We start from the raw sequence: 60948 nt of genomic DNA on the forward strand, positions 1-60948 counted from the left end.
TTCCATGGTAAAAGAAGGAATTTTAGATTAAAGTCCTGTGAAAAAGCAGCATCGTTGGTGTGCCTCTCCCCAGCAGAGGGTGCAGGAGCTTTATTTCCAGAGCCGACGGCTCCTTGCATGTTTAATTTGAAATATTTGTTAATGCAGCGTTGGTAAGCTGACCCTGAGCTCTTTCACCTGCATTGTGTCCTGCGGATTACAGAGACTCTGCTCACCTCATCCACATCCACAGGTTTGTCCTGTGAGACGGGAAGGAGCTCCCACATGGTTCGGGTGTGTTCCAGCTGCAGGGATAACTGCATTATTTCTCCCCATCCTGCACAATTGCAGGCTGTCCTGTGCGGAGCAGAGCTATTTAGCTAATGGACACAGGGTTCTTGGAAGATGTATGGCCCTTTGTAAAGCCCTGCTATGATGGCTCTGCATTACTCATAAAAGGCAAAGGTGCAATTCGTCTTCCACCGCAGCCTGGAAGCCTTTGGGACCAGCTGAAGAGCTGATTTACTTCATCCTTTCCTAATGAAGAGAGGGTTGGGAGGCTGAAGCTGGCCTTTGAAAGAGATGCTCTGTGATGGATATTGATAGGGAGGGTGTTCGATAGAGAATGGGGTGGCTGAGGGAGGAATAAAGGCAGATTGTCTGCAAAGCAAATTTCTGCAGCTATAAAGTGGGTGAGGTGGTGTTACACAAAACGCAAAAAAAGCTGCTTTCATGGGCTGCAGTTTAGTAAATGTGGGATAAACACCACTGGTTCTGCAGAAATATGAGCTCTTCAGGAATCCTATTTCCCCAGAGCATCCCAAACTGTTTGGCAGAGCAACCTATGCACTCACATGGAGGCTGTGGCACACACAGGGACAGGGTGACGGCTCCTGCTGCTGTCCAGTGGCAGAGGATAAGCTCAGAGAAGGCACCAAAAAAACCAATATCACCAACACAAAGTTCAGCAGCATTTGAGAATATTATCTGCCACATTATGGGGTTGTGTAGGAGTAAATCTTAAATAGGCTTTTCACCACATTGCCTGCAAAATGGGAATTTTGATCAAAGTGATTGAACCTCAAAGCTGCACCTCAATCGTCCCAGTTGAATGAGGACCTGGAAAAACAAAAGAGCAAGCAAGGAACTTTTCAATTCCTTTAATTTACAAGATTTCTAGTTCCCAGGAACCACCAGTACCAATGGATGGGATGGAAGCTCAGTCCTGTGCTGTGCAGAGACAGTTCCTTTAAACTGTCAGTGGATGGATATGCCAGGTGCTGATCTTTATTCAGCATTCACCCTCTTGCTGTACAAAGAAGAAATGAGAGTCACTGAAAGGAAGAATCCAGCTGAAGAATGAAAGAGAAGCCAACCTTGGCTTGTAATGATAAATCCTGCTCCTTAATAGAGCACTGCTGCAGAGCCTCTTGTTCTTGCCCTGCTTCCAAGCAGAAAAGGTTTGATTCCCAAAGCCTGTTTTCTCCTTCAGTCTTCACGGATATTGATCTGTATGAAAATGGATTTTAGAAGAAGGAGGGAGAAAACAGCCCCATGACCTCCACATTTTTTCAGCAGTCAGAGTCACTTGAAAAATATCTTGATTATAGCTTGGCAATTTTCTCAGGCTGGGCAGCTGATGTAGGCAGGAGAGTGACACAGGCAGCAGAATTTGCCTCTGTTCTCTGAACAAAGATTTATTCCAGTGGAGGTTTTGTCCATTTCAGCCCTTTTGAAGCAGAGTGCAGGTAAGTGGTTTTGTGAACACTGTTCTCTCTGGCTGCTGGTCAATGGTGCAGCTCCACCAGAGCTGTTTGCATTTATGAGAGAGATGGTGAGGGCCTCACCACCCCCAGCCAGATGCACCCCTCTCATCCACACCCTGTGGGATTCCCAGCACCCTTCCCAGGAGCCACACATCTGGCTCCAGTGTCACATGGGACTTGTGGATGTTCCCAAGCACTGCTCACATCCCACTAATAAACCAGACATCCTTCTTAGGCTGTGGGGCATGCAGGAACTCACAGGACAAGGGCAGGGACTGGAACTTAAGTGGCCATGACTGATCTTAAACAGAGTTTTAGATTCCTACAGTGAAGGCATCTGATAAAGCCAGACCCTACTGCAGGCAGCACACAGAGCTCTGCTCACATAGTTTTGGAAAAAGTCTTAAAACTTTTCTGTTTATGGATGCTGTATTAATATGAGGTCAGAGAAATTTCCAGGAATCTCATAGATGTGGTGGCAGATGGGATTGGTGCCTGATTTCTGGAAATCCTTGTTCTTGTAGGTCCTTGCACTGTAGTTTTCATTTTTTGTGCAAAGTATGATTTATGCTAAGAAAAAAAAAAGAATAAAAAAAGAGCAACTTCTGCAGAGGAAAAGAGAGGTTCTGTTCTCTTGCCTTTGGCTAAAGTATCTGCAGTAATGTTGGCAAAATACAAGAAAAAACCAAGTTTTGTTTGTCATGGACATGTGGACAGAGAGCCAGAGGGCTTTTGAAGAAAGCTCCAAACTGACCCTGACCTCTCCCTCCTGGGCAGAGATTTCCCCTTGCCTGGGGGTTGTTATGAGGATCTGCTCTCTTCTCAAGGATTTTAAAAAGCATTTCATGAGTCCCCTGTTTGGAAACCAAAAGCCAACATAACAGCACCACAGTCTGCTCTTCAACATCTCCAGTGTTCTTCTCCCTCTCTGGAGCAGTGAAGGCAGGCATAGAAAATAAATAAATATCCTAAATATTAGCCCTAAAACCTCTAGCCACCAGTTCCATGCACAGTCAAGGCAGCTTTCCTTGGGGTCTGCACAGGGACAGCCACTGAAAGAAATGCTCTGCTGGAGACACTCATTAATCCCCCATGGAGAGAAGACACAGAGAAGCTCTGAAATCTTCTTCAGATATCGAGAGCCCCTGGTTTTTGCCTTCTGTAGAGCTGCAGATGCAGAGTCCTGGCCAATTCCTGTCATGCCACTATTTGCTGAGTGAATTAAAAGCCTGTGCTTATCATGGGCACACAAAACAAGTGTTATCTCTGTAATTAGACTGTTAAAACCACAGCACAAGCTACAATTTCTCATGATAATAAAATAGTTCATTAGCATAAGTCCATCAAGAGCAGATTTTAAAAAATAATTGGTTTAGATTTTGAGCTAACATCTGCTTTGATTATTAGCTCTCGGACACTTTGGTTTTAATTGGACAATTTAAAGAAAATGTTATCCAGTGCCTCTGGTCTTCCTTCAACAAAAAATTTCTTTTTAAAGAAGAGTTCAGTGAAAGTTTGCCTCTCTGTGAAGAAATGTGTGTGGGTCTGTAATAACAGCAGTTACTGCTATTCTTAACTGTAATGGTGGCCAGGGCACAACATTTTTAAAAAGTGAAACTGAGTAGTATTTTCAAAAGGATTAATTCCCATCCTCTAGATCTGAGCACAATGCCCTGGAGGAACCAAGCATCTTGCAAATCACAGTTTCTTCAGGTGCTGGAGATGCTGTTCCACCTGGGGCTGTATATGTTAAAGTGGCTCAGAGACCTTTTTGGGGGGTCCCAGCCCAGGAGTTGTACAGCTGCCTGCCCCATGGGCTGTGCTGGCAGAAAACCCATTACAGTCTGCAGAGCCAGGGACAGAGAGACAGAGTGAGCTGCTAGAAATGGCCCATCAAGTTTTCTGTTACAGAGAATGGATCACACGCACAGAACACCAATTTAGAGAGACAGAAATACACAGCAGATGGAGGAGACCTGTTTGTGCCAGAGCAGAACTTGGCAAGGGGTGGCTGAAACTGCTGAGGTAACATCAGCTTCTGCTTCCCTGGAAAGCTCAGTGATTTTTTTTCTTTTTTTTAACCTGAAATCTTGTTGAGAAATACATAATAATGTGAACAAAACAGATTTTACAGCACATGAGGGAGAAGTATCAGGTCACAGGCTCAGACAAGACCCTTGAATCCTCCTCTTCCAGAACAATGTCAATCCTGGCCCATCCCTGGTGCTTCTCCTCCTGCTTTTCAAACTCCAGCCTTCGGCATTGCCAGACATCTCCTGTTCTGCTGCTGCTGTTCAGCAAGTTTGCATCACATTCTCAAATCATCCTCTCACTGCCTCCAGAAGCTTGGACCATCTTCTCCCCAATTCTGCTGTTGCAAACCCACGTGGGATCCCCCCATCCTCCCAAGCTTCCCACAAAGGTCTCTCACAGGAGCTCAGAGCTCTCCCAGGTCACTGCTCCCATGGAAATGATTACAGAACCTGTCCAGACAACTCTTCCCTTCCCAGCCCAGATTTCTGGAAATAGCAGCCTGCCCACATTTGGACAACTTGCCTGATATGAGGCAGACGAAGCTTCTGGAGCTCTTTCCCTGACATTCAGAGCTGCTATTTTTTAATGCAAACTGTTGCCTTGGTATTTGCATTTGAAATGGGTTTGCATTTCCTTACCTCTGGTGCCACCCCCTCGGCAGCAGGAGACTCTGTAGTTTTACAGGAGCACCTGAGGCACCAGCTTGGCCCTGAGACCTTTGCTCGTGTCCCCCTTGAAACACCTCACTGAAAGGATGCTGCTGCCCTTGGCACTGCCAAGAGTCATCCCAACGGGCAAATCCCAGTCCTCACAAACCAGTGGGAAAAGAACCAGTTCTGGCACATTCTGTATTCCCATCTCTTTTTTTTTCCTTCATGATTTCATGACTTAGAAGCTGTAATCAAACCATTTTGTTTTCTCAAAGGCATTTTAGAACAGCTAGTCATTCAGCATGGATCAGCTTCTATGGAGCATTATATCCTACAGGAAGAATAAGACGTAGTGTGGACAATAAAACAGTTAAAGTCTCCTTTTCCTTGAAGCAGAACACCCTGAATATAAAGCAGAAATGAAAGATGATACATTGAGTCTTCTTCATATCATGTGTTTCCTGAATTTTTTTTTAAATTTGAAATTCTAATCGAATTATTGACAGGTAAAGGAGGGTGGGTGCTACTACCAGGTAAAAATATATTTATGCTGAAAACTCTCATAGCTTTTGGCAGTTGAGGTTAAGATTAGTTAAAATCTAGCTAGAAAAATATGGAGTCACACAGACTTCAGTGTGGGAATATCCTGGGCTGTGAAATTTTCAAAAGGGAGAGCATATCTTTGGAATTTTGTACACCAATTGCTTGAAAGCAGAACTCTGCTTAAATGTGGAAGGATTTTACTGCACAGAGCCTACCATGCTTGCTCTAATATGATGACAGATTAGAAAGACTGAAAGTTAAAGGGGTATTTCATCACTCTCTTTTTAAGGGGTGTTCACTGCAATCACTCATTCCAGCCATCAGATCTACAAACCTGCACAGAACCTCACATTATAAAATGCTGGGATCGACACCAAGTGTTCAATGTGGGTGTTCAGTGCAGACTGGAAGAGAAGTGAGCGGACTGAGTGCCAAGCGTGAGCACATTTCTCAGGAGAATGAATCAATTCCAATACACTCAGGGAGAAGGAATTTCATGCTTTGGTAACTTTTCCTGACAGTGTAATTCATATGGGCCCTGCCTGTGTAAGTGCTGATCTGAGTGTTTTTCCTGAGGAAATCTCAGCTCATTTTCCCCATTTGGCACCATGAAGGGCTGTAGACTGGAGGAACCCCTGGGTGCCTCCTCCTTCATCCCCCTCCCCAAACAGGGAGGACATTGGTGTTAGACCCAGCTTTGAAGTCAGACTAGTCTGCTCAGGCCATTTTGCAATCCATTTTTGAATGTCTCCAGGGATGGACACTTCACAGCCTCCATAGGAAACCTGCAGGGGAAGCCTGAAGCTGAACAGCAGAAGGGTTGACACAATTTTGACTCTGCTGATGACCCAGTGGTGGGCTGCTCTTGTCAAAATAGAGTCCTTATCAAAATAGAGACAGCACTCAGTTATCTAAACTCAACAGAGCCACAGACAAGTGCTACACTTGTGCAGCTTCTCTGCCAAATCATGTAAGCACATAATCAAATTAAATCAAGTAATGGCATGACAAGTCTCAGCTCAGCAGAAGAGAGAAGAAAACTTTGTCCATGCTTTCATCCCTTTGGATGGTGAAATGTATTTGGTTAAGATTCCTCATTAAATCAGTCTAAATTGGCCACATTACCTGGCACCTGGGCCAGTCCATGCTGATGTGGATTACGGAAACAAACTGGGGAGCTCTCCTCTGTCCTTCCCTTTTCCTCACTGCACAATTGAGTTGCCCCACATGAGATTAAACACCAAGGATGTTTTTTCCAATGCAATTCAGACATGAATCTCAGGGGACATAAGTTTATTCACCCAACTTCCCTGCTTTAAAACTGGTGAAATTCAGCATGTGCTGGCTTTATGAGTAATCTCCAGATCATAGCAGTGCTGGCTGGAGAGTGCTCCTGGAAGCCTCTAATCCAACCTCCAGCTTGGAGCAGGACTAATGCCAGAACTTGATCAAGCCAGACATGGCCAGAAATTCCTGACCTTGTGGATTTTATCCCTGCCCTTCCCACTGTCCTATTTTTCCCTGTTTTTCTCACTCAGTTAGTATTTCTATTATTCTGTCTCCAAGAACAACCAGCTGCCATCATGCACCACTGTGCACAAAGATGCACAGATACAAAATGGATGTGATTTGTCTGAAAACTGTCGAACTAAGCAAGAAACAGCAGCTGGAGACACACAGAGGTGCAGATCTGCCTTAGGGTACATGAAGGGCAGAAGGGACACAAGAAGAAGGAATACTGACAAGGGAGGCCTGAGCTTGTGTCTCAGGGTGCAGACACAGACAGGCTGGTGGGTCTGATGGATGGGGAGTGAGAACAGCAGTGTCAAGAACTCAGTAACCTGATGCCTGGAACAAACTGGCTTTTCAGAATTCAAAATCACAGAATGGCTTGGGTTTGAAGGGGTCTTACAGGTCATTCCACCCTCTTGCCATGGGCAGGGACACCTTCCACTATCCCAGATTGCTCCAAGCCCCATCCAATCTGGACTCAAACACTTCCAGAGATGGGGTCTTCCAAGACTCATTTCTTGCTGGTTTTTTTTTATTTTCTAGATCCCAGCCCAAATTTTATCCAACACAAGAAAGTCCCATTTGTCTCCTAACCATTTCCCACCACAAGAGCCTGCTCAGGAGGGGCAGTTCTTGCTGATCTTCAGAGCTCTGTCATCTTGCAGCAGCTCATGATTTACTCCCCAAGAACACCTCACAATCAGAGGTTGCAGGACCTGGGCCTGTAATCTATTCTGGGAAAGGAATCCATCTTCATTAACTCTGGAAGCAGTCATGTGCATCCAAAGTCCTACATTAATAATAACTGGTCCCATACTTGATTAAAATGGGGGCACAAGTCCAACTCTCATTAAAATTAAGGGTCCAAATCCCATAAACATTCCTGGTGCCTTAATTACAATAGAACAGAGAAAAGACAGCAGTTAGTCATGTACTTTCTGACAGGCAGTTGCAGTTGCTCTGTATTACAAGGGCACAGGGAATAGAGATCTTATTGGAATGCACCAAGAAACAGCAGCCCTCAAAAGAGCCCGAAGAAAATGTCTACCATATTTTAATGATTTTTTTCCATCTAATTTTCCACTTAAACAAGGCAGCAGTATCAGTTTGCAATCAGCTGAGACTCTGGCACTAGCTCCCAGTGCTTCCTTATCACATTTGCAGCAGCTCTCCCATGCAGCGTGGCTGGAATTAGCATTCAGGAGCAGCAGCAGGGCAGGCTCTCGAGCCAAGCACCTGTAGACGATAGAAATTAAAATCAGGAGCCTGAGCTGAAAGCCAGATCTCACACACAAGCAACCCAAGTCTCCAGAGATGTAGTAAAGACTGGAGGACTTCACACTGCACTGAGCATGAATGGAGCCTGATTTCTAGGACCAAATGTGTTCTTATTAAAGACATACAGAGCAAGGATAACACACGAGGTAGGATTTGGGATCAGGGGCTCTGCTTTACCACAGATTAATCTTGATCAATCTCTTTGCTTCTCCATCCCTGAGTTGCCTGTAAAATGAAAATGGCAGTTTCCACCATCCATCCTTCAGGCTGTGAGATGCTGAGACCTTCTGGGCAGGAGAGGGTGGAGGAAAGAGGCAGCAGAGTTGCTTGAATAAATTGTTCAAATACCACGTATATTTGAGTGGGAAAAAAAATCCCACCCAAAAAAAAAAATTAAAAAGCACAGACACCCTCTTTCACCCATAAAAATGCACACTTATGGAAGAGAAAACCTGCCTGCACTGAGGGCTTGGGGACAGCCCCTGGCTGAGGTGACCCTGCTCTGTTCCTGACTGTGCACTGAGTTACCTGAACACGAAGCCTCTGTGCTGTGAGCTCTGTGTCTGCTCACACAGCCCAGCCCAGCAGAACACTTACCTGGGGCAGGCAGGCAGCTCTGCACGGCCCCAGGTCTTTGTGCCTTCCCTTTCCCTCTTTGCAGGAGTGATGCTGATCTCCCTCATCAAGGTCACTGACAGCTCCCATCAGCAGCAGCTCCCAGTGAGGCTCCTCCATCTCTGGCTCCAGCTGGAGCTGCTGCCTCTCCATCCGCCAGTGCCACACCTGGGTGCTGGCAGCACCTTGAACATATTCTTTAAAAACACACTGAAAAAAAAAAAAAAAAAAAAAAAAAAAACAAACTAAGTGAGATTTTCTTTAATTCACAGCCGTTTTCACAGTGCCATACACCATGAAAAGGTAAAGATCACCATCACCTTGTAAACCATTCCAAGGGTAAGGAGAAAGCCTGGCTGCCCTCTGGCCTGACCCAGAGCAGCTCCCTTCCTCTGAGGGGCAGGAGCTGCCTCCCCCAGTGTTTTAGCTGGGGGTGGTGGAGGACACAGCTTTTCCTCTGGATAACTGAGCTGTGATTTGCCCTCAGAAAGGAGCCCAGAGGACTCTGTCCAGACAATGCCTTTTGTTTCCTTTGCCTGCTCTCTATCTAACTGAGGTTACACACCATAACAGAGGTTTTCTGGGCAGCAGAGCCTGGCTGTGCAGATGTTCCTCTGGGGATTTGGGCTGTACATCCCAGATGCCTGTTACCATCTCAGCACAGGGAGGGAAGATGGGGCGTGCTCCTTGCATTCACGTCATGGCACTCAGGTGCTGACCACTCAAGCTGACCCAAAGGAAACCTCTCCTGAGCTGGTGGAGTCAGGCTTTCAGATAGTCACAGGTTAGAGGCCCTCACTGAGGTGAGAAGTGTTTCATAGCACAAAGACCCAGACCCTGCCTGTGAAAAGTGAGGCAGAACCCATCTGTGGGGTGAATGACAGACATATTAATGTTCTTCTCACACCTTCCCAAGCAGGACTGAAGTGTATGCCAGCCCTTAGTTTATATGAGGTAGATAAGAGTCTGGAAAAACAAGATTATATTCCCTGAGCACTTCAAAGAGAAGAGGCAACAGTTCCATGCAGCAAACCCAGCTCTGCCTCATCCTGTGCAACCAGATTTGCCTCTACCAAAAGCAGCCAAGGGACTGTCCCCATCCCTGTCCCCATCCCTGCCATCTCTCCCTTGGCCACTCCACAGGCACACAACAAGCAGCTCTCTCCTTCAGAAATACTAAATCTGTGTTCTGCTTCTCCCTGGAGTCATCTTTTCATTCCAGATGGCACGTGATTAGAGTCCTAATCGCCTATTAGCTTATCAGCAGCATCCCCAAGCACTGACCAACCCATAATAACAGAAAGCAAAAGGGAATTAAAGAACAGTGGATTGGCTTGTTTAGCTCATAAGGGTTTGCAGGAAGCAATTAACTTGAATCCTCTTGATTGGTATTTTGTAGAGAAGGATGCTCCTTTTGACGCCTTGGAGGAAAAACTATTATGGGAAGGAGAGTTAGAATGTGAAGGGAAAATATGCTGAAAATTAATCGAGCTCATTCTTTTACCTGAAGCAGAGAAAGCAACAAAAACAACAAAAAAGTAAAATGTTCTTTGTGCCCAGGCACTATTCCCACCTCCACAGGCTCGGAGTCACTCTGACATGCACAATCCAGGGTGCAGCAAAACCTCATTTGGCTCCTGCAAGATCTGTCAGTCACATCCAGAGGTTGCAAAAAAGCAGCTGAATTCCATGATTTCCACTGGAATTATGGAGATTTGTATCCTCTCTGATGATCTGGCCCTACCTATGCCAGGCAGGACACAGAAAGGGGCTGGAACAGTTGAGGTGATCACAATAATACCTTAAGAAAGTTGGAAACCAGGAAGACACCAAAATAAAATGAGAAGCTAATGACACATTTTGGGAGGCAGAGAAGAGGGAGAGCTTTCCATCCTGAAAGGTCACGAAGGAAGAAGATGAATTACAGAGCCAGATAAAAACCTGGTTTGGATGTGATTCATCCAACAGGGGAAAATCCATTCCATTAAAATAAAGTATAGAAACTTGCTCAGTGCTTGGAGTACCACTGGACACAGTGTCTGACACCTTTGTGATGAGTTCTTCCCCCAAATGTGCCACTGAAATTAAATTCAGAGTGAGCTCTCGAGTAATGGCTCTGTGCTGTATTCATCTTGGGAAGGGAAATGGAAAAAATATTCCTCTTTTTTTTCCTCATTGATTTGTCTTTTCTTCTCCACCCCACTGTTATTTTGGATTAGTTCATGTTCCAGAGGTCACCAAATGTGTGCTCAGGTCCTGTGGACTTATCCCAGTCTCTCCTACTCCACTGGTTGTTCCTGCATGGCAGTGCTGTGGGAAGGAACAGGCAAGTTCTTTCTGGGGGCTACACTGCAAGGGTAAACACTTCCTCTTAGCAATTACTTCCTCCTCATTACAACTTGGAAATCTATTTCTTGCCCAATTGTCCATCTTCAGCCAGGCTGCATTTGGAATCACTCCTTGCTGCTTTCTTCTAAATATAAAATCACTCCTGCTATAGCTTGAAATCCATTTGATTTTCCCATATTACAGGAACTAATCTAAAATTTGACACCATCTGAGGATTCTTCCTATCTGTCCCCTTGTTGGGTCTTGTTAAAATAAATAAATAGTAATAATAAAAAAGGAATGTAAGTCCAGTTTAAGCTGCTTTTGAAAGACACAATTGATTGGTGCAATCAGGTCCTTTGAAGCACCGAAGGAAGCTCTTTATTAAACAGAGCTGGCTGGTTCCTCAGTGTGCCAGACAAGCTCTCCAGGTGGGATGAATGAATTCATGTGATATTTTATTCATACCTGGCTGTGCTGAGGCAGAACTGATAACACAGCCAGCCCAGAGGGTGGGAGGTGGCACAGCTCAGGGTTTTGCTCAGCCCCTCCTGGGCAGGCTCTGCTCTCAGCCTGCCCAGGCAGCTTCACATTTCAGTTGTCACCAGAACAGTCTATAAACAGGATCCTTGGCTAACCCTTATTTGGCAGATCCTGGATCCTTTCCCAGCCTCTGTATCTGACAGAACATCCCTAGGTCAGGATTGGTAATACCCTGTCCCTGAAGGATGTTCTTGGGTCAGATTTGACAGGATAGAAAATTCAGGGTCGAAGTTATAAGATCTTCCATATTTTTGACAGCCTGGGAAGCAGGTCTCCTCACTCTAATCTATTTTTCAGATGTGATTATATTTATAATGCTCTATTATTTGTATTTTAAATAGGGCATCAAGGTTGCAAAGTGACTTCCATTCCACCGCCCAATTTCCCATGAGCCTTTCAAAGAACAATCTGACAAATCTTGCCACTATGGTATGGGTTATTTATCCCAAAAACAGCCTTTTGGCATTTGAAAGGAGGAGCAGTCTGTGTCCTGTGAAAAGTGGAAGGCAGCTGAGAGACTGAGAAATTTGTCTCAGTTTTTCCTTGCTGGAAACAGCGTGAATGCTCAGACACAGGTTTAGAGTCTCCCTGACTCCTCCTCTGTTGAAATCAAGAGGAATTGTTAGCACTGAATGGGGGAAAGGATTGCCTGATTTTGAAAATCACATACACTTTTAAAAAAATTATTTATTATTATTATTATTTTAAATAAAGGAAGTGGGAGATCCCAGTGAGAAACTGTCTGGGTTGCTGAACAAAAAGGACCCACGAGAAGGGTGGGTGTGTTCTGTGGGGAGTGCTTGCTTGTTTGCTTAGTTATTAAACCTCAGTGAAGCTCCATGTTTCCCACATTAGCAAAAGCTGGATTTTCCATGTTGCAGCAGGTATTTAGTTGCGATGAAGTGAACCAAAACTTCACCAAAGCTGCCCTTTTTCTGACAGTAACTTTGTGGTGAAATTCCACCCTGAGCCAACCCCCAGCTCAGAGTGTGTTTGTATTGACATCTCCTGTTAGCAAAAGAAAGGAGGAAGAAAGGAGTAATCTGAACTGGAGCACTCTGTATGAGTCTATTAATGTTTGATTTCTGATGCCCAGAAAGAGGATGTTAATAATGCATTATTGCTGAAGGTTCTGCACAGCCTGGGCAGGAGGACAGCAGGGTGACAACTAAAGCAGTGAGGCACAAGTGTGAGCTCCAGAACCAGAGACATCTCCCAGGACATTTCCATTGTGCCATTTGCCCTTCAAACCACAATAATAACAGAGGCTGTGAAGATCTGTGGTACAATTTAGTGGAGGTGCCATTACTTCTTCTGTTATGTGCATTTCCCTTATAGGATGTGACATCTCTGGGGGTACCAAGCAATACATTGCCAACCTCATGACTACATTTAAATGTTTAAAGCAAACATCACCTGAAAAGATGGCAGAACCCCCCCAATCCTCTCCAAAAAAGCCTCAGAAGCTGGTTGTGTTTGTGATGTTTGTTAAACAAATATTAGTGAGCAGGATGTCACAATCTAGCTCAGTTTGTAAATAATTTCTCTTGATGTCCCCATTCTACACCAGGAGGATGGAAAGTTGAATTTAGAGTCCCTACTCCTTTTTCAGGATAAAGCCCATGAAGTTTCTTTAAAATATTCAGTTTATTTAAGTGTGCTTAATAACTGCCTCTGAAACCTGAAGTAAGAGACAAAGAATCATTTTCTCTCTCTGGGTAAAGCTAACCAAGATATAAGATGTATCTGCATTATAGACTCTTAAATGAGAATCACCCAAGGAAAAGAATATGACCTTAAATTTAGAAATTTGTCTAATGAAAGCTGGTTTCTAAGAAGGGCATTATTACACTCTGTGAGAAGCTGAGATATCAGTGCATTCTTCTCTTCTCCAGCAAGACTGACAGTGCCTCTGGTCAATGCCATTAGACTCAGGCTCCTGGAAGTCTTTGAAATGTTTTTCTTCCAGAATGAAAGGGAATAAGTCAGATCAAAGTTAAATAATGCAGGCTAAAAAGCTTCTCTTTTCCTCTTCCACTTCCTAATTAAGATGAGTGTGTAATCCCCATGAAGACAGAGGTTCAGCAAAACCAGAGAATGGAAGTGCTGCAAATACACAGTCAGAACCTTTCTTCACTAATTGAACCTTTTCAAGTAGCTCCACAAGTCATGAAGAGAAAAATTACCCTCCAGGACTGGGTGAGTAGGAAGAGTGGTTTGCTAAAGACAAAAGCAGGAGGAAGAGAAAGGGGAAAATATGTGTTCTGAATCACATTTTTGAGTGAATTTCCAATTCCCTTTATCAGCCTGTACATGCTGTCCAGCTCCATGCAGCCTGAGATTGGTGACATTCTCCCTAATTATCATCCTGAAGACCAAACCCAGCCATGCCTAGAGCGTGGCTTTAGAGCAGCCTTTGAAGGAAATAACAGACTCATTTTGGGAGAGTTTGGGGGTTCTGAACATGAATATGATAATTTCTTCCAGGGCAAACTCAGTGCTGTTAACACTGAGCAGCTGAACAGGCAGAAGGCCTTAGCTGCTGCCTTTTTTTTGCTGGCAAAACAGAGACAGTGTTGGGTGCTGGGGACCTGCCTGGCTCTGCCTGAAGGGTTTTTGTGTTTACTCTCTTCTTGCTCAGCAGAACAACTTTCCCCAGCAAAGCAGAGCATCCCAGGGACCGCTCAAACCAGGGTCAGCCTGGCCTCTGCCTGGCTCAGGGAACAGACAAGCAACAAAACTATTGTTTGTGATAGTTTACTTAAGTATGGATTTAGTCATTTTGTGCCGCTGTCTCAAATCACTGACACTGTGTCACGTCACATCCCCTGCACAAAAACTTACCCTGTCTCCTCTGCTCCAGGCATCTGGCCAGCATCAAACAGTGGCCAGTGGGAGCGAGGTGAGCCAAGAGGATAAATAATTATCCCTTGGTGCAGTGAGATGCACTGGGGGAAGGGAGGAAGAGATTAAAATAATCTTTTTGGAAAATGGATCAAAAAGCTCTAAGCGGAGATTATCCACAACCCAAGGCAGGCCCAACGTGCCGTACCTTCCATAAATAAAAATACCACCCCAGTCAAATGAAAAGTCAGAAGATTGACATAAACCCCTCGGAAATGCGTGGCTTTCACCCTGCCTGGCTGTTTGGATCCAACAGCAGCAGCAGAATGACAACAGACAGATTAGAGCCAGCAGGGTGCCTCTGGAATCTGTTCCACTAATCACCTCCTCCATGGGCTTATTATTATCTCATGGGGTAAAGTCAGCTTGGTCCCCTATATCCCTATAGAGGCAACCAAGAAGCACTAGTAGGACCTTTCCCCTTTTCCCACTGGTGATAGATAAGGGCAAGCCATCTCTAAAGGATGCCAAGAGCACAGAAAGTACACGAAGACAATCAGTAGATTGGTTTGTGATTTTCAAATTTATTATAACAGTGGGTTCTGCTACTTCCTTTAGGATAAAATAAGAAATCCACAGAGAAAGAGTACAATTACCTGTCCCCAGAAGTGATGCTGGAAACCCCCAGCAGAACCAGGAAGGCAGGTTTGGACACAGAGCTGTGCAGGGTGAATTTGTGGGGAGAGGCAAAAGGTGAAAGGGGTTTTGTGTTACTGAGACTCTCATGCCCTTGTCCCACAAAGAAACCCCAATATCTTCAAAGTGAGGCTGGTGGTCAATCTTGAGTTCTCTCATCCCAGAGAGAATGGAGCAGTTCAGAGACATGGAGGTGGAAGAGAAAAAGCAAAACTGTTACATTTTGCCTCTAGTTTCAAGTTTCCCAAGAAAAAGAATAAATATTTCATTACTCCTTTTGCTTAAAATAAAATGCTGTGAGTCACAGAGAAACTGGCAGCCAGATCAAGTGGGCAATGTTGAAAGATGCAGCTGGTTGTCTTCAAGCTGAAATGCCACGGCATAAAGTGACTGATAAAGGATGCTGGAGTCAAACTGACAAGTGACCATTCAAGAACACTTAGCTGAAAGCCAAAAATGCTGCAATCTCTGTTTATAATATGATTATGTTTCAAGTTACACAAAGGGAATGGGTAAACCCCTGGGAAATCTTTGCATGCACATGCTAGGCAAGAACAAGAGAGGAGCTGCTTTTTGTCTGGCCTCTGGTCCATCAGAAACAAAGCTAAAAGTTAATTTTGTGTTGTTGGATAATTTCTCCTCCTTCTCATCTCACTGCTTCATGCTGTTTTCACTTGGAGGCATCACCTTCGAGGCAGAGACTGAGCCCCAAGCCTGGGCAGCTCATCTGCATCCCTGTTCCTCCAGGAGCACACACGGCCCTTCTCCCGCGGCGGTGCTGAGTCATTATTTTGGCACAAAGGACGGTCTGCTCTGCAAAAGGAAAACGGGTCTCAGAGGGGCACTTTTCCATGCTTTGGCACACACAGCACTGGCACAGACATGCGTGTAAACAGAAAGGCAGCGCAGGTCCCAGCACGGGCAAAGAGGGAGCGGAACAAAAGCTCAGAAGCCAGAAAGGATTTGGAGTGATGGGGAATGAAAGGAAGGACAATGCGAGGTGGGGAGAGGGAAGGAGGAGGGCAGATGTCGGGAAAAGTGGAAATAAAAAAAGAGGAGGGAAGGAGGAGGGCAGATGTCGGGAAAGGTGGAAATAAAAGAAAGAGGAGGGAAGGGGGAGGGCAGCCAGGCGAGAGAGAGAGAGACTGGAAAGTGGTGAGGACAAGCAGGCAAAGGGCTGTGCTGGGAGGCAGCAGCAGGACACGGAGCTCAGCAGGCACAGCCCAACAAGTCCAGCTGGACAGGTCCAAGCTCCCTGGAGGCTCAGCCCAGCTGGTCCGCAGGTAAAACCCGGGTTTAGTGATGTGCTGGGTGTAGGGAGGTGCTGTTTCAGGGCTGAGTTCAGATCCCACCTCTTTCCAAAGCAGGGATGGAGCAGGACACCCTCCCTCTCCAGGCACACAGGGGGATGGAAGGAATGGGATGGTTGAGTCTCCTCTGCCCTCAGAAGTGTCAGGAGGCTCAGAGGACACCTTTCTGCACCAAGTTTCCACATTCCCTAGGACAGCAGAGCCCTGTCTTTCAGCTTCTGAGGCATGGCTAAGTAACAGAGGTGTTCTCCCTCACCTGCATGTTCTCCAGTCCCTGCAACAGGCTCAGCCCATGTCACATTATGCAGTAGCAGAAAACTGTTATTTTGTACTGAATTCAAATGAGATTCCTGGATTATGCATGGAGAGATAACTTAAAGGTGAGAGCCTGGATGAAGAGCAGGGGCAGGCTGTGTGCTGCTCTCAGGGCGAGGTGTTGCACTCAAGGTCAGTAAATCAATCACCATCCAGCAGACAGAAAAGAAATTGGACAATGCAGAATCTCTCTGACACACAGATCCTGGCTCCAGTGACAGAAATAAAGGGTTTCACTCCCTGTGGCACCATTGCTGCTGCTGCTTTCAGCACCTGGGCAATTCTTCTTCCCAGAATGAGGACAGCTTTCATAATCCATTATTGCACTTACTTGAACTTCTTGCCCATCCATCACACATGCCAGCACTCATGGCAATGTGGACCTCACACTTCACATCCCTCAGATGTGTCCTTCCCCTCGCAGGGCTGACTTGCCCTCAGGTTTCTGTCCACAGAATGTCAGCTCCATAAATTATTATTTCCAAGTGAGAGCTTGGGGCTGCTGAGAGAACTCAGCAGCTCTCTCTTCCACCCTCTTCCTTCAGCACTGTGTAAATCTAACTTTCACCTGACAACTGGAAAAATAATAACCCACCACTGCCTTTTGGTTTCTATCAAGATTAGAGTTGAAATATTTTATCAACATGAATTCTATCTAACATCTGTATTTGTTTTAAATCCCAGCCTGCCTGCCCTCTCCTAAGAACAGCTGCTGTCAACCCTGCTAATTGTATGTGCAAATGGATTCAAAAATCCCCCCAAATATATAAAAATCAGCAGGTACAGTGTTTGTGAGGATCTGTGGAGCCATCCAGGTAAAGTACATGGGGGATTTATCACCCAAATGCATGTTGTTATATTATTTATGTATACATATATATACATATATATATACATATATATATATAAAGTGTATATTTTTAATATATATGTATATATATATATATCTATATATATATAATGCATGTGCAACTCCTTTGTGTAATGCATGTGCAACTCCTTCGTGCCCTGTGGGAACACAGTTCATAAAACTGTACCACTGCAGTGAGGCTCCAAGGTGTCACACAGCTAAATGTGATTAACCATCTTTCCCGAGTCAATTCAATCACTTCAATGCATCTCCGCCACTCTTCAGTGTGAGCCTTGAAGAAAAACAAGTTGTTGTAAGGAATAGCTGTCCAGGGGGAAGAGAGGAAACATCTTCATTTGCTGCCAGAACAGATTTGCTGCCCAGCACGCGGCCAAGGCTCAGCTGGGCACCTGCAGAGGGACACAGCCATCTCTCCAGCTGCTGGGACCAAGGGGCTGCTCTGCTCATGGGGAGTTAAGAAGGCAATGCCAGCCTGTGCTGAGCAGCAGCAGCAAAGCCAAGGGGGTCCTGTTCAGGCTCTTGCAGGGTTTGGTTGAGTTTTACCCTCTCCACATCTCTCATTATATTGGTTTCCTTCTATCCAAAGGAAGAGTGAAATTTGTTTTCCAGGTGCCATGGAAGAGTGTTGCTCCAGCACAGCCCATGCTGGTTTGTGGCTTCAGGGTGAGATCCCAAAAAATGAAAACCTCAAGTGCACTTCCAGCTCAAACAGCACCTTGCTTTCCTTCCCTATTTTGTTTGCCCTTGATCAAAGTCAAGCCTTTGTTAAGAGCTGGCATGAGTGTCTGAGAGCCACCACAACTTTTATTTTCCATGGTGAATAATGATAACTAATTAATATTTGACCAGGGGACAACTTGCATCACAATCTGAAGGTTTTTTAAGCTGTCAGTCAAAAAGCATATTTGTAATGGGCTTAACATTTTTTTCCTCTGCAATTCCAGAAGGGAAACCCTGGATAACTGTGCACTGTTACATCTAAAAATGTGACACAAGAGTGATACGAAAACAAGGATGCCACAGTCCTCTGGATGTGTGAGAAATCCTAAGTGTTGCTGTGCAGGAGAAGGGTTCCCCTCTCACTGGGAGCTGGTGCCTGTTCACTGACACCTGCAGATGCCCAGGGGAACAGGGGGGAACACCAGGGATCCACACATTGTGATGAAGAGCAGATTTGGGGTTGCTTCCCCACTCCCCATTCACTCCCTCCTCTCCGTGCCTCACCCAAGTGACCCTTTCAGCCTGCAGGGTCTTGCTAGTTCCTGTTAGAAAGGTTTGGAAATAGATAACCCTTTGCACTCCCTCCTCCCCTCGTCCTCTCCTGCACATCTTGAAAGACACCACGGCACAAACTGCCAGCAAAAGTAGCTGCAGAGCAGGCGAGCCACATCTAATGACACCACTCAGCCCCTAAATGGCTGTCACTCCCATTACGGAATTAGTCCTGACAAGGAGTCATTCTCCCTGCAGTAAACACGCAGGGAGTGCAGCAGGCTGCTCCCAACTTTATTCCTCTGCTGGTGCTGCTGAAGCTGATGTTTGGCACCTCCATGAAATTTTCCATACGTGTTAACAACCCCCCAGTACTCACTTCCTGCTGAGCCACAAGGACAGAGGTCCAGACTGTTCTTTCCTGCCACAGAAAGGATGCCCTTCATCCATTTCTTTGAAGTACACACCAAAAGGATAATTATTTATCATCTTGGTTCACCTATCTTTTTTTCATGCATTCCTGGAAACTTCAGTGCTTTCTTCTGCCTCCCCTCTGAGGCTCCAGGTTGTCCTGACCCACCAGAACAGAGGCACCTGCATCTCTGTGAATCAGCTTCCTCTTGTTTCATTTGTAGCAAACAGCAAATAATTGGAAAGACAGGTTCTAAGGGGGGAAAAAAGCTTGCAGAAAAGAAAAGTGAGAAGCCTCTAAGTGCTATCAATGAGGAACTTGGAATACGGAAGATCCACAGTGTTAGGCTTTTTACTGTCCTCACTTCATGACCTTAAAGATGTTGTTCCCATGAAATTTCCATTTTCCAGTCTTTTCCTCTTTTTTTTTTTGTTTTGTTTTGTATTGTTTTGGTTTTTTTGTTTGGGTCTTTCAACAGAGAAGTGAAGAGAAAGAGAATAGAGGTAGGTTTATCAGGAAGCTTAGCTCGATCTTCTGCCTGACTCCTAACATGTTGAGAGGGGAGGAAAGGGTGGAGCAGCTCATTGCTATGCTGTTGTTGCATGCCAAGGAATGGCTGATGAATACATAAAATGGTCTATCCCTGCAGGGCAGGGTTATCTCCCTGCTGCTCGACCCTCAGCGAATTCCTCTGCTGAAGACAACCAACTGCTCCACTGAGCACGAGGAGGAATTAGGAATCCTCTTCTGCTCAGCCTGAGCAAACAGCCCAAATCCGAGGGTGGTCCTGTCTCTGAAACGCCCCCGGCTTTGCAAACAAATACACCAGACAGAAATCACATTGCTCTGCTGCATGACAACCCCAACCAACAAGGTGTGAGGTTAATAACCCTAAAAATCTCCTCTCCGTGTGCATTTCTCTGTGCTAATAAAGCTTTGTTAACCCTATTAATCGCAATTTGCATAGACTCAGTGAATTCCTTCTTGTTAAAGACTTTCTTGTTTCCTGCTTCCTCTTTTATGAGGTGGAGAGTTACCCTGAGACTCTGTTCTGCAGCAGATCCTGTGCAGAGGTGATCCTCTTGTCAGGAAGGTCCTGCATTTCTCAAGACTTTAAATCCACTCCAAACCAAGTGTGGATGTGGGTTTATCCAGACAGAGGCTGTCAAGTAGCTCTGTTAATTGTTTCCATTATTTCTGAAGTGCTAGGTTTTGTACTTGCATCATGCTCCAGCATTCAGGTGGGTTGGTCACAGGGCTTTGAAGTGAGAAACCACCCACGGCTGGGTCCTTGTGCACATCCCACCATCCCTGCCCTGTCTGAGCACTTCTGGCCCCCAGCACATTGTATTTACAAGTACCTAGGTAAAAGATCTTTTTCCTGTGCTATGTGGAGAGAGCTGATGGTCTCTGATGGAAGCTGAAAAATGCTCTTTTTGGAGTCTTTTCCTGGTCATTTGCATGTTTAAATGTCACGATGAAGGGAGCAGATGAGCCAGCTTCCATCCATCATTTGCCAGGAATGTGTAACCAGCACCAAATAGGAATCATTTATCTGATGTACAAGAACCAAGTTTAACACAGCTCTGGAAGACCTCATGGCATTGGTTTCTTCTGGTCTGGGATGGTCCAAAGCTGTTATTGACAGACTGGGCTTTGCAAAGCTGTTCCACACAAACAAAACAAGGGATTGTATTGGCTTCTTGAGCTCTTGAGAAACCTCGGGAAGACTCAGACATGGCTTTGAAATTTGGTTCCACTTTGTTTGTCCCCAGTCCCATTTGGTACCTTTTGAAGTTTCCTCTCATTGTTCCTCATTGATCAGTGACTGACAATAAAAAGCAATATGTAAAAATAGAAAATTATACATGGGTACATGGGGGAGGGGGGGTATATTAACTTATCTATGTATTTATCTGTATATATTTGTATATAAAATATATTTTGTATATAAATATATGGGTATTTTAAGTGAGGCTTTAAAGAGTTCCAACTGCCTGCCTAAAAATCAAAAGATGTTTAGGGAAAATGCAAAATTATAATTTCTTATGACAGTAAAGTTATGTTTATTTAACCTATTTCCTGTGCTGGCTTTCAAGTCTTATCCTGAAGAAAATGTTTTGCCAATGCTTTATCATATTTTCACAACTTGGACTTTAAAGAAAATGATCATCCCTGAGCTATTTTTTTTTCAGATCTTCAGAAACTTTAAATAGCCTTTTCTGCCTTCATCACAAAACCAGTTAAGCACTATCTGACTAAATGCGTGAGCAGAAATATCATTTTGTTCAAGCTTTTAAACTCTCCTTGTCAACAAATGATTTGAGCATCTCTGCAGAGTGTACTGTCACTTCTCTGCCATCTGTCATCCATCACTTTTTCTCTCTTTTTCCCCAAGGAGAAATGTCAATTGTTGATTTATATTTCATGTTTTCCTTTACAAAAGAAAATCCTGTTAGGATACAAATAAATTTTGTAGCTCTTACTCAACTTCTCAGAGGTCATTAATTGTTCTCTTCCAGGCACTATGTAATTCCTTCCTACTCACATATTCTGGTTTTCTCCCTTTTTTCTAATTTTATTTTAGGAAGCCATACCTTCTGCTCACTTGAAATTAAGGAAAGCATAAACAAGTTTCAGCAAAAGTACTAATTGTTGGTACTGCTGGGAAGATGTGGAATCAAAGGTCTGTGGATTATTCTAAATTAGAGGAGACAAACATTATTATAATTTCACATGTCTAGGACAGCCTCAGACTCACAAGATTTGGTTTTGGAAAGAAAAATTTAAATCACCTGTGGCAAACCATTTCCCATCAGCTCTCATACACTCTGGCATAAGGGATGGCACATGGGCAGACCAGAATAGTTGACATGTTCAGAGAGAGACAGAATTAAGATTCCCTTTTGATTTTAAACCTAAGAAAGAAGGGAGGGAAGAGATGGTTTTACTGCTGTATATTTAAATTGATCCATTTACATCCATTTAAATGCATTGTCTGTCCACTCTCTTAGGAAAATGCTGATTTTCTACACATGGAAAACCATTGTTAATTTTGAACCAGAGGACCTGTTCATCAGTTTTTGGCTCAAAAAGTGTGGTGATGGTGTTTGACCTTCCCTTCTCCTTGGATGCCCCTGATGAGCTTCCTGTTGTCTGGCTCGGAGCCCTGTGGGACAAGCAGTGACAAAGGAAAAGGCACCTGGTGCCAGAGGGAAGCACCACAGGGGGTTCTACTAGAGAGGCAGATTCAGGGGAAGGGTTGGAAACCTCTCTGAAATTCTCCATGCTTTTACTGCCCTGGAATTGTGTGGGAACTGGAGGAATCTCAGATGCAGGCAATGCTTTCCCAGCAAGGCTGCCCCACTGCAGTGACCATGGAGAAGGTAAACCAGGCTGGTGGTGGCTTGTGGTGGATTTTCCCTTTCAGGAGTGTAGGGCAGGGTTTGGAAGCTGCCAGAAATTTTGGTCCCAGTTTATACTACACTCAAAGGAAGATTTACGCTTCTGAGAGAAGAAAGTCTTGGACACAGCTGGTAAAGAACCCAATTTGAAAATTGTAATAGTTGCCATGAGTTTATTTCCTCTCCATCTGCTTTTGATCACTTCTTTCCAGCTCTGGAGAGTCCTCAGCTAATGGGTAGGATTTTCACTTTAGCTTAGAAAAGCTGATGGTTTCAACATTTAATTAAAAGTAGCACTTGTAATGATTTAAGTGTCTCCCGTTGCACAGGGAGGTACCCACAGCAAACCACTGCTGTAGGGGAAATGGTGCTGCTCCAGCTTTGGGAAGAGCTCTTGGCTTGGATCAGAAGCTCTGGTTGTGGCTACAGGGTGAAATGGACACTCAGGAGTGATTATTTACGGCCTCCCTCCCCTACCTCACATTTCTACTTTTCTTGAAAATTACTGATTTATCTTCTGTTTAAATGCCATAAAAGAGAATCTCAGTTCCTGAGGAACCTCTGGTAACCTCCAATTGGATCTCTATGGTGGGATTCACTAGGAAAGGGTCACCCAAGGCCCTGTGCCCCTCACAGCCCTTCCATGAGCATTTCCTCATTAAAGCAGGATTACTGTGGTGAATTGTGCAATTGGATTTTTGAGGCGAGCATCTTCAGTAGAAACAGGCGCAATGCAAAGCTAAATAACAGATGAATAATTTCAACAGAAAAATGTAACCCATTGCCCAGAGGAGCATGGTGATGTCATTTACCTCATTTCCCCTGTGCCTGAGATGATGTGCTGCTTCCAGCAAAAGGTGAAAGTCTGCTCACCCCTCCGCATCCCTGTGCACTACAAATTAGATCCAGATGAAGCTGACTTTGATTTAAACACCCTTGCAGGAGGAACATCGGCGAGCTAATTAAACTTGCAGCAGTTCACCTTTGTGAGAGCTTAATTAGCTGAGATACTGCCTTCTCTATATTTATCTTGTGTGTTTTGCAGAGATGTGTGTTGAGAGCAGGGTTGATTTGTGGGTTGTGTAACCACGAGTGTGCATAAGCTCTTCAGTTCATCTCCCTGAAATGCTGGGTGTGGGGTCCTGAAGGATCAATGGTTAGTTTTTTTTTAATTTTTTTTTTTTTTTTTTTTTTGACTTGGAGCCTGGATATTCAAGTTCCCTGAGTGTTTTCAGACACAAGTGCCATAATTTTAAACTGAGTTGCACCAGCGCTCGAATTGCTGGTGCATGTCCATTAAGGTCAGGTCACCTTTCATACATATCCTGAGAAAAGCCATTGTGCTCCCCTGTAATATTTTAAAAAGTATGTAAAAGTCATGTAAGTTGCACAGACCACTGCAATTCTGGAAGATAATTGCTTCAAAAGTACTTATATCACTGCCTTCCCCGAAAAATTCCAATGCTCTTGGAGAATACCTGGGAGCAGTCCATAATAGTGCAATAAATATTCATCAGGGCTTTGGTGGATGGCTTTGGAGAACTTCTAATTACCTCTAATTAGGCTTACAAAGCCTCCCTTGTGCACACTTAACTAGTTCAGACTTTTCTGGTTGTCAGTTCTTTCCTCCCCTGAAGGGCAGCTCTGGGCTCTGCTCACACCTGGCATTGTCACACACAGCCAGGAGGAGAGATCCAGGGAAAGGAGGTGGGAAATTAAATCGGGAGACTTCGAGAAAGGGACTGTCCTGCCGGAGGTGTGGGGCCACTGCCAAACCTGGGAAATGCAGGAAATCCAGCTTCTTCCAAATCCACCAAACCTGGGAAATGCAGGAAATCCAGCTTCTTCCAAATCCACCAAACCTGGGAAATGCAGGAAATCCAGCTTCTTCCAAATCCACCAAACCTGGGAAATGCAGGGAAATCCAGCTTCTTCCAAATCCACCAAATCTGGGAAATGCAGGGAAATCCAGCTTCTTCCAAATCTCCCAAACCTGGGAAATGCAGGGCAATCCAGCTTCTTCCCAGCAGTGGAGAGAGCGTGGCTGGCACCTTCTGGGTGCAGAGCACAGCCTGAAAGCATGGATCCTTGTGGAAATCATTGCCCTGCTTGGGACAACATTGTGTTTTCCCAGGAATTAAATGCCCCAGGAGTGATGGTGGGCACTATTTGATTTATTGGTGATTTGGTGGCAGCAGCAGCCCAGCCCCCAGGAGATGCTGTCAGCCCAGCTTTCCAAGGGTCCTACCCTCATCCACCCTGCAAGGGCCATCTCTAGCCTTGGATGCCTTAAACACTCTGCATCTTCATGGGAGATGGGGGTATAAATCAAAATTTAACTTTTTGGTGCTGTGTTTTCCTAAACATGCCACGTGAGGGGCAAGGCGAGCCTATGTGGATAAAGGAAAAGGATGTGCATGGCTCTGAGCTCCCACTGTGCCACGTGAGGGGCAAGGCGAGCCTTAGCAGGGCTGGACAAGGTGATGTGGATAAAGGAAAAGGATGTGCATGGCTCTGAGCTCCCACTTTGGGACCAGCACTGCTGACCCCCTTACATTCCACCTACACAGAAATCCTTGCAGGGACCATTTTGCAGACATCCACTTTCCCATTTAATCGATTTTCACGGCTGACAGCTGGATTATTTGGGTAAAGATGTTTACATCTTGGATAATCACCAAGAAATTGAAGTGCTGACTAGAGTGAACCATCTCCTCAAACGTTTGGGGAATTGCTTGTAATCAGTTGTTGCTATGACTCTGGACACATTTCCCTGTATCCTAGCAATGATTGTCTCTGACTGAAGCGTTGGCTGCTACGTCTGGGATCCTGATGGAAATATTCCGACTCTCAGCTCCCTGCCTTCACTTGTGCCATCTCTGTCATGTCTGACCTCCTGCCCTGCTCCACAAAGCTGGTAACTTGTCTCAGGCAGCGTCATTCCTTGCAACACAGCAATTTACACCTTGCAGAAATGATTGGGGTATTAGAATAGTATCATTTCTGTATGGGACCTGACCGGATTTTTAATAAACCGTGTTGTGATCGGAGCTTACCGGCCACAGCTCGCTGCCTTCCAAACCACTGCCACTGAATTCCCCCTCAAAAGCCTCATTGATTTCTGCCTGCATAATTTATACATTTGTGTTTTCCTTCTGTGAATAGAGGACCAAACAATGGCAGTGCATTGAAGCAAATATCCCTCAATGAAACACTTTCATGATTTCCAAAGCACCTTTACTTGCAGGAGGAAAAAATAACAAACTCCAGCAATAAAAAAAGGTTACTGTTGTGTGGGTTGTCAAATCTAGAAAGTTTTCCACACTTCTAGAAAACAGCATGTTCCAGAGGAGAACGGGCCATGATGAGATGGGGCCAGAGGTTTGGCTCTCTCAGCTTGTTTCCCCCTGGAATTCTGCAGCAGTCACTGGCTGAATGTCAGAGGCTGAAAACTGATGCTGGGGGAAGAGCTGATGTTCAGGGCTGCCAGGTTTTGGGGTTACACCACAGGGCTTGTGATGTTTCACCAACAGCCTCAGACACTGAAGGGCAATAAGTACCTGACAACCTCTGTTTTTTTTCCCTTATAGCTGTTAAAAATCTTAGTCAGGAAGTGCAGTGTATGGTCTCTGTAGTATTGGGGTAGTAAGGATTGCAAAGAACCTCATACACACGTTTAATCCTATGATTTTAAAGAAAAACTCCTTCTCTTTGGACTATGACTCATGTTTGTGGGCGCTTTTTTATGTTAAGTGGTCAGCACTTTCTTCCTTGAACAAAGCAAGGCTCAGCTCAATGATTTGAGTGCTCATTAAGGACTGAGATGAGAAATCTCTCTCCATCAGAAAAGAGATGCCTCACAGGAGCCTCTTCTGCTGCAGGTGTTTGAATACATGGAGCAAAATGGCTCTTCAGCCCTGCAGCACAGCCTTTGTATTTGCTATTATAGTTGATTGATTTTTCACTCTGTGCTGTGTGGAGCTGTCTGCCTGATTTCCATTTACAATCTCCATTGCTCACGGAATTTATGGGTTACAGGACACATGCTGTATATCATATGATATATATCCAAAGCCATAGGATCAAACTCAACTGCTGCCACATAGGAACAGCTCTTTATCCAACAAAATTTTCATCCCACAAAATGGAAATAATCAATGATTTCAGTGTTGTCCTGTTCCAAGAACCTGGATTGATTCCCCTGCCAGTAACAGGATCATGACTAAGAATATTTGAAGATTGCAAATGTTCTATTATAAGCACTTTCTGGATAGGCAGAGGGAATAATTTTTCCATGCCTATCTTTTCTTTCTTTCTTTACACAAATTTAAGTTCTTGCTGCAACCCACAAATTAGTCAGCTCCTCTCTGACTGCAGTAAAATGCTTTCATCGGGTTTGCTAGGAAATAATGTTACCATGAGCCTTGCTACTAACAGGGGGTTTTGTTATTTCCTGCTCATTTATCCACACCTATTTTTGTATAAAATAGTCTGGAGAGTCCAGACTATTTAAAAACTAAAATTAATTTTAAAAAAATTAATTAATTACAAAAGTTAATTTAAAACTATTAAGTTTTTTATATCTTTCCTATTCCATAATGGCAAAATTTGAAAGAACAAATAACTTTTACTCCTGGTGGATGGTGTGGATATTCCAGAGGACGTCAAGGAAAGTAAGTCAAGACACGCTGTAGTTTGAGAGATGGGTTACAAAACGAAATATCCCAGTGTCCATGTCTCCAAAGTTCTGTCTCCAAAGTTCTATCTCCAGGTCATTCTCTATGGTTTGGTTGCATTTTCTGTGGTTTGGGAGATGGGTTACAAAACAAAATATCTGTGTCCATGTCTCCAAAGTTCTATCTCCAGGTCATTCTCTATGGTTTGGTTGCATTTCCTTCCTCACAGATGAAGGCAGGTGGTTGGTCTTGTTCTTTGGGTGTGCCTTGGGTGTGGGTAATCCCATGTGAGAGTTTCAAACCTGTGGAGCAGGAGATTGCTCAGGCCAAGAGTTGTGTCCCCCAAGGGAAGGAGCCATTTGATTTCTAAACCCAGAGGCCAGAGCTGGGAATGGGTTTTTATTCCTCCAAGTTCCACTCAGAGCTGAATGTGTGATCTGAAACCCATTTCCAGTTGGAAACATGCTACAGGAGATAAAAAAAAAAAGAATATTTCATCCCCTCAGACGATAAACTTTTATGTCTTCTTCCTGTGGAACAGTGAAATAAAAATGACATGACTGTTTCCATTTGCCAAGAGCATTTTCAGCCTGAGCCAACCCAAAGGCACAACTTGGTATTTTCAAGTGTCAATCAAAGATGCTTTTCCTTCAGCTGGTGCAGGGTCCAACAATGGGCCATATGGGACACCACTCTGTGCCAAAAGAAGAAGAATAGAATCAGGAATAAAATATGTCAAAGTATCTTCATGCTAATTCCAAGCTCTACAGTCATCATGATGGGAGTTGCTGTAGCCATGCCAGCCCATTCATCTTGCTTGGCAAAATTAGAAGCAGTCCAGGTAAAAATATCCCTGAACTTTTGGATGTTTAGAGTGGCAGGATGAGGCCTAAAGACATCATGATAAATTGTTTTTGTAGAAAAGTGCAAAAAATAACTGAGTTCCTGAATAGCATGAGACTGCTGAGGTTTTCTGACAATACTTTGGTGGGCATGGTCCAGATTTCCAAAGATATCCAGGCACTTGAATTCAAGTGTTTGTGTTCCTCTACTCTGACTGAGCAGTGAGTAGTGCTGTAAATAACTGCTGTGCAAATACAAGAGTTGTACATGATCTGAAGGAAAGGCCAGTGTGTTGTCAGCATGCAGGACAAGAAGCTGTAATTTTAGATGAAGACGCTATATTTTTGGGGAAATCAGTGGGAAATGGGTGCCTTTTGGGAAAAACATCCTCCTTAATCAACAACACTGTTGTGATCCAGAAAACTGTGGGAGTAACAGATGGCTGATGTTTCTTTTTGTGTGGGCCAGTCAGCAGGAAAATAATAGAATCCTGTGTCTTAATGAGCAGAGAGAAGATGGGAGCCTGAAGGTACCAGAAACGTGGGAGGAGGGTGCAGACAATCAGGCTCTGCCTTCCTGGTTATCCAAAACCTCTCTCATCTGTTGCACAAAAACAGATATAAAGGGGACAAGGATCTTGGGCCCTAATCCAGACTTAGAACACTTTTTCTGGAGCTCTTGGGTTGTCCCCTCTCCACCTGCCCAGGTGCACACTAGGGAGAGGCAGCACCCCCAGCACATATCGGTATGGTGGGTGTGGCCACAGCTTGTCTGCAGCCAGAAAAGATGATGCTCTGAATCCTATTATTTTATTTTTTAACTTTGAACATAGACTTTATAGTAGGTGTGAAAAGCATCTCAACTGGGTTGATCATAGCTAAACCACCAGACAGGATGGTAGCATCTCAGCAACTTCCAATTCCAAAAATTCTCTAAGAAACACCACCTTTTCATTCCTGTTTGTGCAGCACTTAGGATGGAATATTCCCATCCTAAGACTGTCTGTGAACTATATATGAATGAATCCAGTAAATAAAGAAATTGATGGAAAAATGAAAAGGCTGGAAAAGAACTGCCACTACAACATCTACTGCAGGAAGCTTTTGGACAGTGCTTAAGGAAGTCTAAACATGAGGTTTTTTCCATCCCAGCTCTTTCTAAATTAAGAAAGAAAACAAATGCTGTTGAACTCTGGAAATCAGAAATCAGAGTTTCAGGGTTGCTTCCAAAGATGTGGGAAAGCTGCCCTTATTTGCCACACAAGCAAGGCAGGACCCTGGTGCCAATGAGTGGGATCCAGTTACTACTCAACTATAATTGAGATTTAAGAGCTATCATTTCCTATTGGTTAACCAAGGAAATATTTATGGCCAAAGCTTTGTGCCAAGCACAATATTTATGACCAAGTTTTTACCACTGGCTGCATTTTTTTTAATGCTGATTTTTGCACAGAGGACACAGATCACATCCACACTGATGTGGGCATGAAAATGAAGGCTGAAGTCATCAAGACAGAGCCTGGAGTAGGGTCTATCTCTGGCAAAGCTCATCTCTGTCTTCACAGCAGCCTTGGTGAGGGCACTTGAAGTATTTCAGGCTCAGAGCACTCTCCTCTCCATGCCTGGCTAAAATATCCTCTGTTCAGGGAGCTGAGGCCTGGCATGGGAGTTGTTCTAGGTCATGTTTATGCAGTGGCATCAAGAGCTTCAAATCAGGGACCTCCTGAGCTCCACTGATGCAAACAGGGGTGGCTGGAGAAGCTCCCAGCTCCTGCTCTGCAGATGGATGGGCAGGTCCTGCACCTGACCCTCACAGCCCGGGCTGTTCAGCAGGTTTGTGACACTGCCCATCACCAGGCCAGGAGCTCAGGGGAGGTTGTAGCTTGCTCAGTCACCTCATCTAGCTAATTACAGCCTGTTCTCAGGAGCCCTGGCTTTGCCTGTAGCCTGCAGCACCCTCAGACAGGTTTGCACTGGCTGGGAAGTTGTGATCTGTTGCTGGAGCTGACTGGGGAGAGGAAAGGATTTGTCAGTCACTCAGCTCCAGATTTCTACAGTGAGTAAATTGGGCAGTGTTTGCCCTCTGGTGAGGAAGGACAAGAGCCTAATTTAGATCCACAAAGCTGAGCAGTGAAACCAAAGCTATCCTTGGAGAACAAACTTGTCTGGAGAAACATGCTTCAGTTCTCTAATTTAAAAATCCATCTTTGTGGCTCTTAAGAGAAGTGAAAGCTGCCTCCTTGCTCTTTATGGGCTCTTTACAATGGAGTCTGGCATTTACAAATAAGATGTAGAGGTTCATCTGATCTGTAACATGAGCCCTTTAATAGTTGTAGAGCTGGAAGTCTTAATGAGGCCATGACTTTCTGCTTTGCTTCATTTCCTCTTTCAATGCTTGGCTCACTTTGTTTGTGGCTTTGTTTAAGTACAGCCAGAACCACAAATCCTCCTGTTGCTTCATTAATAAAGAGCCTTATTCAGAAATTCCCAGGATATGCCTGAGTGAGCAACAGGAAGAAGAGAAGTCCAGAGAGGAAGAAATGTGTGGATTATTGCGTTTTGTTGGCATGATGAGTCATTGGTCAGACAAAAAGAGAATCAATGTGTTGCTGTGGGGGACAGAGGTGGGAACAAGTCTGGAGACAGAAGGAATGAGAGAATTCCCCCTGCTCTCCATCAGCACATGCTGTTCAAAGGTAAATACAACTGGATTCTCCCCAGAGCTTCGTTATGGAGTTAATCCTGCAAGCTCCCTTAGCTCCCAGCCTGGCAATGTGTGAGAATTCCAAGGCAACCCAAAAGGTTAATGCATGAGGGCTCTTGTGCTGGGGTTCTAATCCTTATGAGCACAGAGAGGAGGGGGAGATGCAGCATTAGCCACACTGCTCTGGAGCGTGCATGTCTGTGCTCCAGCCCCACTGAGCATCTCCTCATGGATGGGCTCCCCTGGCTCAGCACGGGGGGTGCCTGGATGCCTTGGAGTGGCCACCTAGAACAGAGCTAGACAAGATTAAGAGAGCAAAAGCAGGTACTTATTAAAGTGCCTTGGGCAGTCAAAAGCCTCCAAGAGGGGCTACAGCCAAGATTGACAACGTCATTAGTTTTTCTCACAATTATAAGTATGGTCCATTTCCATATCAGGGGTTAATCCTCCAATTACAGCTTCAGGTAATGAAGTCATAAACCCCCAGGTTTCTCCTCTCCCAACTTACTTCTTTTTTACACTTCTCAGGCCCTGAAACAGTAGGGTGTCCTTGAGTTTCAGGCCCAGAGAGAAATTGTTTCACCCGAATAAAATGGGAAGGCAGTAACTAACATGCTGTGAAGCTTTAGAGTTATACACTAAAGTACAGGATCTGACAAATATAAAAGCTAAAATCCTAAGGCATCACCCTGACTGGACAATGTGTGCCTGTGGTGTCCCAAGTACCCAGGGCTGGGCTGCCAGGTGTGTGCTCGCTGTGGGACAGAGAGGGACACTGCCCTGCAGGGGAATCAGGTGGGAGGTGCAGCTCTGGAGCATCTCAGATGTTTGGCACAGCTGGGTTCTCCCTGGGGGTGAGGTTTAGCAAAGCCATGGCACTGCCTTTGTCTGCAGGGCCTGGTCAGTGCCACCAAGGTGCTGCAGGAAATAATAAGAGGATATGGTAGAATTCTGTGGTTGAAACAAATCCACTCCATAGCCAACATCCAAGAAGACAAGAAGCCTTGGAAAAGCCTGGGCTCCATAATTGTATCTACTGCTTTGGAAATAATCATTCCTACATTTACAGGCAGCATCTCTCCCTCCTCTCTGTGTGCTCATTAGGATTTGAATCCTTTTACATTCCCACAGTGTTGTTTTACTGTTGTTCTCACTCTCATGCAGGTGTCTCAGCTCCCCTGCACCGCCAGAAGCCTCTCACACAGTAAAAAAATCTTTGATTTAGTTTAAAACGTCTTTCAAAGCATTCTTTCACTTCAGAAAGAAACTGAAATGAATATGAATAAATCAGAGTCACTCTTGAGAGGCCAGCAGTACCTCGCAGGTTTCCCCAGAGGCAGATGGAGCCTGCTCTGCTCAGAAACAGCCCTGCACATCCCTCTGCTCTGCTCATTTCAGTGCACTTTTCACTGAAAGGAAATCTCTCCCCTTTCACTGTTGGTTTTCTTCCTTCTGCTTTTGCTCCACCTGAAGTCTCTGTTGATGACAAAGCAGTTAGGAACAGGAGAGGGAAACCTTCTTCACAGGAACAGAGAGACAAGGAAAATAAATCCCGTTCCCCTTTGAATGCAAAGCCGATGTTTCTCAAGCATTCCATTAACCTGAGCTGTTCCCTGTGCCAAGCCCAAATGGGCAACGGGTAAGGAGATATTATCATTATAATGTCTCACCCTGGTAGATTGAAACATCCCAGTGACATTTTACAAAATAAACAGAGGTCAAGGGCTTGCCCTGGAGAGCTGGTTGTGACATCCAAGACAAGATCATGGAGAGAGAGCAAATTCAAAGGAAATGTGCAGTCCTAGGATTCCCTGGCAGTGCAGCTGCTTCTGCCTCCTCGAGCAGCTGAGTTTTTTCAGTATTGAATGAGGCAGGAGAGGGGGCTTAGGCACAGTTTATGTGCAGGCACCCTCCTCTCAGGGACCTTCAATCTGCTTCTGCCAGTGTCTTTTATAGAATAAAAATTATTTGAGAAAGGTTTAAAGTAGACTAGAGATTTACAGGAGTGCAGAATACAAGAAGGCACAGTCGATTCTTCCCAGATCCTTGCAAAATCATGGAATTCCACTAAATGGCTCAAAACTGAGCTTGTTACTGGCTTGCCCTTTTTCCAAGGACAAGTCTGAGATTTCACTGGAAACCTTAGGGAAACACTGCCTTGTTTCTGTTTTGTTCAGTCTAGAATCTTCAATAATTGGGATGTTTGAATCAGCTTTTGTGAACATCTGGATCACCCAAATTATCCACGTCTTTTTTGGAGAAAGGAAGATAATAATAATGAGGAGACTCAGAGCTGGGTCCCTGGAAATCAGGCTGGAGTTGCAGCTTTATGCACAATAAAAAAAAATAATTAAAGCCTTTAAATGGCATCTTTTGTTCCAGTCAGAGTCCCTTGCACATGTACCAGTGGAAGTCATCGCCTTCTAAATTCACACAGGAGCTGATGGAAATTTTGTTATGGCCCAATGATGCAGAAAGAAACTGGCAGTGAGATTTAACAAGGTCACTTCAAGGCACAGAAACCACTGTAAAATATGCTCATTCCACACATGGCCAGCGAGGTGAGGGATAAACGTTTCACTCATAGGAAATAGTGATTTACGATTAATTTCCAAAAGAAGGAAATCCTTTTTTAATCAAAATAATTTATAGGGTTAATCTAAAGGCAGTGTTTGCTCGCCAGCATGGAAAGCCAGGCAAGGTGAAGATGGATGGGGTTTGTCCATGGGATTTGAATCAGCTCTGCACAGGAGGGCCTGTAGTCAAGGATACCTGTATTATTTATGGCCAAGGTTTCAGAAGGGAATAGTTGATCTTGTGTCCCTTGGGTTTGGCTGCTCAATGTGTGACCTGTGCAGAGAACCAGCCTCATTGAAAAATGGCCTTTGGAAATCCTATTCCCCACTATTCTTGTGTTTGGTGCTTGTGGCTGGATGCAGGAGGACAGAAACCCAGGATTCCCTCATTGAATGCTGCTGGGTCAGAACTGAGCAGGACTGGACTTGACAAGGGGTACAAGAACCTGCAGGCTTCAGATTCCACAGAGAAAAGGTGTTTAAAGAAATGCTAGGAGTTTTTTTAGTGGTTGTTTTTGGGCATGTGTGGCTGCAGTAGGAGACAGAGTGATGCTGTTTTAGCCCTGGTGAGGAGTGATTGCCCCTCTGCTCCCCTCTTGCTGGAGTGCTCAGAACTGCACAGGACCCAGCTCTCAGGATGTATCCCACGCTTCAGCTCCGAGTTAATCTGATCTCACATCTGCTGCTTATTAAATTAATGCTGCATGTTTCCCTGGAATGAGCACTATAGATTTTTATAGCATATCACAGGTGCTCAGGTGCTGCAGTGAGGGTCAGGACTCCGAAAGCAAAGGAGGAAACTGTACAGGAATCCATAAAGTGGGAAAATAAGGTGTGATTTGTCACTGCAAAGGCTGACAATTGTTGAGGAAGAGATGAGATAAGAAAAACAAGACAAGTCGAGTGTGGTACTACAGTGATGTTATTTATAATCTCACTACAGACCTATTTTCTCTTGTGACTTTAATCCTCCCCATTTGCAGTGAGCAATCTATTATATTGGAAGATATTTGAGATGCTTTGGGAGTAGGGAAAGTATTATACATAAAATATGTAGCTAATATTATTAGAACAGACTCTGATTAATTTTGCAGCTGGCAACATTACCCCTGCCTGAAAATTAAATCCATTTGCTATCCGTGTGGAAGTAATTGTGTTAATATCAAAGCTAGTTTTGAAAGGAAATGGGGAGAGTTCCACTCCATGTCTCCCATGCAAGGAATCGGGGATGTGAGATGAAGGGCTGGAGTAATGATTCCTTGCTAACACAAGGAGTTATCCTTTCCTCCACCAAATTTGCAAGACTTCAGTAGAGCTTTTTGTGATGTATTTAAGGTACATTCAAACAAATAGATAAACCCAAGTGACCTTGTCTCAGTCTCACCCCTGGTTTGTAATATTGCCCGTGGGCAGACACTAATATTTGTATTTGTACTACATGTTTGTACAGCACCAAGCACAGCAGAGCCCTGTTCTCCTGGGCAGGTTCACCACCCCGGTAATTATTGACAGCAAAGATACGTGCCCGAGCCAGAAATATCTCAGTCTAATTACACTGGAGTGATTTTGAAAAGCAGTTGGACGAGATTAAAGAGACAGCTTTCGTTAATTAAGAACTGTTTGGGCTTCCGGTGCTATAAAGATCCCAGCTGGCCCCATATGCACCTCTGGCTGCAGCTGGGCTCTGCATCTCCCCCTTCATTTCTCCTGCAAAAGTTTTCCTCCCTGCAGCCTGTTTGCTGGAGCGCAGGGATTCTCTCCTCCTCCTCCTCCTCCTCCTCCTCCTAAGCAGGAGGTGGGCAGGTCTGACTACATTAAATATACAAACACGCTGTGCTCTCTCTGCTCCAGAGGCATCATCGGTGGCCCGCCAGCGGCAGCACAACCCGGGCACAGGCTGCCCCAAGGGCTGGGGGAAGGCTGAAAGCAGCAGCAGCAAAGAATCCAGCAGCCAAGAGCCCCGTAGGAAAGGGGAGAGGAGCAGCAGGAGAGCCCGGCGAGGCTGGGCACCCCGGGCTCTCACGGGAGCGCTCTGCAGCCCCGGCACATCACTGAGGGTGAGCGAGAGCAGCGTCCCAGCACAGAGCATCCTTCGAGGAGAGAGCTGGAGAGCACTCACAAGAGAGAAGGGAAAAAAAACCAAAAACCACCCAAAAACAACAAAGCACCGGCTGCTATCCCTTCCCAGAGGAAAAGAGAGTGAAAGGAGTTTAGGGGAATGAACCTGGAGGATCCAGAGACTCGGAGCAGAAAAGTTGCCCTGCCGGGAGTCTCTGCACACTGAAGCTCTGCTCCACGATGGGATTTCTGGTGCCTAAGCGAAACCTCCTCCTGCTGCTGTGTGCCAGCATTTTCCCCGGTAAGTTTGAGAAAGCTCTTGTCCCCTTGCTCTGCTCTTTAGCTCTTTCCTCCCTTATCTCTCTCAAAGACACCCTGCAGGGACCAGCCCCTGTTGTCAACAGGGAATTTCCTGACTCCTCCACCCTTCTGCCCCACCATTTCTGGTCCCCTGAGCATCAGCCTCTGCTGAGCAGCGCTTTGCCTTTATTCTCTGCTCCTTGTTGATTTGATGGAGAAAGGGTTAAAGCCACGGAAGGAAGGGGACAGGAGGGAGAATCCAGACGGGGGCTCAGCATCCTGCTTCTTGCCTGGGCTTTTCTTCCCTGGGTAAAGTGTGTTAATGTGTCTCGGGGCTACAGCTCCGGCTGGGGAGAGCACAGCCAGCGCTCAGCTAATGCTTCCCTTTGTATAATCCAGGGCAGCTAAAGACTAAGTAGAAGCCATATTCCACGAGGGACGTGGGGACAGCCCCCGGCTCCCTCTCCCCTCTGCCTGGTACAGCCGGCACAGAAGCGCAGCTCCTCCAGCAGCCCCTGGATGAAATGTGGCTTCAATTTTTAACAACCACCAGGCTCCTCTGACAGCTCCTGGAGCCTACGTGCAGGGCCAGGGCTGCTCCTTGCAGCCTCCAACTTTTAAAGTTATGCCTGAGCAAAACTGGGATCTTGTTACCCAACTTGTGCTCTCCTCCATCCTCTTCCTTCTCCCATTGTTTTTGTGAAATATTCACTAGGCAGGTCAAAGAGCTGAATTTCAGTCTGCCTTTTTTTTTTTTTTCTAATAGATGCAATGCCAATTTTTTTATGTGCAAATCTGATCCAAAATCCCTATCTCCTAGCAGGAGGCTGCTTTGTCCTTTTTAGCTTGCCTTCCTCGCATCCCTCTTCCCTGCTTGCAGACTCCAGTGCTAGAAACTTGCCACAACGTGGCCATAAAAATTAGACCAGATTCAGGTAAAAATAGCTCATGAAGTGTATTCTCTATGGTGTTACTGGTGCTCCCACTTTATTCAGACCAACCCTGCTTTGTAATAGTGGGTGAACAGAGTGAGGAATACCTGGCAATGTCAGCGGAGACAAATCACCTGAGCAGCATCACCCTCGTGTGTGTCCCCAAGCTGTGGTTTGCTGGAGTTTCCCTCTGGAGAAGGCTCCAGCTGTGCCAGCCCGTGGACCTGCAGCTGTTTCATTCCTTCCCCACAGCCTTTGGCCACCCTGCAGCTGTTTCATTCCTTCCCCACAGCCTTTGGCCACGTGGAGACCCGAGCCCACGCAGAGGAGAGGCTCCTGAAGAAACTCTTCTCTGGTTATAACAAGTGGTCCCGTCCCGTGGCCAACATCTCGGACGTGGTCCTGGTCCGCTTTGGGCTGTCCATCGCCCAGCTCATCGATGTCGTAAGTGCAGCCTCTTTGTGCAACAAAGGCCAAAATTAGCCAGCCTGGGCCCAGGGAGAGGCTCCTGGTGCGTGTGGGCTTTACTGGCTGATCCAGGGTTGGGTTGGGAAGGCTCTGCCCTCAGCAGAGAACAGAGATGATGCAGACAGAGCTGGTGGAACATGGAAGGGCTTGGGTGAGTAGCAGCTCATCAAAGTGGGTCCTCTACTCTTCATTTACTACAGGCAAAATCCCAAATTCCCTGTCAAAACCCATGGGGCTGATCTCAGCAGGGCAGTGGAGCCGCTAGCATAAATGCCAGAGAATTCTGGCAAAATAATAAATTTAGAATTTGAGACATGATCATTAACACAAATTTACACAAGCTAATAGGGACAGTGCTTTGCACACCTTAGAAAGAAAGATTGCCTGAAGAGGTTTCTGCAAATGAAAGTTTTGAGGGTTTTTAGCTAATATGGCAGATATTAACAAGAAAATTCTGAATGTTTGCTCAGGTCACACGTGCAAGCTGTATATGCCCTGTACAAAACAGTCTGCACGCAGACTGATGTGCATTGAAATAGTATTTATGGGATTATTCTGGCACAGTGTGTTGGGGTCAAGTGCTGGACAAAGGAGGTCCCTGCAGGGCTGCAGATGCCAGACACACTCACAGGCTTTAGAGCTCGTGCAGATCTTGCTCCTGCATTTTTCTCCTTCCTGTCCCTGTTTGCATGTGGCATTTCCCAGGACAGTGTCTGTGCAGCTGCACACACTTTGAGCAGGTATTGGGCTGGCTTTCATAGAATGGTTGGGGTTGGAAGGGACTTTTAAAGGCCATCATGTCCAACCCCCTTATTTTTCAGAAGAGGGGACTCCCTGTCATTTTTTACTGCAGTCATGTGGCAGAATGAAAGGGATGATAATGCCCCAGCCCTGGAAGTGTTCAAGGCCAGGCTGGATGAGGCTTTGATCAGCCTGGTCTAGTGGAAGGTGTTGGAGAGGGTTGGAACTGGGTGAGCTTTGAAGCCCGTGCCTGTACAAACCATTCTGTGATTCCTGTGATAATGGAGAGAATAATGCAACCTAAAGACATTACTGGTGTGGGACAATCCTAACAGATGACTCTGTACACAGTTTTATATTTTGAAATCAGATTTTTGAGATGAAAAGGAAACAGCTGAGATGGTTCAGGGGGTGGGGAATCAAAGACACCTGTTGCTGGAGAGTCTCATCTCCTCATGCAGAAGCCATCCACTTCCAGCTTTGCAGCGCAGCAATGGTCTCCCATTCCCCTCCTCGCTCTTACCTCAGCCTGAGGGATCCAGGGCTGTTTGCAGTTGCTAATGTTGAACTTGCATGGTTCTCATCTGAATAATTGATAAGACTAAAGATAAGACATTAGTGACTGTGGAGGCATGAGAGAGACTTTCCATTATGCAGCTGCTGAATTGTGGGAGAGCGGGGATCGATACACCTGCTCCACAGAGCTTTCCCAGTTTACTTAAGAAAAATTAATCTTCTTAAAACCATGTCAGTGGTTAGGAGTGCAGCTTGCAGGCAGAGCTGTGCTGGGATCTGTGGGCATGGCTGGAGGAGGGCTCTCCCCCCTGCTGCCCCAGTCTGTGACTGGGGACACTCCTGTCACCACTGTGGCTCTTCAGCTCCTCTCCCCCTTCCCAACAGTGACAGTTTTGGTGCAGACCCTGCTGCAATTGCTAGACACAACGCTCAGCTCCCAACGACAAGGAGTCTGAAAGGGAAATCAGAGCTGTATTCAAACCCCAGCTCCTGCTGACAAAAGCTGGGGGCAGGGGAACAGAAATCAATGGGGAACTCTACATTCCTGCATGTCCTTACCTCACCCTGGATTGCTGAGGGTTTCCTGAGACCAGGAATAAGGGGGAAGAGGTCACATACGTGCCCAGGAGCAGCCACCGAGAGACACACTTGGACTGCTGTGCCTGTGTGTCTGCAGGAGCTGATGTGCTGTGCTCACCATGAGAGAAGGGGCCAGGCAGTGCAACACCCCCATGGCTGTGGAGCCACTGCTCCCTGCGGGCTGGCTCCCTGAGGAGCATCCAGCTGAGGAGGAGCTTGGCCATTATCACATGGCAAACCCCTCTCAATAATCCCGTGGGACCGGAGCTGTGCTTCGCGCGGGTCAGGAGGATGGGGTGGTGACGGGCAGGAACTTCCACCAAGGGTGGTTCCAGGGAGGAGAATTCCAGGAAAAGGCAGCACCTGCAACACCAGGATGCCCCATGCAGGGGCTGTGGTGGAGACCCTCAGGTGCTTGAATTGCAAAGTGGTAAGAGAAGCAGGCTCTCAAAGATTGGTCCAGGTCATGGCATTCTTCATCTCCCATCAGCACCCAAAGAAACAGCTGGATATTTTTTCTCCCTTTGTTTCTCACTGGAGTGTTTTTGTATTCCTCCTTCCTCCATGTGTTTCTGGTCCCTAACCCCAGAGCAGAGAATCTCTGCTCAGTTGTTACATCTGGTGCCATAACAGCAACAAGGAGGCTCAGAGAGGAGGAGGCAGAGTTCGTCCCAAACTTCCTGGCTTTTAATGTTCACAATCAATCCTGAACTGCCACAGGAGCAAGGTTAATGATGAGCAGTTTGCTGTCAGCGGAGCCTTGCCAGCTCGGCTGGGTTTGGTGCCAGCCCAGTCAGGAGATAAAAAACCCCACACAAATAAACCCTGAGCTCTGGTGGGACACTTCAGTCAGACCAGCACTAGGCTCGGTCCCATGTAATTCATCTGAGTCGCTTAGAGAGGGCACAAAAGGCAAGCAGCAAACAGTAATTAACTCCACTGCAGTGCTGCCAGCATTATAAATGCCTGACATTATTTAAATATGTATATACAGCCCTACTTTTCCATGCTGTTTGTGCATAGAAAGTCTACCCATTGTTGGAAATACACCAGGCTGCCCAAGAATTCCATGTCAGCAGAGCAGCTGGGGTTTGTTCAGAAAACGCAATCCAAAGTGCCACAAGCTCATGTGTTTGGTAGAAGGAGAAATGCTGCTGAGCTTCTTGTTTCCAGAACTGTGTCCATGGGTCATGTTTCACAGGAGAACACCCTTGCAGATGGAGCTGAGCACTGGAATCCACCAGACGTGTGTGAGTCAGGGTTTAAATATCCATCAATCCTCTCCTTCAATGCTCAGGTCAAAGGCAGGTTGGAAGCTTTTTCCTCTACCTGGTATCATCATCCCAGGCTGAATCCACCAGCACTGAGTAAAATCCCAATAAATTCCAGTCCATCTGCTCACAGGATTGCTTAGGTGCAGGCTCAGCTGTTCCGTGGTATCAGACCAGCTGTGCCCTGTCCCATGTCAAATGACAGAAACATCTGCTTTTTATTTCCAAGACAGAACTTACATTTATTGCAGAGGTGATTTGTAATTACATAAATGAAATACAATTAAGGGAAATTAAGAGGGTTCTTTGGGCCTCTTAATCTGCTCCTGTAACCAATATCTGATCTTGCATTTCAGGATGAGAAAAATCAAATGATGACCACGAATGTGTGGGTGAAGCAGGTGGGTGCCCCCAAATATGTGTTTTTCCATGTTTCCTTTCAGTTTTTCTGCTGAACTCTCCCAGCTTTGTAACCACCTCATTTTTGGCAGGAGTGGCACGACTACAAGCTACGCTGGGACCCCCAGGAATATGAAAATGTCACCTCCATCCGAATCCCCTCGGAGCTCATCTGGAGGCCAGACATTGTCCTTTACAACAAGTGAGTGTGAGCACTGTGAGCAGAGGGCAAACCCATCCTTGCAAATTTTCTCTGTTCATGAGGTTAAAATGTTTCCTGCAACAATTCCACTTTATTTTGTTCTCTGTGGTCGGAGTTCATGTAGATTCTGTAACATATCTTAAATGATATGACTGACATTCATCACAAGGGCTTTGCTCTCCTGATGATCCTTCCTCTGGGCAGCCAGTTTTGTTGGGGGATGCCAGATATTGTTTTCTTTTCACATGTCAGATGCACAATTAAGCTGGATTTGAGCTTTCAGTCCTCTTCAATTTCATTTCACCTAGGAGCTCTCCCTTAATTCATCACCATCAACTGGAAAAGCCAATTACTGATGATGGGCTTAAATAAGGAAAATATGCTGAAAAATGTCAGGCTTGTGCATCTACAAACAGGGGTTTCAGGTCAGCTAAATACCATTCTGGAATGATTCCTAAATAGGTATTTGTTCCTCTTTTCAGATGCTTGGAGTCTGTTTCTTGTAAGGACATTTCCTAGGGAGCAGGTTGTGGTTTTCTTTCTTTCCTTTGGAGCCTGTTGATATTCTTAGAAATGCTGCCCAAGTGCCAAGGCTGTTTTCTCCCTGGAGCCCCCACCACAGCTCTCCAGTCTCCCAGGATGTCAGATATCCCAGTCCCCCAGCCCAGCACAGGCCCCAGAGAAAACACTTGCTGCAGGCATCAAAGAAAAGTATCTTTGCATGTGGCTGACACTCAGAGAAAACCCTCACAGCAGCAGCCAGGCTTGGTTTTAATAAATAGTTGCCTGGTTCTAGCTTGATATAATTTTGCTTCTGTTTAAAAACCAAAATAAATGGCTGAAGCTGGAATCTGCCCAGGAGATTGTGAGTTTGGAGACTACTGGGGCTGTTATCTTTCCCATTAGCTCATTCTGGATCCTCAGTGGTGTGGAGTGATTGCAAACCTCTCGGAAATCACTGCATCCTCACTGAGCACCTTTCAGAGATTAGCCCAATGAAAATTATTCATTCAGAGGCACTTGGACCTTCCTGCCCTCCAGGGACACACTCTGAACATGAATATTGCATCAAAAATGCCTCACTTGGCAGCCAAGAAAGGTGTTCACAGCTTCCACTGGAAAGAAAAAATAATGTCCTTGTCATTCTTGTTGTTTAATTAATGACAATGACAAGGATTATTATTTTTGGAGCTTCTGGTGGTTGTTGTGGTGGACCATGGTGCCAAAGGAAATGACGTGGCACAAATCCCCGTGCCACCCTCGTGCGTCAAACCCTCCTTTTGCTGGAGCTACTGGCACAGAAGAACCTGACATGTCACCTCTGCCTCCTCTCCCTTGGCTCAACAGGGTTGATGAGGATGGTCCATGCGAGGAGGGGCCAGGAAATAAGGAACCACAGAATGACAGAATGGTTTGGGATGAAAAAGATCTTAACCATGATCTCATCCCACCCCTGGTCATGGGCAGGGACACTTTCCACGAGACCAGGATGCTCAAAGCCCTGTGCAGCCTTACCTTGAACACTTCCAGGGATGAGGAACACTCTGGGGGACCCTGATATCCTTTAGGTCTCTGGACATTTTGGGGTTTCATGCTGAAGACACCCCCAGATGTCCAGGACACCCAGACCTTGAGCTGGGAGCTCCTGCCCCTCTCACGCTCTGCCCCTCTGCCCTGTTGTAGTTCACTGCTGCTGTCACTTGACTCCAGGGGTCTGATCTCCTGGCCACAGCAGCTGCTCCAGAATGTCCTTCTCTTCCTCTTCTGGGCACTGAGAATCTTTCAGTCCTGCCCACCTTATTGCTCTGCCTTGCAGTAACAAATCTGACTGTCCTGGCACCTGCCTTGTGCCCCAGCTCCCCAAATCCAGGCTGCTTCCCTCCCTTGATTCATACTTATCATTAATAATCATGCATTTGTCTTTTGGTTGTCATGAGTCTATCATGCATTTTTAATTGGTTACTTTATCCTTGAATTAAACATGGATGTGAGCTAGGCACCAGACATCAGTGGGTTTCCATGAATTCCATGTGTCTTCGCTGCTATATTTCCCTTTGTTCTTATGCAAAATGTTTTCTGCCCTGAGATGTACTTCTCTCTTCCACCTAAACTCCTACCAAACACATCTGGAGCTGCAGTGAATATCTTCATCAGGTTTCACTTATTTTAGGGATTGCAGGGAAAAGGCAAAGCAAAGACTCCAGAGCGAGGGGACACCAAGGTGAGGCTCCTTTGCACAGCATTTCACCAACTGCATTCCCAGCCAGGGCTTCTCCAGCTGGGCATCTCAGCTGGAAATGGTAGTGATTAGCCATGGTGATCCTAACAAGGACTCCATCCCATATTTTACACATATATATGTATAGTTCAGAGGGAGTTTAACATAGCTGCACATGATTCTGGGTCTCTAAGAGCAAGAGAATGTGCAAAGAAACCTTGGTGGAAGAGAGCGAGAGGCCACACTGACCTTTTGCTGTCTTCAGGCTGTTTAGTGTGAGCTAATTATTGCTGATAATGTTATTGAAATATGGTATTTCTGTTTGGGATGGACTCCTTTAGGAAAGATTGTACAAATACCCTTCCTGTTTTCATCTTGGGCTATACATTACAGAAATAGTAAAATTTCAATTTATTTCAGATTTATATCTTTAAGGAAACCTGACCCTTTGTTGTGAGGTTATTCTCATATCTTGGCTCATTATTGTAAAAAACATTCCATTTACCCGCTCTAGAGACCGAAATTAAATCAGTAAATTCAACTGGTTTGGCCTAGAGACTAAATGCAGTTGTCAACATTCATAAGGAATCTGAAAAGAAATTAATATCCTACAGGGAAATTAATATGCTGTTGAATTTTCAGGCATGATGAGATAAGTTCCAAGACTCTGCAAATAGTTTCTACTGGATGTGACATAACATATGTACAACAGAGGAATAAGAGTTCCTCATAGCGAAGTGACAAAGCCTCCTCTTTGCCAAAAAACCAGGCTGTTCCTTATCTGAGGTTGTGAAGGCTGTTCCTTATCTGAGGTTGTAAAGGCTCTTCAGGCACCACCAAATCATTTCTAAATGAATTACCTAATCCTCTGCATTGATTTGTTTTTCCATTCATGAATGGCTTTGAAGCACATTTTAGTTTTTCTTTGTATATTTGAAGCATAAAAAATGAATTGTATTTTTTTCTCTAATGAGCTTTTGGGGATTGCATTTTTTGTTTGTGGTGGGTTTTGGTTTTTTTGTTTGTTTGTTTGTTTGTTGGGGTTTTTTTTGCTTCTCCATCTCTGGGTTGAATCCCTTGTTCAACATAGGAGCTTCAGAGGATAAACTCCTGAAAGCACAGCTTTGCATCCAGGTGCTCCAGCTGCTAAAGGCTGCCCAGGGCAATCCAAGCCCCTGTCCAGGAGCCTAATGCTGGATAGGCATGGTATTATCACAGCATTTGTCTTCTCCAGCCTGGTGGTTGTAAAACCTGGGAAGAAGCTTCTGGGAATATTGAGAATTCCAAAGTTTCTCTTTTCTTGGTATTTTCTGGGATTAACTGTTCCAGAAAGTAATCCCTGCCTTAGACTCCACAGTTACCCCAAAAAAAAAGAAATAAAAAAGACAAGATCAGATGTGAAGGAAAATCAAATACAAATTTCTGTAATTAGGGGTTGGAAATATCTTGAGGAATTCATCCAGTGATAAAATGGACACAAAGGGATTACTGGATGGGGTAAGAAGATCATCTGTCAGGCAGCTTTTGAAAATCATGGAAAAGCAAAGACTTTTTTTGAAAAGCACTGTAGCAGCTTGTTCTCGTGAGCTATACTGTGATGTTTGCAACCCGTTAGATTTATGGAGTAACACTGGTTTTATGACTCATCCCAAAGCTCTTTGGAGGAGAAATACCAAAAGATGCCCCAGTGTAACCTTTAAAATTGGAAACATACTTGACATTTTTCTTTATGTGCATTGGCACAGATCTCATCATTGTGCACCAGCTATATCTATAATAGGCAAAAAAAAAAAAAATCACTAATTCACCCTTCAGTTCTCCAATTCTTCTGTCAGGTTCAGTGGTTGCTTTTCTGGAGAGGAACATCCTCAGATGCTTTGAGGTTTGCTACCAAGCTCTACCCAGCAGTAGAGGAGCTGAGAGAAGGAAATATTCAGGAGGGATCCCTCTCCTGGGCTGCTGCTCTGCTCACACCCAAGGGCTGCTCCTACCATTCTAAGGACAGAGCAAGAGCTCTGCCTTCAAAGTGCTGCTGAGGATCCTTGGCAAAGGGGAGAGTTGGAGCAAAGTGCTCCAATCCAGCAGAGTCAGAACCTCCTGTGCTCGTTCCATTGGTGTAGCACAGCCTTTGCTGAGAATGGTTAGCTGAGCAACAACCAAAACATCATCATTTACTGCTGGTTTCTAAACACTAAACCAAGCAAAAGCTGGGATGGGACTGAAGGAAGTCCCATCAGTGCACACACATCTCCCCTGGGCACCCAGGACGTTTTGTACCCAAGTTGCCAAGATCCTGGAGATACTTAAAACCCAACTAGGTAAGGTCCTGATCCTCCTGTAGCTGACCTGCTTTGAGGGAGTTTTGGGTAGGAGACAGTTCCAGAGGTGCTTTCCAAGCAGTGTATTTGAGTTATTTGGTAGCACAAATCAGTATATATTTTCCAGTAAATATTTTCTGGTTTCCCTTTGAAGAGAATTTTAATCTGAACATTCCAGAAGCATCTCTGTAATGTGTACCAAAAGGGTGCAGGCTCCTAATACCACAATTTTTCTTTATTACTGCTCTTTGATGAAAAATGCTTTAAGTGAGGACATTCTACTACATCCATATGTGTGTATAGATAATTTTCAGGCTTTTAAAGGTCTGTTTGGATTTAAATTGCGTCATCAGAAATGAAAATAAATGTGTGCCTCATTTACATGCACTCTGAAAACAATTTTGTGAGATGGTGTATATCCCAACTGCAGGAAAATAGAAAGTGTCAAAAGAAAATAGAAATTCTCTGTCAGCAGAGCTTTTTAGTAGAACATGGCTGGTAGATGTCAGTAAAGCAATGCCAGCCTTAAACCCTTATAAACTTAGGAGATTTAGAAGAGCAGCCTTTCTTCTCAAAATGAGAAATCAAAGGCTGCAGAACACAGCAGCTCTTTTTTTTTTTTGGAAAAAAATAAGTAATTGTCTTCTCTCTTTCTTGGTGTGCACTGCTGTGTTTGACATGGAAATATAAGAGCTCCAATTCTTTATTACTAAATATTAAAGCATATTTCTAAATTGTAAAGCTGTCAGGTCAGAGTAACCAGGAGAGCCTGACTATCTGAATTCTGCAGTTCTTGTGATGTTTACCTTGCACTCATGCCTTCTTCAAATGGATTTTCATGACAACTGTCACAACAGAGTGATCTCCACCGAGTGAGATGAGAACGTGCTACAGCTCTAAAGGAATGTCTGCAGATTTTCTCTGTCCCACTTCATCAGGTCTCCCACCTTCCTGTCTGAGGCAATGTTCTCGTGGAGCAGTCAGGGCTGTAGGAACAGGAATGGGTTTTCCCACAGCAAGGCTGTCCAAAAGAACACAGGGTTTCCCCAGTCTCCCAACTGCAGGCTGTCTTTGAAGTTGGTTGTCTCACCTTCATCCTTTGGAGAGTGGGGAAAGACTCTGGAAGGCACTCAGCAGCCAGGTGACCTTGTTTGCTCCCTGTCTCATGTGGAGAGGAGCAGAATCAAAGTCTCTCACAGGAGGGGAGAGAGAATCTCTCCAGGCTCCCTGCATGGGCAGGGTGCCAGCAGGCACAGCTTCCAATCCACTAAACGTATGCTTGAAGGTCCACATATGCTTGTGGGTGGAAATCTTGGGGAAGGAGGCAAAAAAATGTGGATGCATGAAGGGTGAGACAAGTGGGAATACTGCCTTTGCATGATGTTGCTGGCTGGGATATATTCTATGTATACAGCATGGCTGATTTACCCTGCTTACAAATTCCTCTGCATTGAACTGCAATGAGAAATCCAAACACACTCAGTAAAATCAGAAATTCTTTCATAGTCCTGGTAGGCTGGTGAGGCAGGAGCATCCAAGGGTGTTTTATGGCTCCTCAGAGTCAAAAACTGACCAAATCCAAGGAGATGTTCTGCAGCTGGTTTCACTCCTGCCATGGCACTGCAGGCAAGATCCAGCCTGGAAGGCAGTGCCAGTGCTCTTTGTAAAAATGTGAGCCAAAGAGGACCCAGGATGAGGCTGGGTTTGTTAGGCCAGCAATTAAAAAATTAAAAAAAAAAAATGTTCCTCATTAAAAAGCAGATAATTTACAGAAACAAGTGACACACAAGATCTGCAGCATCATAATGGTTCCATCTATGCTTGCAGAAGAGGAGTGTGGTGATCACACAGAAACTGCGAAACTGCCAGGGAAGGCATTTCTGTGGAATGCAACACATGAATTATTATCATTCCTGGATGCTATTTTAGCAAGAGTTTAGCGTGGTTTTTTCCAAGAGTTTTCAAAAGAAAAATGTACACCTGTGTTGTATATCCAGCCACTTAGACACTGCTCTACCTAAGAAGGGAAACACTCAGCGTGGATGCTCATAATCCCTTTTCTCTAATAAGATCCAATTTAAAATATTGCTCCATTAATGAGTGATTTAATCATGCCTCAGAGATATCATTAAATGCAGAATCGGATTCCATATTCCTATTGAGATTTAAAAAGAAAACCACCAAGAACAGCAAGCACTGGACTGCCACTTGCTGTGCATGTTTCATGTCTCAATCTGGATTTACTGTGCTCCTGGCAAAACACAGGAGGAAAAAAAAAAAAAAAAAAGGTGGTTTTCATCCAAATCACATGTTCTGGAGTGTAAATTAGATTTAAGAAAGAAGAGGTAAGACAGGAGCTGGATGGATTATACAATGGCCCAGGTTTGTTTGCTTCAGAGTAGATCACCATGCTGATTTTGTCTTAATCCCTTTGTGAGAGTCTTGTTTGTAGTTCCCACTTTTTTTTTTTTCTTTTTTTCCAAGTGTTTAAAATCTTTGGGAAAAAATCCAGTTTAGAGATCAAAAGACACTATGTGCTTTTGTGTTCTTTTGGTTTTCCCAAAATCTGCCCCAAAGAACACAAAGAACAAAAAGAGTTTAGTAAAACCTGGCTCTCCACCACACAAGAATTCTGAGTTTTTTAATTATTTTTCTATTAATTCAAGCAACCTAGAAAATTGTCTCAAGGACATCTGGGCTGTGATCCTCAGGACTGGGGACATTTCCATCTCTGCCCAGAAACTGTGTTAGCCAAGGTAGCTCAGCAAGTGCCCAGATCCTGCCATTATTTCCCAATACTACACCAGTCTCATTTTTAGGATGTTTCACAGGGCAAGTGGAAATATGTGATGTGAGTTGTGAGGCCCTGGCACAGGCTGCCCAGAGAAACTGTGGCTGTCTCGTCTCTGGAATTGTTCCTGGCCAGATTGGATGGGGATTGGTGCCACCTGGTCTAGTGGAAGGGGAAAAACCCAGAAACTTCCATGGCAGGGAGTTGAAATCAGACTGTCTTTAAGGTCCTTTCCAACCCAAACCATTCCATGATCCTATGAAACTATCAAAAAGTCCTTTTTTTTTTTTTTTCCCAGTTTGCTTATAAATGAATGGTCTCATAAATAAATTAATTCAGAAAGTTCCTGTGCCTTCTGCAGCTTGAGGAGCCCTGCTGGATCAGCCGTGTGTTGATCTTGCTGCTGGGAGGGAGGAGGAGAGGTGTGCTCCCTGTCACTGCGTGGCTGCTGTCAGGGCACATCTGGGCACTGAAGCAGCAGAGCAGGGCCCTGGGATTTTGGCAGCTGCAGGCTGGGCTGGCTCCAGCCAGAAGCACTGGGCAGGAGCAGAGAGCTTTCTATCTGTATCAGCCTGAATAATTCATCTCAAGTTTTTAGCAGAAGCTCTCTTCCCCTGCACAGCCTGTTCTTTGTCTGGCAGTGCTGCTGTTTGTAACTCAGGTTCTTCCTCCTAAAGTCTGGAAAATACAATTTATTCATACAATTCCAATACAAACTCCTGAGCTGTTATCTGTTTATCTGATAACCCCCAGTTGAGGGCTCCTGTGAGAAGACACCACAAAAGCCAGTTCTCTTCCTAACTGGGAAATCAAAAGATTCATGTTCATTATTCCTACTAATAGGATGTTCTTGCTGTTTTTCACATAAAAGACTGAGTGATTACCCACCACTCTTTCATTTTTAGCAGCTGTCACAAATAATTCTGCCCAGCCCACAGCTACACTATCTCATAGTACTTCCTCCCACTTCTAAAACAAACTCAACCCATTCCAGAGCGCATCTGGGACACCTTTGAGGAAAACTTGTGTACAATCATATCAAGGAACTGACTTATTCCAGGGAAAGGCTGACATCTGCATGAATTCCAGGGCTTGTGTAAGCCAAGAGATCAAAATCCCTGGACAGAGTAGATGGAGCCAGTGTTTGGACATGATGTGCCTCTTGCATCTCTCAGGTCATTTGGAAGCCAGGCACTAAATATCCTATTTCCTTAACAGAGTTGACATGTCCTAGAGAAGTCTGAGCCTTTTTTTGTCTTCCATCTGTCCCCAGTGCTGATGGTGACTTTGCAGTCACCCACCTGACCAAGGCTCACCTCTTCTACGATGGGAGAATTAAATGGATGCCCCCTGCTATCTATAAAAGCTCCTGCAGCATCGATGTCACCTTCTTCCCCTTTGACCAGCAAAACTGCACGATGAAGTTTGGCTCCTGGACGTACGACAAAGCCAAGATAGACTTGGTGAGCATGCACAGCCATGTTGACCAGCTGGACTACTGGGAGAGTGGGGAGTGGGTCATCATCAACGCTGTGGGCAATTACAACAGCAAGAAATACGAGTGCTGCACAGAGATCTACCCCGATATAACTTATTCCTTCATTATCCGGAGGCTGCCGCTGTTCTACACCATCAACCTGATCATCCCCTGCCTGTTGATCTCCTGCCTGACCGTCCTGGTCTTTTACCTGCCCTCTGAGTGTGGAGAGAAGATAACCCTGTGCATCTCCGTGCTGCTGTCCCTCACTGTGTTCCTGCTGCTCATCACGGAGATCATCCCCTCCACCTCCTTGGTCATCCCTCTGATTGGGGAGTACCTCCTCTTCACCATGATATTCGTTACCTTGTCCATCATCATCACTGTCTTCGTGCTCAACGTGCACCATCGCTCCCCCCGCACCCACACCATGCCAGACTGGGTGAGGAGGGTCTTCCTTGACGTGGTCCCACGGATCCTTTTCATGAAACGTCCCTCCACAGTGAAGGACAATTGCAAGAAGCTCATTGAGTCCATGCACAAAATAACCAACGCACCGAGGCTTTGGTCCGAGATGGACGTGGAACCCAACTTCACTACCTCATCCTCCCCCAGCCCCCAGAGCAATGAGCCATCACCCACCTCCTCCTTCTGTGCCCACCTCGAGGAGCCAGCCAAGCCTCAGCCCATCTGCAGGTCCCCTTCTGGTCAGTACTCTGTGCTGCACCCAGAGCCCGTACAGGTGGCCTGCTCCTCTCCACAGCCCTCCTGCCACCCCCTGAGCGACACCCAGGCCACCTCTGTCTTGAAAGGCAGGTCACTGAGTGTCCAGCAGATGTACAGCCCCAATAAGGCAGAGGAGGGGACAATCCGCTGCAGGTCCCGGAGCATCCAGTACTGCTACCTGCAAGAGGACTCTTCCCAGACCAATGGCCACTCCAGTGGCTCTCCAGCATCCCAGCGGTGCCACCTCAACGGGCAGCAGCCCCAGCACAAGCCCCCTCAGTGCAAGTGCAAGTGCAAAAAGGGCGAGGTGGCCGGCTCAGCAGCCCAGGGGAGCAAGAGCCACGGCGCCAAAGAGCAGCACCTCGTGCTGATGTCCCCAGCCCTGAAGCTGGCAGTGGAAGGGGTTCACTACATCGCAGACCACCTGCGGGCGGAGGACGCGGATTTCTCGGTGAGTATTCCAGCGGAGCCTGCTCTCCTTCAGAGAGTCAGGAATGAGCTGCTAAGGCAGCCACAGCAAGCCTTGAGCTGTGCAGGGTGTGTTCGTATTGAGGCAAGCTCAGCCATACCTCTGGGGTGGGTTTTGGCTACTGTAGGTACAGTTGGAGATGTCCTTGGTGTCTTGGAATGAGGGCCAAGGGGGTAGCACAACCAGGTCATGCTCAGGCTGCTCTAGAACAATGGATTCTCCAGCAGAAAATAGGAATAAAGTTGTTGATAGGCAGCAAAGAAGCAGTTAGATTTGTGAGACCCAAGATGCAGCCATCTCGCAGGAACAGAGACTTATTCCTTATTTAAGCCTCTGACAAATGGGGAATTCACACTCTCTACTTTTTATTAATCACTGACTGTGGCTGTGGAGCCCAGGAAATCAAATTGCCCAAGCAGGCTGTGGGAAGCTGCAGTAGTGTGGGGATACTGCAGGCTCTGTTCAGCTCTGCTCACGTGTTGTGATGTGATTCTTTATTAGTGGACCTCCACTGGAGCAGTTGGCTCTGTGCAGGGACGTGGGGGAACAAATTTCCTGTTTATTCTGTGGGGGTAAATATGGCTACAAATAAAGGGAGTAGAGGCTGAAAGGATTTTTTTTCATGGGGACAGTGATGCACATAACAAATGCCACATCCTTTCACAGCTCTTGTAGCTCTTTCCTGCAGGACTATGGATATTGTGTGCTTGTAATTATGGCCATAATGAAAGGAGGCACAAGATAACCTGAAGTTAGTAATCTTATTAAAGAAAAGCCTTATCTACCTTTTCCTGGGCAGATCCATATGCAAAAGGTGCTTTTTAGCTTTGTCTACAGTTTAAATTTCTTAAGATTTAGAAGCAATGCAAGTCATAGTGTGTTTATACAAGAGTTCCTGAGCATGGAGAGCGTCTTTTATTCCCATTTTTCACAGCACTGAGCAGCAGCAAGAAAAGCTTAAATACTACTGTCCATTTCTATACTCTTTGATATCATAGTTAAGGGCCTCTGTTCTTCAATGGATTTCGCTTCACAGCATCCCTTTGAGGAAGGAACTGTTAATTCCTTATGTTGAGGAGTTACAGCCAAAACACAAACTTTCTATTCAAGGTCACAGAACAAATCTGTGGCAGAGATGGGTTGTGAATCCTCATCTTCATTAGTTGCCAGTCCAAAACTCCTTGCCAGGGTAGAGCACTTCACAAGCTTATTAGGAGTGCAGGAATTAAAGTCTGCTCTCTCCCTCTGGCAATAATCACAAGTAAACCCTTGGATGTCAGTTGAGTTTAGCTCAATTTTTTCCCCATGGTGCAAATGAAAAAATATTACACCAATAATACTCCCCATTTCAAATGATTCTGCCTGCTGAGCTGGTTGGTGTTAACAAGAATGGAGTCAATTAATATTTTGGGTTCTTTCCTCTTAATTTTTTTTTTAATGAAGCTGTCTTCAGAAGCCACAGATTTTCTTCTGATACCTTCTGCTGTTCTTCCCTCTTGAAATTAAGTGATCATCCTGAGGAGAAAGCTATTTACAGCACTAAACATCAAAAGCAGCAGAAAAGGAGCAGCTTTGAGCCTTTGGTCTCTGACCCAAGCTCCTGCCAGCCCAGGCTGTGAGGAAAGGCACCAGGAAAATATCCAGCAAGGAGCTGTGGGCAGCTTTGTGTCCCCTGGGGACTCAGGGTGACCTTTCTCCACTGTTCCACAGCAGCTGTGGTTGGCACAGAAGGCAGAGCTTGGGCTTTCAGATAGAGGGGATAATGCTGACTCCATTGTGGGGCTGCACTATTTTCTCTCTCTGGACCCAAGTAACATAAAGTAGGAAAGAACAATTTTTTCTCCCAGTGGAAATGAAAAGGAAGAAGGAAAACGATCTTGTGGGGCTGAAATATATTCTGAGGAGCAGAACTGATCTAATAAAATGAGAATTTATTGGGGAAAAAAAAAATCAGTCCTCAGAAATTTGCTTTCATCTTAAAATCAAATTGTGGCATTTCTTCATGGAAGTCTTCAATAAATCTATCAGCAGGCACTTCTGATGCAGCTGCTGGGACACATCTCGCTGTCTTGTGGGCAATATTTCCAGAGACATTCACCTTCCCAGAAGGAGGACAGAGCTTCTTTTAAGTTCCTGTCTTTTTATTTTTTCTTTAAAGCTCCATTGCCACAGGGGCAGTGCTTCTAAATTAAAAGTAAATAGCTCATTTAATTAAGTGCTCCAGCGAAGAGAAAATGGGAAATGCAAGAGGCAGTTGTTTGTTAGAGAAAGATATCTGCAAACAATACAGGCACAATGGGGCACTGGGGAAAACACACGGCGCAATTGTCCCAGCAGAAGATGGAAATGCCATTAGAAATTAATTACAGACTGAAAGGCAAAACAAGTTCCATGTCACACATCAGCCAAAATAACCAGACAGCACCAGCACCATCTGGGAAGTCGTTCTGTCCACGGCTGTGTGCATCTCCAGAATGCTCTGATATGAAGATATTTTAAAATAAAATGGGAAGGAATAAAGCTGAGGGGGAGGAAACAGGATAATCTCACAGGGTTATTTTTAACAAAGTACAATAAAACCGCTTGGGAACTGCTCTAATCTGTGTTGCAGACTCTGGGTCCTGGGGATCAGATGTCACCAAGGCACCTCAATCCTCCACTCAAATCCTGAGGCTCAGACCCACAAGGAGCTGGACCAGGGCAGAGCTGCAGATTCCCACTTTTCGGGAGTTTGAGAGTGGGGGAGTCAGCTGGTTCTTCCCCTGATCATTTCCCAAAAATAACTTTGAGTGAGCTTCTTAAAAACTAATCAGAGTAGAGGTCAGGAGTTGTGGTGGCAGATGTTGGCAGCTGCATGGATGTCAGAGGGATGTCTGCAGATCAGACTCCACGTGGTCTGCTGGACCATGAGGAAGAGCTACAATGGCGGCAGAATACAAAATAAAAAATCCAAATCATTTTCTCTCCCTCATCTAATTTTTTTTTATCTCCCCTTAATTTCCAATATCACCCTCTGTGCTCTCAGTCTGAAGCTGGATATTGATTTTACAAACATCTGATGCAGTCCCAGCCATCATTTTCAAAATGGGCTCAGTATTTCTGCATACACCATTAGAGTAGAAAGCAAATTCCTGTCCAAGTTGTTCTTCCTCCACTTTCCTCTTCTTTGCTCAGAGAGAAACTCATCAGGTTTCTTTTCTTTGTGTGATCTAACACTTATTTTTACTAGCATAAATATTCAAAGAAAGTTATTACACCAGAATGAGACATTATTTACACAATCCAGCTTTCCAGCTGAACATCAGATGGGAAATTTCAGATTTGCTTTACACATTGGTTACATCATAAGACATTAATCCATAAAAACAATCATCCAGGGCTTGCTTAGATGCCTTTCTCATGGGGAATTTTAAGCATCAGAGGCTACAACTCTCAGCAAGTGATGAATAGGTCAGAAAATAAGTGCAGCAAAAGGGAGTTATCCACTGAGCTCTTATCACAGAATTGTAGAATTACAGAATGGTTTGGGTTGGAAGGGATCTTAAAGCTCATCTCATTCCACCTGCCATGAGCAGAACCTCATCCAACATGCCCTTGAACTTTGCAGGGATGGGGCAGCCACAGCTTCTCTGGGCAGCTGTGCCAGGGCCTCAGCACCCCCACACTAAAGGATTTCTTCCTAATTTCTGATCTAAAATACTATATTTTAGTTTAAATCCATTCCCCCTTGTCCAGTCACAATCTTATAAATTCAATCCGATCATGATCTTATAAATTCAAATAAATTATAGTTCACAACCCAAGGAAATTATAGAATCTTGAGATGAGAGAATTCCTTTTGATTTCAAGGGTCAATATTTTTTTACTTGCCCTAATTACAGATGGTTGTGCAGAAGGCTGTACAATCATAAGATACCATGATTTTTCCCAAGATGGTGACAAGATGCAGGATGAACCTGGTTGATTTCTCTGCCTATTCAGTAGTAAAAGCTGGCTTAACACAATGCTGCTTTTAAAAGGAATAAATCCATCCATTTAATGAAAACACTGAACCCATTCTTATGCTTTTGACAACATTCAGGTATTCCTGAAATTGAAAATGCTTTGTTCAGAGAAAATATAATATGGTCTCCAGTGCATGCCTCATTTCCCTGCTCACTGAGCCAAGGAGCTCAGCAACAGCACTGTACCTGTGGAAACATCCTCTGCTGCAAATGGCATTGCACTGAGAGCTGGATTGCTTCCTTTACCAAAATGCATTTTTGGCAGCTTTGCTGTCCCCTTCTCCTTTCACCACTCACAGCTGCTGGGGAGGTTTGAGTGGGCTCCTGCTGAGATGTTTTCCCCAAAGAACAAAGCAGCGTGCCAAATTTCTGCCCTCAGGTCTATTAATCACCAAGTGGGAAATTATAGGAAATCATAATGGGTACAGTCATCTCAAATAGAACTTTTACCATCTGATCAGGCCTCTTACTGGGAAAGAAATTACTAACAGCAATGTAATAAAATAGGTTTTCATATATATATATATGGTTTCTTAATGAAGCAGTCATTAACCATTTCTTCCTCATGGTACTGGAACTTCCCAGAGAGGAATTGCTGGAAAATCCTCCCACAGCAAGGCAAAAATAGGGAAAAAGGAGGATGAGGGTACTTTTATTGGCTGGTTCATTTTCACTGCTTATTCACCCAAAGCTGTGAATCCCTTCACAGGAAGAGATTGGCTTTGTTCATCTGTAAGCAAATCTTTTTATGAGCACGGGGAAACGAGTCATTTCTTACCCCCCACCGCCCCAGCCTGAATCACAGCCTCATTTACACACCCAGTTACAGCTGTTCCTGGTGGAAAATGGGAGAGTGAGTGCACAGATGGCCTTAATTATCCACAGGGGTGTGTTATCCATAGGGACTTGTGACTTCACACACACACCCCTGCAGTCTGGGGATCCCTCAGGTGACTGATGAATAAAGCTTTGCCATTTTATAGCTCCACTAAGTGTGAGCAAGACCTCCCCCTCCTATCTCAGGAATGATATGAAAATATCCTGCTTTGGAGTAAAGCTCTAAGAGTTTTCACAAATTTTAATCTCCAGTAAATGTTAATAATTGGCCTCTCCCCTCTGTGTTCCAGGTGAAGGAAGACTGGAAGTACGTTGCAATGGTCATCGACAGGATCTTCCTCTGGATGTTCATCATTGTGTGTTTGCTGGGAACTGTTGGGCTCTTTCTCCCACCCTGGCTGGCAGGAATGATTTAAATATAGCACCAAAGGGAAGAAATTATTGTCCCACTATCCCACTTTATGGATTTTAGTTCACCTGGAAGGAGAGAACACTTGAGCTGCTCCCGAGCTCTCGGGGAATCCTTGCCGAGGTCACATTGTTTTGCCAAGCCATTTTCATCTCGTCCATCTAATTTAGGGGAAAAGTTCTTATCAAAGTCTGTACATAGCATGGTGGCATTCATTGGCATATACTCAGCAGTGTAAGAACACGAGCTTGTCCCTAAAGCAGCACAGAAAGGGGCTCTGCATCCACAAACCAGCCCCTGGCAATAGCTCCAGTCACCCTCAGCAGTCTCACTGTGCCCTGCCCAGTGATTTTGCCCTGTCAGGCTGAAGTCTTTCAGGACTGTGTCCCTGTATGAGTCATTTTATAAATAAAGTTCCAAATTTGGGACACCTGTGCAGGATGTGGTCTGTGTTCAGCAGAAAGTCTGGAAAGGCTGAAATGGCTGCTTGGGACCAACAGTGATCATTAGCACAGCAGATGCAGATTTTATACAGATTTTACTTTGGCCAGTGCCCTCCAGGAACTGTGGAGACTGGGGCTGAATGAGAATCAGGCAAATGGAGGGAGGATTTGGGGTTGAGATTGGGACCACATTGGTAACACTTTAGGGTACTTTCAGAGGAAATCTGAAAGAACTGGATCCAAGTTATGGCTTCTGCAAAACTGCAGAGGGTTATCCTGATCTGTAAAACCCTTGGTGTAGGTAGGCAAGGTACCTAAGACATGGGGAAGCAGAACAGAAGTCCAGGATGATGTCAGGATAATAAAGAAATGTGCCAGGGTCACCTAGAGCAGGTTATTTAGGTCCCAGAGAGAGAGAGAGACCCCATGACCTCCCAGGGCAGCCTCAGTGCTCTGCCACCCTCAATGTAAAGCAGTTTTTCCTCATGTTGAGGTGAAACTTCTTGTGTTTCAGCCTGTCCAGCTCAGTTTGGTCTTGCTCACTGTTCCCACCCTCAATGCTGGGTGCCAGCTGGGAGCAGCCCACAGCCCAGTGTCTCCCTGCTTCCTTCAGAGCTCTCAGAGGCAGAAGGGCTCATCAACATTTTACCAGTGTGTGCAGGCAGAGGCAGACATTGCCTAAAAATCCTCTAAAAGCTGCCTCAGGACCTGCAGTGAGAGCACAACTCAAAGCCCAGGCTGCAGCTCTGGGATCTGGGCTTTGCCCAGCACCTCCTCCACACCCACAGCTGGGATCAGCACTCATGAGACCCTCTGGGAAGTTTACCCTGCCCTGAGTTGAGGGGAATACACACCAGGAGAGGCAGGCAGCTGCCTGGGGAGCAGCACAGAGGGTTCTGGCAGAAGCCAGAGCCAGGTGAGAGCCCAGGTGAGAGCCCAGGTGGGACATGTGCCACCCTGTGTGGTGGCCTGGCACATGAGGCTCGTTGCTGCCTCACGGCTCAGTGAGCAGCACAGAGCTGCTCAGAATTGTGACAGCAATGCTGGAACCAGCACAATGGGGTTTAGAGACTTCTTTGAAATACAAGTTACTGCACTCAGCCTGAACAGCACAGGTTAAAAATCAATGCAGTGATCAGCCTGTGAGGCCTCATCTAAGAACTACAAGTGACCTCCGTGTTCACAGATTCAGCCAAGTGCTTAAATTCTGTTTGGCTCACAAAGAAAGCAGTGTAGCCATGGTTTGGGCCAGTTCCACAAAGAGCTGTGCTGGCACAGCACGGGGTGGGAGGCAGGGAGGGAGGATGAGGGAGCCGAGCTGCTGCTCCTCGTGCCTTGTTTTCAGAATGAAGACAGACCCAGCCTTTGGAGATGCTAATTTATCCCTTTTCAAAACAGTCAGTGAGTTTGCTTGTGGCAATGAAAGGAAAACAAACAGTCGAACATCTTCATGGTCTAGTGCATAAACGTCCCAGCGCAGCTGCAGTGCTGTGACACGGCAGGGCCGTGACACGGCAGGGCCGCCTCTCGGTGTCACAGCCCCACAGGGTCACGGGCTGAGCCCTCTCCAGCACCTTTGCACATTTTGAGTGCACTGACAAAAGGATTGTGAAGGTGGAAGGTTTCTGAGCCTGGCACTGCTGGGTTAGGGGCATCGTATCACAGCAATGCCCACAGCAGCTGCTCAGAGCTCGGCCTGCCTCCCCCTCCTCCTCCTCCTCCTCCTCCTGCTGAACACATGGGAATCACTAGCAGCAGAGCAGGTGGGAGGCTTGGCTGTGCATGCACATTTTGAGCAGTAAAACCAGCAGTTTCCAGCTGGGATGGAGTCAGCAGCAGCTCGAGTCTCTGCTCACATCTCCCAGCAAACACAGGAGCCAAAGCCAAGCCGGCGTGGCTGGGCTGCCAGAGCTGCTGCTGGGCCCCTGAGAGCAGGAGGGAATGGCTTGGAGGCACCAGGAGAATTGGTAAAGATTTAAGGGCAGGATAAGAGCCAAGTGTTCAAGGTGGCAGATTGGGAAGTTCAGTAGGGACAGGCTTTGTGCACAGCAAAGGGCTCATCTCCAATTTTCACCTTTTCTGCTCAAAGTCATGGCCAGTGCACGCTGTGTGAAGGGCAGTGGCTCAAGGGGAGCGTGGCACTTGGACTGCAACACAGCAGGACATGAAGCCCCGGGCAGAATGGCCCTGCCATGCAGGACGGGGAGGAGGAAAGAGCTGCATTTGTTGTGCATGACACAACATCAGAGGTACCAGGTGTGATCAGGAGTGCTAAGGGTGTGGTTGTGTCCTTGAGGAGTCCGTGCCACTGCAGGATCACAGGGTTTGGAGGGACAAGATGAGGAGTGACAGCTGAAACCATTTACAGAGGTGTTACTGGTGTCTGGGGAGAAGCTGGCATAGGGCAGGTCCCTGGCATCCTCTGCTTTGTTAATGCCATAGCAGTTTTCATACACTGATAATGGCATTTCTTCACATGTTGCATAAGTAGTTTCCCAGGTTAAAGTTAAATAAATTCTTGTTTTTGCTTCTGACATGCCTCCTTTTAAAGTCTAAAGGGAGAAATTAGGAAAAAACATCCACTGCTCTTTCTCAGGTCATTCCATCTTAGACGTTGTTTAGGAGGATGCTATCCCTCCATAGGATTCAGTGATCAGAAATTGGAATAAAACTGGGACGTGAACCAGACTATAACTGTAGAATAATGAATAATTGTGCTATTTCAAACCCATGGAACACAAAGAGAGGTTTTAGCATATGAAAGACTCCAGGAAAATGCATGCAGCCAGACTGTTGGCATTTGTAATGCTCCCAGCTCAGAAATTATTCCCAGGACTTGAGTGAACAAGCTGACATCAGAAAAAGAGTGGGGAAGCAAGAGTGGGACACAACAAGAGCCCTAAAATGTATTGGAAGAGATTCAGAGCTAAGTAAATGGTTTTCAGCCTCCAGGAGTGCAAAACTAAGCTCAGAGACCCCAAAGGCATCAAAGACAGCAGATATGGATGTTGATCTTTTCTGTTTTACTTGTGCAGGAGAGACTGAATCCTTACCATGGTGTTTGATGCTTTCCCTCCAGTACAGCTCCTTTGGACATGAATGGAACAAAACTGGCTGTACCAACCTCAGTTACCTCCATTGTTCTGTTTTTCCCTACAGCTCATTTCTCCTGCTTCCCTAATGCTCACTTTGTCCAGATCATCTTCCCAGCCACAGAGGATGCAGGGTGTTTTATCTGCAGCTGGCTGGCAGGATGATCTGTGTAATTCCCATTTCCCCAGCATTTCCAGGGCTGATTTCCATCTCATTCCCCACTGAGCTAATCCACATAGCTTATAACACCTCCCTGTTGGAGAAGTTTCTCTAGACATTTATCAAGAAATTTGGCTCAAGGAAATTCACTGGTGTAGAGGCAGACAGGCAGAGATGCAGATGAGAGATGCAAGATTCATGGACAGTCCTAGGAAAAACACCCCCATAACAGCCCCCCTTGGCCCTCCCCCACTGCAGTGATGTCCATTAATGACACTTTATCCACTCCCAGGATATCTTTTTGTTTCCAGCCCTTTAATTCTGGTCCAGCCAAGCTGTTGAGTCATGGAAAAAGGGCATAACAAGCTCTGCTGCTTGTTAACAGCATTGCTGGTTACTCCTGTGGTTGTATCTTACTCCTGAGACAGAGATAACGCCTCAAAAAGTGTTTGTTGCAAAAATATCTATCATTGAAAGGTCCTCAGCCCCTGCCACAATCCACCTACACGAGGTGGGTCAAACTCTCAGAGCATAAAATCTTGCAGCAGAAAAGCTCCTTGGCTTGAGGAATTGGGTTACAAAGCACTGGCACAGGCTCTGTGACACTACATGGACTAAATATCCTTGATTTCAAGTAAATAAAACCACTCATGGGAGAAAGTTTAGGAAGAGAAACGGACAAGTTGTTTGTGCAGGTTGTTTGTCTCCTAATCAATAGCCCTTCTGGGACCCAATTTTGTTAAAGTCTGACCATTGCTGTTGTACCTGAAATAACCAGACAAAAGCAAATGTCGCTAGAAATTCCACCAAAATAGATCAAATCCCAAGACAGGCAGAGAGGGGATGTGAGCAATTTCCAAAAACAGTTGATAAAGAAACGTAAAGGAGCTCTGTCTCAAATCACCTGTGGTTACTAATTTGAACAGGCAGAACAGCAAGTTCAGGACTGGGAATTTGGCTGCACTGGTTTAAGTCAGAAAGGAAGCAGAATACCCTGCAAATTCAGATGTTCCTCATTGCACTGCTCACCTTCCCCAGTTTGTGAGCATTTCATGGCAATAATTTTCTGCCCACTGCTTTCACTGGCCAATTATCACAGCTTTGGAGTTTATACTCAGTGCTAAATTCAGAACCATTCTGAACCAACTTACTGTAGGTTTGTTGTTGTTTTGGGGTTTTTTTCTCCCAAGGAATCTGGAAAGCACAGTTCCAAAGCTCTTTGACCTGTGTAAACAGACACACTGCAACTCCCAACACCTGTGCAGGGTGTTCCTGTGCAGGTGTCTCTTCCAGTGTTCCTGCTGTGTGGCAACCTACAGCTCCTCTGACCTCTCCTTTTTCTTCTGACTGGAGCTTTGTCTGCAACAACACTTCATCTGAGCTGAAAGGATTCCATTTTATATGTCAAGGCAACTCTGGAGAGCTCCA

At 45.4% G+C, this 60948-nt stretch overlaps 1 protein-coding gene across 1 annotated transcript; it reads left to right on the forward strand.

Annotated features, from left to right (window-relative positions):
- The first annotated feature begins 34962 nt into the window (after positions 1 to 34962).
- Positions 34963 to 56253, forward strand: CHRNA4 (cholinergic receptor nicotinic alpha 4 subunit). The gene is made up of 6 exons (XM_041478574.1): positions 34963 to 35469; positions 36693 to 36844; positions 40332 to 40376; positions 40467 to 40576; positions 49177 to 50557; positions 55707 to 56253. Exons 1-6 carry the CDS (start codon positions 35409 to 35411, stop codon positions 55830 to 55832), a joined length of 1875 nt encoding a protein of 624 aa, XP_041334508.1. The 5' UTR covers positions 34963 to 35408; the 3' UTR covers positions 55833 to 56253.
- The last annotated feature ends 4695 nt before the right edge of the window (positions 56254 to 60948 follow it).

Source organism: Pyrgilauda ruficollis, unplaced genomic scaffold (genome assembly GCF_017590135.1).
Source record: "Pyrgilauda ruficollis isolate IOZ18807 unplaced genomic scaffold, ASM1759013v1 scaffold45, whole genome shotgun sequence".
Taxonomy (NCBI): domain Eukaryota; kingdom Metazoa; phylum Chordata; class Aves; order Passeriformes; family Passeridae; genus Pyrgilauda; species Pyrgilauda ruficollis.

What these genes read in the sequence shown, in the direction of transcription:
- CHRNA4 (XM_041478574.1), top strand. Translation starts at nt 35,409, where the DNA reads ATGGGATTTCTGGTGCCTAAGCGAAACCTCCTCCTGCTGCTGTGTGCC. An exon ending in GACATTGTCCTTTACAACAA is followed by an intron (nt 40,577 to 49,176) that starts GTGAGTGTGAGC and finishes ATCTGTCCCCAG; the next exon opens with TGCTGATGGTGACTTTGCAG. An exon ending in CGGAGGACGCGGATTTCTCG is followed by an intron (nt 50,558 to 55,706) that starts GTGAGTATTCCA and finishes TCTGTGTTCCAG; the next exon opens with GTGAAGGAAGACTGGAAGTA.